At 46.6% G+C, this 64,679-nt stretch overlaps 1 protein-coding gene across 2 annotated transcripts; it reads left to right on the top strand.

The window, feature by feature from the left end:
* Positions 1–20,275: 20,275 nt before the first annotated feature.
* Positions 20,276–40,400, top strand: ASRGL1 (asparaginase and isoaspartyl peptidase 1; the record flags this gene model as incomplete). 2 transcript variants are annotated; one of them, XM_079708734.1, is made up of 6 exons in its annotated part: positions 20,276–20,471; positions 29,823–29,965; positions 30,724–30,881; positions 38,760–38,878; positions 39,683–39,793; positions 40,195–40,400. In XM_079708734.1, 6 exons carry the CDS (start codon positions 20,279–20,281, stop codon positions 40,398–40,400), a joined length of 930 nt encoding a protein of 309 aa, XP_079564860.1. The 2 variants fall into 2 exon arrangements, with proteins under 2 accessions (XP_079564860.1, XP_079564859.1); XM_079708733.1 differs by having other exon boundaries at positions 20,279–20,471; positions 39,683–39,862; positions 40,195–40,310.
* Positions 40,401–64,679: the final 24,279 nt, after the last annotated feature.

The raw sequence follows: 64,679 nt of genomic DNA, 5'->3' as shown, positions 1-64,679 counted from the left end.
CAGATAAATGATAATGCTGGTGGTGAAGCTAAGAAGTGAAGATGACTCAAAAGTGCCTCGTTTGGAGAGGCATGACACCGTCTGGATTTATGGCTCTTGTTAAAGACATATTCTGAATAAGACACAATGCTGAGTGATACATACTACTATTTAATTCCTAGGATTTCCTTGTAAATAAAGTGTATCTCCATTTATTAAATAAATAAAAGATTACATGACTCTCCCAAGCTCACATAGTCCATATACCCTTGGGTTGGAAAGTTAGATTCCCCACCTCAAATCCTTGATGTTACCGATCAGTTTCCCTGTCTCTTCCCTGTTGATCTTGGGAAGGCATCAGGACACGAAATTAGTGTTGTCCTACAGATAGACGAATTCAGAACTGGAATATGAAAAGCTGGACTAGTTTTCTCCCTTTAACAATACTAGAATTCTTTCCCTGCTATTACTACAATTCCCTTCTCTGGAATTATCTTTTTTTGTGTGTGTGTGGTACGCGGGCCTCTCACTGTGGTGGCCTCTCCCGTTGCGGAGCACAGGCTCCGGACGCGCAGGCTCAGCGGCCATGGCTCATGGGCCCAGCTGCTCCGCGGCATGTGGGATCTTCCTGGACCGGGGCACGAGCCCGTGTTCCCCGCATCGGCAGGCGGACTCTCAACCACTGCGCCACCAGGGAAGCCCTGTTTATCGTTCTTGCTGAGGGTGACAGGATTAGAAACGAAATATTGGGACCTCCCTGGCGGCCCAGTGGTTAAGACTTCACGCTTCCAATGCAGGGGGCACAGGTTCCATCCCCGGTCGGGGAACTAAGATCCCACATGCTGCGCAACAGGGCCAAAAAATAAAATACATAAAAATAAATTTTAAAAAAATATTAAAAAAAAAGAATTTAAGGAAAAGTAATGAAATATAGTGTTTGCCTACCAAGATCAACAATTTACAAATAGTTTATGCTCTAGACAGTAAGGATATTAAAAACAGATATCAGCCCGGCCGTCGCTCGCTCCCTGCTCCTGGCAGCCCTGAGGGAATGCGGGACGGGGTCGGCCCCCAAGAGTAGGAGGTGCAGGGGGAACAGGTAAGGGACCCGGAGGGGGGTCCCCAGAGATGGCGTGGGTGAGCGGACACGGCCTGTGGACCGCTCCCCAGGGGTCCCGGGGCAGAGACGGCAGCCCCCATGCCCCCCGCGGCATGGCGTTTGGCCACAGAAAATGGTCTGCGAGTCGAAGTGTGGCGGCGGCGCACGTGCAGCAAGAATCGGGAGAAGCAGGAGACAGCGAGGACAGGCCCAGGAGCAATGGCGTCCAAAGAGGAACAAGCAGTAAAACTCACAACGTGGAACATGCCAACCAGGAGAATGAAAACGAGGATGAAAAGGGGCAAGATGCTTATAAAGGAGCGCCCGTGGCCCTTTGGAAGCTGGTGAATATTGTGCACCTAGAGGAAATCGTAGGCGGTTCTGCATTAGGCAGCCCATCCTGCAGTGTAGACGGGACATGACTCAGAGTCTTAGAGAGCCACAGGTAAGGATGACAGAAGAGAATATGGAAAGGATTGGGGAGGAGGTGAGGCAGCTGAGGGAGAAGCGGTGAGTCATAGTCTGCGGGCAGTTAGCCCTGACCCCCCTCACCATGACCATCACGATGAGTTTTGTCTTATGCCTTGAATCCTGATTTTTCCCTGAAGTGAGTAGGGAGACACACTGTTTCCTAAACTTACATGTTTGTGACGTACTTTTGTTGTAAATCTTTTGGTGTTACTTGTTTCTTGTGGGTCTCCTATTACCAGCTTCTAACTGAATGTTGTGTTTCTGACCCAATCTGTAAGTTTCTATCAGCAGGAGAGTTTTACCTATTGCATGGAGAGATGTTCATTATATATTGTGAAGTCAATAAAGCAGTTTAAAAAAGCAAAAAAAAAAAAAAAAAAAAACAGATACTAGAGAGCTATTTACCAAGCCATTTTCCTCTGCCGCCAGGACACACAGCTGGCTTTGTTTCCCTGGGGCGTGGCCATGTCACTGAGTTCAGGTCAATGGAATGTGGGAGTCATGAGACACATCACCTCCAGACCTGTCTCAGAAAGCCCCTTCCCTATTCCCTCATCTGCCACCTAACGCCAAGATCCAGTAGAGTCCTAAGGCCCTAAGAGATGCTTGAGGTCTTCATCAGGAAAGCCTGGGTGCCTGAGTGACCACATGGAGTCGGGGGAGTATCAAGGACAGGGCTCTGGGAGTGGTCTGTTCCAGGGCAATGGAAGGTAGAACGAGTGTTAAAACTTATACTGATATCTCTTCAGGGAGGTGTACTTTATCACTGATGTTATTTAGAAAAGTAGGTTCCAGGGAAGCTTCACTTTCACTCATCACTTTCAAATGCTCCACAGGCACTGCATCTCTTTACGCCCACACCCAGTGCAAACACTCCCACCACCCACTCTCAGCATCCACTGGGTTCTGAGGAGCACCCCCAGCTCCAATCCCCCAACTTGGACTCATATGTAACAGTAATAACCATTTTTAGAGAAACCACTGAGATAACATAAAAATAAGTAGAAGGATGAAGATATGTATGTGTTTTGCAGGTAAAGAAAGAATATCAGAGACTGAAAGAATTATTGGATTCAGATCTATTGGGACTTCCCTGGTGGTCCAGTGGTTTAGAATTCACCTTCCAATGCGGGGGGTACGGGTTCAATCCCTGGTCAGGGAGCTAAGATCCCATGTGCCTCACAGCAAGAAAAACAAAACAAAACATAAAACAGAAGCAATATTGTAACAAATTCAACAAAGACTTTAAAAAATGGTCCACATCCAAAAAAAAATCTTAAAAAAAATCTATTAATTGCCCACTTAGTCCTGTCTCTGAGCAGTGTATTTGCCAAATATGCACAATCTAACAACTGAATACTATTTTAAATTTCATTATTATTATTATTTGCCTTTGAACATGTATAGGAATATGCAGTGCATACCAATCCTGTTTTAATCTCATTCAATTTCTCTTGTTTCCTTGGTCTCTACTCAAATGTCTCCTTCTCAGTGAGGTCTTCCTTGATCATCCTTTTGTCAACTTCCACTTCTCAACCATCCTTGTTGTTTTTTTTTAAATTATTATTATTATTATTATTTTGGCTGCATCAGGTCTTAGTTGCGGCACACGGGATCTTCACTGAGGCATGCAGGCTCTTTGTTGTGGCGTGCAGGCTTCTCTCTAGTTGCAGAGTGCAGGTTTTCTCTTCTCTAGTTGTGGCGCGTGGGTTCCAGAGCGCTTGGGCTCAGTAGTTTGCGGCACGCAGGCTCTCTAGTTGAGGCGAGAGCTCAGTAGTTGTGGTGCGGGGGCTTAGTTGCCCTGAGGCATGTGGGATCTTGAAAGGTGGATTCTTTACCATTGGACCACTAGGGAGGTCCCTCAACCTTCCTTGTTTTTATGAGTATTGATAGTTAGGAGTGAAAATAATAAGTAGGGTACTTAGTATTATTCAAATGATACGTATATAAAATGTACTTACATGTCTGTGGTTATATTATGTCAATGGTTCTCAGAAAAGGGAATCTATTATAACCGTAAAAACGATTAAGGACCACAAAAAAGAGCTTCTGTTTAAGTGGCTTATAAATATCTACATTTACACAGAGTTTAAAATGGAGACATTTATAAAATATTTATTTTTTATTTAATAATAATAATAAATTCATATATTTTAATATATAGCGTATCTTTATTAAAAAGTTTATATTTTCCAAAAGGACAAAAAATTGCATTGCATTGGGATTACCAATGTTTAGATTTTTGCAAGTCTCTTTAACATATGACTGATAGAAAACTGCTGAAATATATTTTCTTCTGCATTAAATCTGTTGCTGTGTCACATATCACATAGCCTCTGGAAAACTCCAATGAACAATTGTAAGAGAATGAGAGTGACCTGAAAAATAATAACTTAGTATTATTATTAAAAGAGTTTGATCTCCCAGGATCCCTTGTAAGAATCTTAGAGTTCCACAGTGGCCCATGGACCATGCTTTGAGAACAACAGTATTATGTCAATGTGTGTGTGTGTGTGTGTGTGTGTGTGTGTGTGTGTGTGTGTGTATAAAAGTTCTCCTCTGAAATCATTAAATATAGGCCAGAGGTGGCCTTGGATTAAAATGTGAAACATACACACGGGATTCCAAAACCAAGGGTGCAGTTCAATATCATACACGTTACCAATATCATCATCTCAACAACTGAAAAAAAGAAATCTCCCTATTATATGACTAGATGAAGGTTATTTAATGAAATTCAATGACCATTCTTAATAAAAATTTAAAGTAAAATAAGTATAGAAGAAAACTATTTAGGTACAAAAAAATAATTTACAATGCCAAGAGCAAGTGCAGTTCTAAAATACGGATGCAGGAATTCCCTGGCGGTCCAGTGGTTAGGACTTGGTGATGTCACTGCCGAGAGCCTGGGTTCCATCCCTGTTTTGGGAACTAAGATCCCACAAGCCGTGTGGCACGGCCAAAAAAAAAAAAAATCATTAAAAAAATTAAAATAAAATAAAATAATGGATGCTAATGACATTTCCATTAAAATCCAGGATAAACAAAAATATGCTTGTCACATGCAGTCAGTCAACCTTGCTTTGTGTCAACCCCCCTAAGTAGCGACAAAAATAATAAAATGAACCAATCCTAAATATTTCCAAAGAAGAGAGAAAACACTTTCATTTGCAGAGAGCATGATTGTTTTGCCAGGAAACATGAGACAGTCTCTTGAAATACAACAAGCAGTATTAAGATAGTAAGATGAGATACTTTGTGAGGTGGCTAGATGTATCAACAATATGTAAAAATACAGCAGTTTTTATGTGCTCTCTTTGGTAGCTACTGGAAATTAGAGAGGAACTAGGATATCCCCAGAGTGAAATCAGCAAGATGGCGGAAGTCCCAGCCTTTATTCCCTCGCAGAGAGACTGATTTAACAATGATACATGGGGCTTCCCTGGTGGCACAGTGGTTAAGAATCCGCCTTGCAATGCAGGGGATACGGGCTTGATCCCTGGTCCGGGAAGATCCTACATGCCGCGGAGCAACTAAGCCTGTGTGCCACAACTACTGGGTCTGCGCTCTAGAGCCGCGAGAGCCACAGTTACTGAGCCCATGTGCCATAACTACTGAAGCCCGCACGCCTAGAGCCCGTGCTCCACAACAAGAGAAGCCACTGCAACGAAGAGTAGCCCCCGCTCACTGCAAATAGAGAAAGCCCGTGCACAACAAAGAAGACCCAATGCAGCCATAGATAAATAAATAAATAAATATTTTAAAAACAAAAAAAAACGTGAAACAAAACACCTTTATGAGAGGTCCCGATTCCTGTTAAAAAGTTTCAATACACCAGATGAGCACAATATGGACTCTCATGTAAAGAAGAAAGTGTATCTCCATTTACTGAGACTTAAGATGAATTGGTTCTCTCAAGCTGACATAGTCCATATAGCCCAGGGCTGGCAAGCCAGAGCCACACCTCAAATTCTTTATCTTATTTTATTTTATTTTTAATTTTTATTTATTTATTTATTTATTTTTGCGGTACGCGGGTCTCTCACTGTTGTGGCCTCTCCCGTTGCGGAGCACAGGCTCCGGACGCGCAGGCTCAGCGGCCATGGCTCACGGGCCCAGCCGCTCCGCGGCATGTGAGATCTTCCCGGACCGGGGCACGAACCCGTGTCCCGTGCATCGGCAGGTGGACTCCCAACCACTGCGCCACCAGGGAAGCCCAAATTCTTTATTTTATTGATTGGTTTCTCTGCCCCTCTCTCTATTGATCGTGGGAAGGCATCAGGTCCCCAATTAGTGGTCTGCCACAGATAGACAAATTCTAAACTGGATTCTAGAAAGCTTTTCTCCCTTAAACAATACCGCAGCACATGACTTCTGCCCTCTTCCCACCTTCCTATCTTCATCAGTGCCTTCCATTAGAGAACCTAACGAGAAGGCAGCTGGCAAGAGAGTCTGAGATTGGGACTTCCCTCTGGTGAAGTGGTTAAGAATCTGCCTGCCAATGCAGGGGACACGGGTTCAATTCCTGGTCTGGGAAGACCCCATATGCCATGGAGCAACTAAGCCCGTGCTCCACAACTACTGAGCCTGAGCTCTAGAGCCCACGAACCACAACTACTGAACCCGCGTGCTCTAGGGCCTGTGTACCGCAACTGCTGAGCCAACTGCTTCTCCTGAAATGAGGAGCCCATGTACCACAACAAAGAGTAGCCCCTGCTCACCGCAACTAGAGAAAGCCCACACATAGCAACGAAGACCCAACACAGCCAAAACAAACAAATAAATAAATAAATAATTTAGAAAACCTTCATTTTCATTCAACCTGTCATGGACACCATAGGGTTACTCCTTTCTTCTCAAGGGGAAAGATGGCGAAAATCTGCTATTTCCATTATCATAAGTGGCACTTGTGTTTGCAGAGGACTCAAACTCCCCTATTCAGGAAGGGACCAGTGAAGGGGTTGTGACTTGCTGTCCTCAGGGGTCTCCTGCCCCTGTGGGGCTGCCCTACAATGAGAATGTGTATCTCAAGGACACGTCAGCTCACCTTACTGTGGGAGGGTCAGGAAGAGTTGTTAACACCTGGCTTCACTGCTACAAGGCAGCTCTCCCTCAGAATTGCTTTTGGTAACATCCGTTCCCTAGGTAGAACAGACGTATTGGAACAGTGCCTCAGCTTGGTCTGGCAGTCTTGACTCCTGCAGAAAAGGACTTCGGATGGAGGGAGAGTCCTTGACATTCAAGTGTCTTCTACATGGTAAGGGAACCCTCTGGAACACTGACTGGAAGTCAGGAGCCCATGACAGTTTCATTAATGCAGTGCTCCTCCAATCCTTCAAATGCAGCCTACATGTTCTTCTTGACATGGGAGGGTTCGCAACCACAAAAGATCTGCTTATTGTAGTTTCTTTAGTCCCTACATTGTCCCTGACTTTATGTATGTATGGCCTTGCCACAGCTTTGGGGCCAGGGGAATATATGGGTATAATTTCATGTTAAAGGCTGTGCATGTCTGTTGGAATTTTTCTTCCATGTATTGAAACCTTTGGCCTGTGTCTTTGTGAGAAAAGTCTCCAAAAGAATGTATATAAAGTAAATCAAGTAATGCATCAACAATAAGTGCATCTGGTGTATATCTATATAATGGAATACTACTCAGCCATAGAAAAGAATGAAATTTTGCCATTTGCAACCCCATGTATGGACTTGGAGGGTATTATGCTCAGTGACATAAGTCAGACAGAGAAAGACAGATATTGTATGGTATCACTTATATGTGGAATCTTAAAAATACAACAAATTAGTGAATATAACAAAAAACAGACAGACTCACAGGTATAGAGAACAAACTAGTGGTTACCAGCGGAGAGAGGGAGAGTGGGAGGGGAAATATAGGGGTAGGGAATTAAAACTATTATGTATAAGCTACAAGGGATATATTGTACAACACAGGGAATATATCCAATATTTTATAATAACTATAAATGGAATAAAACCTTTAAAATCGTGAATCTATTGTACACTTGCAACTTATAAAATATTGTACACCAACTATACTTCCATTTAAAAAAAAAGTGCATCTGGGTAATGGCATGATGATCTTCTACTATACATATCATTATAAAGTTTCTGTTTGAAGTTAATTCCAAATACAAAGTTAAAAATTGTATTATTGGGGCTTCCCTGGTGGCGCAGTGGTTGAGAGTCCGCCTGCCGATGCAGGGGATGTGGGTTTGTGCCCCGGTCCGGGAAGATCCCACGTGCCGCGGAGCGGCTGGGCCTGTGAGCTATGGCCGCTGAGCCTGCGCGTCCGGAGCCTGTGCTCCGCAACGGGAGAGGCCACAACAGTGAGAGGCCCACGTACCGCAAAAAAAATAAAAAATAAAAAAGCTTCTCCCTCACACAGAGCAATGTAAACAAAGACGAACAAAGAGTGTTGCTCACCACCCAGTCCTACAAGGATTAAGTCACTGAGGAAATTAGAACAATAACAGGATACTCTGTGCTTTGGAGAAGCAGTTCCCTTAGATAGAGACATCTCGGGTAGAATTTTAATGAACCCAGATTCTTGCATCTTCCTATACACACAAAAAAATACCAAACCATTAACTGAGATATCTGCTCCTTGTGACTACCCGTAATCTCTTACCGAGATGTATGCTTGCCTGCACGTATTCCACAGCCAAAAATCATATATATATACTGGCTTCTCCCCTGCCTCTTCAGAGCGGTTCTCTCAGAGCTCCTGAGAGGCTAGAGTCCTCAGTAAGGTCCCCAAATAAAACCCAAACTCACAGCTCTTACGTTGTGTGTTTTTCCTTCAGTCAACAGCAGAATGGCAAGAGAGTGGGGCTGGGCTATCATTGGGATTCTGTCCCCACAGAGCTCACCACAAGCCAGCAAGGAAAGAAGAAGAGAGGCACACAATTAGAATTCTGTGTAATGAGTTCCACAGTGGTGTGCACACAGGGTAACAGCAAAGGGACTCAAGGAAGGCTACCCTGGATGGAATGACTTCTGAACTTGAACTTGAGAAGACTGGGGGATGGGGAATAAGGAAGAGAAGGGAGTTCCAGGTGGAGGAAACACACAGCAGCATAAACGGTGCTAGGGAGTGGCGAGAATTATGCGTCTGGGAGCTGCAGGTAGCGCCATGTGTCTGAACAAACGTTGGGCCTGGGGCAGAGTGCTACAAGATGCCTAGAAGAAGGAACCAGAGTTCCATCTGTCAAGTTGGAAGCACCTAGAATAGTCCTGTGAACATCCAATAAGCAGATTGGGAGCTATCAAGAGAGCCCTGGGCTAGAGACAGGGCTTGAGTGATCATAAAAATTGTAAGTGAAGCCATGAGTGTGGTTTAAATTACCAAGCTCATGAAGAGAGAAGAGAATTGACTGTCAGAAAAGTCTAGACAAACAGAAGGAAGGGAAGCCACCAAGGAGACTTATAAAATAAGGGCAGAGACATAAGAGGGGTCACAGTGGAAAGGAGGGGTGAAGTAAAACCTGCAGAGTCAAGCAAGGTAAGGCATGAAAAGGGCTTATTACGTGACCGCTTGGAATCCAGCCCGTGGCTTCTGTCTCCTGTGAAACAGGAAGTGAACATGTCTGCTGAGAGAGAGGACAGGGATTCTCATGCAGGTTTGAGTTCAGGTTTTAATCTGGCTGACTATCCAAGGCCACATCACAAAGGCTTCAGCTCCTCTGCCTTCCTTCCTACAGGATCTGGCGGTGGGGTTTCTGCTGAGCATTACGTCTTCCGTTGACTAAGGTGGAGGTTGCTTCAGACACACCAGAATTCCAGAGTGAGGGTCACACCTAACACTGACCCTGCAGCCTCTGGAGATGGGTGTTCTAATCCTCCCGGGTGCAAGATCACAGGAGGTAAGGAAGAGGGGGTTTTGAGGACAGATATGAAATGCAAGGTAAGAATGAAAACCTGTCTTTTAAACTTAGTGGTTGAGTGGACACTGTCGACCTTGGAGAGAAGCGTTCCAGCGGTCTACTGTGGCAGTGGCTGGAATGGAGTGCGTGGAGGAGTGAGTGGGTGATGGAACGGGGCAGAAGGAGAGGACATCGTTGGCAAATTCTCTGGACTTCATCAAGGTGATGCCTTTAGAGATTGTTACTGTAACTTCTGGGTCCCCCACAATGATGGACATAGCGATAAAACAAAATTATGAATTTGGGCACCAAGCCTCATTACCCAAGCATAAAATAGGCCAGTGTTAAAGCCCCAGTGGGCCATACAGCTATGGAGAGTGTCCGCTGGTTTGAGGCATCTCCAGCCCTCACACTTCCCACTGAAAGTTGATGGTTCTGGCTTACAAGTCAGGGGCGTGTGAGTTTAAGGGAATCTGCTCATGGGATCTGCCCAACCTTGGGTAAACTTGACAAAGGAAATGATTAACAGAATTGCCTGGAGCAGGGCTTCCCTGGTGGCGCAGTGGTTGAGAGTCTGCCTGCTGATGCAGGGGACACGGGTTCGTGCCCCGGTCGGGGAAGATCTCACATGCCGCGGAGTGGCTGGGCCCGTGAGCCATGGCCGCTGAGCCTGCGCGTCCAGAGCCTGTGCTCCGCAATGGGAGAGGCCACAACGGTGAGAGGCCCGTGTACCGAAAAAAAAAAAGAAAGAAAGAAAAAGAAAACAACAACCACAAGTAATAAAAAAAATTTAAAGAGAGAAAGAAAGCAAAGAAAAAAGAAAAAAGATATCACAGAAGCAGAGCAGTTGTGTACAAATGGGGGGAAATGGGAATGATAACACCCTTACCTACATTCCAGAGTGTTATAAGAAGTGCAGACAGGGCTTCCCTGGTGGCGTAGCGGTTGGGAGTCCGTCTGCCGATGCAGGGGAACGGGTTCGTGCCCCGGTCCAGGAGGATCCCACATGCCGCGGAGCAGCTGGGCCCGTGGGCCATGGCCACTGGGCCTGCGCGTCCGGAGCCTGTGCTCCGCAACGGGAGAGGCCCGCGTACCGCAAAAAAAAAAAAAAAAAAAAAAAAAGAAGTGCAGACAATTATACCCCAGAATACCCTCTGGGACAGGAAAGGAGCAGAGATGAGTAGCCTGCAAGTAGCCAGGTCCTGAGGGAGCCAAGGAGGGGTGCATAGCTTCACATATCCCATAATCCATTGCCCAATTTCACAGCCAGTTCTCCTTGTGAGAAGGGGACAACCTCTCTCCTACAGGCAGGCGAAGAGTGGGTTATAAGCAGCTCCAATCCAAGCAATGCAGGGACCATAATGATCATCTCAATTATGTTTACAATTGCCAAGAGTTGTAAACAATCTAAATAACCACCAATTGCTATACACGAACTGACACAGAATGGGGTCCAAGATGCATTACTGAGTGAGAAGAGGAAGTTACAGAACTCTACACAGAGCATGATCTTATCTGTATCAGAGTGGCTGCGGATGGAGAAAGCTCCCCCCAGTGGCCAACATTATAATCGCAAGTCCTCTACCAGGGGATCCTTAAGGGAACAGTGCTGGATTGTGGCCAGAGAGCTGTAACCGCGTCCTGTACCTATGGACTGGAGTGGATGGCAGAAGGTGGCCTGGAGGACACTTGCTTAATTTCATCTACCCCTGGGAAGGGCAGTAAGAAATAATGCCTCTCTGAAAGAAGTCCCTTCAGCCTAGTCTGTAAATTCCCAGCCAAAGGAGTGTCTCGTTTATCCCATTAGAAAAGGGCTGAGATTCAAACCCTGCTATCACCATGTTCCTCACCCTCCTTTATCAGCCACGGCACAAACGTTATTAATAAACTGCTTGGCAAAAAGCCTGTGACAAAGAGGGAGGGAGTGCCAGACACAATCATTGCCCCTGGAGAACTACAGTCTAGGATGAGAAGATGATAGATAAAAAGATATTGATATTGACAAATTTAAAACATAGGGTTAGTAATACATTAATAGAACAAACAGGATTTTATTTATGATTTACATCTTAGTTCTTTCCAAAAATATTTGAGTTACAGTATTAGAATGGAAGGAGGTGCTGAATCATTTAAGACAGAGAGAGCCCAAGACTTGGAGATGGAAGGACAGTAATGCAAACAAGAGCTATTGATCTCCAACTTTCAGAGTCAATCTATAGTCAAAGCACTTAACCTATGACAAAGGAGGCAAGACTATACAATGGAGGGAAGACAGTCTCTTCAATAAATGGTGCTGGGAAAACTGGACAGCTATATGTAAAAGAATGAAATTAGAACACTCTTTAACACCATACACAAAAATAACCTCAAAATGGATTAAAGACCTAAATGTAAGACTGGACATTATAAAACTCTTAGAGGAAAACATAGGCAGAACGCTCTCTGACATAAATTGCAGCAATATCTTTTTCGATCCATCTCCCAGAGTAATGGAAATAAAAACAGAAATAAACAAATTGGATCTAATTAAACTCAAAAGCTTTTGCACAGCAAAGGAAACCATAAACAACCCAAAAAGACAACCCACAGGATGGGAGAAAATATTTGCAAACAATGAGACTGACAAGGGATTAATCTCCAAAATTTACAAACAGCTCATGCAGCTTAATATCATAGAAACAAACAACCCAATCAAAAAATGGGCAGAAGATCTAAATAGACATTTCTCCAAAGACATACAGATGTCAAGGGGCACAGGAAAAGATGTTCAACATCGTTAATTATTAGAGAAATGTAAATCAAAACTATAATATGATATCACCTCACACCAGTCAGAATGGCCATGATCAAAAAATCTACAAACAATAAATGCTGGAGAGGGTGTGGAGAAAAGGGAAGCCTCCTACACTGTTGGTGGGAAAGTAAATTCGTATAGCCACTGTGGAGAACAGTATGGAGGTGCCTTAGAAAACTAAAAATAGAGTTACCTATTGTATGATCCTGCAATCCCACTCCTGGGCATATATCCAGAGAAAAACATGGTCCGAAAGGATACACACATACCCGCAATGTTCACTGCAGCACTGTTTACAATAGCCAAGACATGGAAGCAACCTAAATGTCCATCAACAGAGCAATGGATAAAGAAAATGTGGTATATACATATAGAATGGAATATTACTCAACCATTAAAAAAGAATGAAATAATGCCATTTGCAGCAACTTGGATGGACCTAGAGATTATCATACTAAGTGAACTAAGTCAGACAAAGGCAAATATTATATGATATCACTTACACGTGGAATCTAAAGTACAATACAAGTGAACTTATTTACAAAACAGAAACAGGCTCACAGACATGGAGAACAAATTTATGGTTACCAAACGGGGAAGGGAAGAGAGGGATAAATTAGGAGTATGGGATTAACAGACACAAAACAGATATAACTTAGATAAACAGCAAGGTCCTACTGCATAGCACAGGAAACTATATTCAATATCTTGTAATAACCTATAATGGAAAAGAATCTGAAAAAGAATTTGCATATATATGTATTATACATATAATGGAATCACTTTGCTGAAACTAGCATAATATTTTGAATCAACTACACTTCAATAAAAATAAAGTAAAATAAAGAAAAAATTTAAAGGGTTGCCTCCTGGCAGTAATGCCAGGGACTAGAGAAGTGGAGGGGGCATGGGGACAGACCATTACTTTTCACTTTAAATTCTTCTATATCATTTTTTTTAACTGTACAGCGTGGAATAAATTTATGTGCCTTCTTTCCCTCTCCCGTATTTCTCTTTATAGCATGACTGCACTACCAATGAGACTTGCAAACCTCAAATTTTTGGCTTTTGAGTTTAAAAACCACAGTCCAGATATAAATAAAAACTATTTCTAGGAATCCAACCGCAGGCAGAATCTATTTGCACTCACACATTTCCCATCCTGACTGATTAAAAATTCTCTGGTCAGCAGGGAAGAGGAGAAAGCTGGATCTAAGATCTTCTAAGAACAATCATGGGACATGTTTATGTGGAGGTCCTAAAAGCTGCCTCATGACCTGTTTCTCAACAAATTCATCCCCTGGAGTCAGGGGTACTCGAACTCCTAAATGAGTTCGGGAATCTCAGAATAGAGAGGTCTGAGTCCCATTTCTTGTATGAAAGTCCTGGGGGGAGCGGGGGCAGCAAGCCCCAAGACGTTTTTGGGTTTTTTTTTTTATTGGCTGCACCGGCTCTCAGTTGTGACACACAGGATCTTATTGCTGCATGTGGAATCTTCATTGCAGCATGCAGGATCTTTAGTTGTGGCATGCGGGACCTAGTTCCCCGAGCAGGGATCAAACCCAGGCCCCCTGCATTGGGAGCACGGAGTCTTAGCCACTGGACCACTAGGGGAGTCCCCTGCAAGACTTTTGCACACCCTAGAAGGGCTGGAGGGAGCTCACCGATTCCCACTCTGCCCCCAGTGGGACCTGTGGGAAAGCCTTTTGCCCACGTGGCTGAGAGTGGTGGAGCTGGGGAGTTGCTACACAGTGACCCTGGGAGGACCTAAAGCCATAGACAAGAGGATGAAACAGACACACTCTGGCCACTACGGCCAAAGACCAGGGGGGACTTGGGTTGTCCGCGGAGTGGCTGAGGTTAGAAGAGATGAAGGTTGTAAAGCAGTGCGCTGGTGGCTCCTCCTCGTGAACCTACAGGAAATGTTAGCCGTTCCTTCCTTTTCTTCTTCTCTTCCTCCTTCCCTCCCTCCCCTTCAATCCCTTCCTCTGTCCCGATAACACGCCCCACCCTGCCCCTCCCACTTCCTCCTGCTCTGGTCCCACCTCCTCACTCTGCCCCTGGGAGCCCTCCCAATTACTCTCCTAGAAAACCAAGAGCCACTGTGTTTAGAATCACCTCCTTGGAGCTCTAGGCAACCTCTGATCTTAAATGGTGTTATCAGTCACACAAATTGGTCATCCCTCCCTTCCAAATCCTACTAAAATGATAACAGACGATGTTAAAAAGTATATTAGCCACAAGGACAGGGAGAAATGGAGAGAAGGCCCTGGCAGGTAAAAGAGGTCACTTTGAAAGATGGAAAGCAAACGGTGGATAAAAGGAAGTTACAATCTACCTAGAGGTGAATCAGTTTACTCAGGTGAAGCCCTGAGAAGCTCCGTACTTGGAGCACAGGAATTACCAAAGGTGGGGAGACAGGGGTGACAGTAGCTTCAGGTTGTCTACCTAGTATCCTGTCACCCTTCTTTCCTACCCAGAGAACTTGGTTTTATTCAGGGATACAGGGTGCCCTGTTAAAAATAAAAACTCCTTTTGGAATTAAATAAAGGCCATCTGAAAAAAAAAAAAAAACTCCACCCTAAGACTCTTGCCACTAGGGGCAAGCTCTGTGTCAGGAACACATATATATATATTAGTTTTTATTTCACAAGCCTCATCTAGCCAGATGGGTACCAATGTATGCAACCAGAAACTCTGACTAATACAAACTGTCTGGTGTCTACAGCTAGTTGATAATCTCCCTACAGTCACCTTGGATTTTTGAGAGCTTTCATATTCCTCTAAGCACCTCCCAGCACAGACAATGCTACATCAGGTTGTGCCCAGTGGAATTAGGGAAACATATTCAGGGGAGAGTGTGTGGTTGTGAAGCCTACAGTGTGGTGTTGTGGCTCCTTGCCAGGCACAGGGACAAACAGTGAACAAAACAGTCCAAAGACAGAAGCCCACCGGACACCAGATGAATTCCGATGAGACACTAAAGCTTTTGGCTGGCTGCCTATGTGCTTTCTCCCAAAATGGGTGCCAAGCAGGGTCCCTTATTGTCCCTAGAAAAACAGTTTAGTGGCCTGTCATCTTGAGGATTTACCCAGCCTGCCTTGCAGAGTTGCCTAATTCCAGTAAGCATTGTGTAGCTTACTTGGTTTCTTAAAGGGCCTTACATTTTAGAAGCTTATTTATTTGCTCTTTCTTTTCTGGATTTAGAAATTTGCATGCTATGTGCTTATTATGCAGGGAAACATTTCAAAGGGACTGATGACTGGAATCCTGTCCAAGGCAGTAACACAGCGATTGACTCCATTTAAAATCTGTGGCTCTCCAAAACTATTTTAGAAACAATTCTCATATTTTTTGTGAACTCTTGGTAGGAGAAAAGTCATAACTCATCGATACTCTTGAAACATAACTTATTTCCTGCTCCACCTCCAACATGTATCATACATAACCTTTGACCTAAAAAATCTCCTTTATGGATTTTTCTTAGAGGATTAATCAAAAAATGCAAATAAGGACTTATGTATAAAAATGTTCCCTGAAGTATTATTTCTAATAGTACAACATGGAAAACATTTAATAGCATGGAAATGCTCACAAATAATGCTACCTGGGGTGAAAAAGTAAGAAATAGAGCATCTTAATAGTGAAAGGGAGAAATATACCAAAAAATTTAACTGTATCTCCAAGTGGCAGAATTATAGCCATTTAAATTTTGTCCTTTATACTTTGCCATGCTTTGTCTATAACAAATACACCCCTTACCTGAAAATGTATTTTTCAGCTGAAAATGTATCCAGCTTAGACTTCTTAGGGTTGATTAATCTAGAAAAGAATCTTTCCTTATATAAGTATGTTCTCTTATTCAGATGTTGAGCTTTGAATTATAATTACTAACCATCAGTACCCTCAGGACCCCCAAACCTCAGCCCAACCCCTGTCCGATGCTGAAGCCCCCCCATCTGAATGAAGTTGGTCCATTTTTTATTCAATAAGCATTTTGAGGGCTTCCTTGGTGGCGCAGTGGTTAAGAATACAGCTGCCAACTCAGGGCACACGGGTTAGCCCTGTACCCGGAAGATCCCACAGGCCACGGAGCAACTAAGCCCGTGCACCACAACAAGAGAAGCTACCGCGATGAGAAGCCCGCAGGTTGCAACGAAGAATATCCCCCACTCGCTGCAACTAGAGAAAGCCCACGCACAGCAACGAAGACCGAACACAGCCAAAAATTTAAAAAAATAAATTAAATAAATTTTTTAAGTTAAAAAAATACATCTTGAGCAGTTACTGTGTACCAGGCTCTGTGCCAGGCCCAGAGCATAAAGCACTGAACACAACAGCCCAGATGGTGCCCATCATGGGGCTGTTACTACCTCTAAGCCACAGCCCTCAAGTAGGCACCAATGTGACTCTGCCAGGAAAATGGATTCCAGGCACCTCTATCTGAAATCCAGGGTTTTTCTCCCATAGCAATAAGTTGTGCTCACTGATCAGCTCACAAATATCCAGACCACTCCCATTTCATTCTTTCCAAGAGCTATTGCCCCAGACTTCTGGGAATTTGCTTTTTTGAGTTTCTGAACCATTTGTTCTTTATCCAACAAACATTTATGAAAATCTTCAGAGAGCCAGGCACTGGTCTGGCCTTGTGTTGCAAATAGAACTGTCAAGGTTCCTGCCTGTAAGATGCTCATCACTTAGTCTGTGGACAGAAAAGCCCACCAAAGGACTACAATCAGCCCTGGGAATTTCCGTGGGAAAGATGTGGGTGGTGCTATGGCAGGAAGCTTAGCTGATAGACACCTCTTGGAATAGCTGCCTCTTCATTGAGAACTGCTATCAGTGCTGCAAATTTATTTTGGGGGCCTAATTTTAATCGTTCCCAGCCTATTTCAATTCCCCTCAGCCTACCCTCCCAGATGGACTGAACTGAGCACTCTCACACTGGGCACTTAAACAAAAGCTCATTCATCATTCATGGAACACTTGAATGAAAAAAAAGGAAAACCAAAAATGGCACAAATTTCCCAACCTCGTAATCCCCTACTCTAGATCCCATGAAGAAGACTGTCACAAACGTCAGTTTGGATGAGTTTTCAAAGGACAAGATCTCACTAGCTCCTTCTATATAAGTGGTTCTCAACGAGTGGTCCCCAGACGAGCAAAAGCAGCATCATCTAAGAACTCATTAGAAATGCAAATTCTGGGCTTCCCTGGTGGCGCAGTGGTTGAGAGTCCGCCTGCTGATGCAGGGGACACGGGCTCGTGCCCCGGTCCGGGAAGATCCCACGTGCTGCGGAGCGGCTGGGCCCGTGAGCCATGGCTGCTGAGCCTGCGTGTCTGGAGCCTGTTGCTCCGCAACGGGAGAGGCCACAACAGTGAGAGGCCCGCGTACCGCAAAAAAAAAAAAAAAAAAAAAAAAAGCAAATTCTTGGGTCTCCCACCCCCAGACCTACTGAGTCAGAAATGCTGGAGTGGGGCCCAGCAATCTGTATTTCATCTCCAAGTGATTCTGATGCTCAATAAAATCTGAGACCATGGCTCGGTTATATGGCTGTCACCCTTCCCATCACGGGTAGGGGCCCAGGGTCAGGGTCCAGGATTAGGGGCACCATCCCCCAGGAAGGATCTAATGTTGACTGTTCAACCCCAGGACATGACCAGTGCCCACATCTTTCACGAAATTCCCCCACCCTATCTATCAGAGCAGAAGCAATTGTTTATCTGTCCCTCTCTTTCAAAGTTGACACAGCAGAAGAGAAATGGACCCATATTTCTCTCAGTGCCTTGTTTCCTTCTAAGACCTCTTGAGACTTTTATTGACACAGCCAGCTTATCTTCCTGGGGGGGGGCAGTTTAAGAAATCATTACATGTATGACTGGGTCTTACTGACCCATATAAAGTTATGCTTTGATCCATGCCACATATTGAGCCAAAAGTACTCGCTATTTGAACAGTCAACCCTCCATGTAAGGGGAAGAAAAGCAGCTAGGGAGTTAGGTTGTCCTATCATACTGAAACCTTAACCTCTTTTCTCAAACAGTGAATTTAGGTGAATTACAATTATAGCAGGATGAACTGAAGGTTTCCTAGTCAAGATTATGGTATAGCATATTTATGGCTGAAGGAGGCTTCCTTTCCATGGCCTTGACCTTAGGCTGATGTCGAATTTATCTGCATCCCCTGGCTTGCGCTGTCAAACTGGATCCCTAAGAGGTACCCCAGTGATAGAGTAATGTAGGCTGGGATTCAAAGTAGCTGCAGTTAACACAGCTTGAATATGACACACACATTCGACTACCCGGAGAAGAGATAGGAAGATGTTTCTAGAGTGACTTTTGTGTACAACAGTCCAGTGTTGAGAGAACTTTCATAGCTTAATAGCTGTCTAGGGGAAATTTTATAAATAGCAATTGCCAGATGTGGGGCTATGTTAGTCAGAGTGGTCAGAAAGTCAGTAAGATAACTTTGGTTGCTGATGCCTTCTGGCCCGCATCTCTGTGGTCTGGGAGAAAAGGCAGGACTTAAAAAAGGACTGAGTTCTCTCTGCACAATGCCCGCTGCTTACTTCTTCTAATTCAAAGCTTCAGGCCCCGTGAGTTTTTGCCGCTATTTTACATAACAGAATAATGTACCCTTTGGTTCATGTCACTAATCTAGTATCTTGCAGTTGTTTTACTGGGTAGAAGTGCAAACTTCTATTTGAAGGTCACTATGGTAACAGTAATCTAGGGCAGCTCCGGGGGAATACAATCAATCATCTAGGGGGGTCAGAGCCTTTCAGGCTCTGGGGCAGGGAGGAGGAAAAGTGTCACCAAAAAATTAGGTCACTTGTGGTTGAAGGAATTTAGAGCTGAGATCCTGAGGCTCAGAGGAGGGGTTTTCAGACTCTTCAGTGCACCCCAGGCACAGAACCAGACCAATTACAGAGGTTATCTTTCTGTTCTTTACCAAACGTTACGGGGAGACACAATTAAAAGGAAGAGAATAACTAGCAAGTCTGCGAAACATCTCGGGCAGAGGAAGGACTTCAGTGCGTGCAGCGGTGCTTTTCAGTTTTCAGTTACAAAACCGCGGCACATCACTTCTTGTATGTCGCCATCAACACCACCCCTCCGCCTCGTGAGGAGGAGGAGGAGTTCCCCGCATCCCACTAGGAAGCTCGCGTGCACAAAAGGCCAGCATAGCACCTGTCCTAGGAGCCGGGCAGCGAGAGTCGGATCTGCAGTGGCGAGGCCGGCAGCGGGGTTGCGCCGCGGCGGCGCGTTGGGGCTTTACGGTAATTCTCCGCGGCGCGCTGCCCCGCCCTCGTGCACAGGCGCAGAGCCGTTGCCGGCAGAGAGGTTGCGAGCACAGCCGTTTCCAGAGCGGCTTCGACTGGAGAGAGTGGACTGTGCAGGTTCCGAGGCCGACCGGGCGGTTCGGCCAAGCCCGAAGCCCCGGCGTCCGCCTCCTGCGGCGTCCTCGGTAAGTCGACGGCCCTGAGGGAGTCGCCACCCGAGACCCCGAAAGGCACACTCCCCGGTGCCGGGGGCTGGAGGCGGGAGGGCACTGGCGAGATCCAGCCCTCAGGCCGCCCCTGGCCCCGCGGCGGGGGTGGGAGCCGGGGACAAGTCCCAGGGAAACCGAGGCCCGACGTGGGGCCGGGGAGGAAGGCTGGAGCTGCGACCCCAGATGCCATCCCGGCCGGGGGCCCAGCACGGGACAGGAACCGGGGTTACCCGGGGAAACGGAAACCCGATGTCAGTGGGCGAAGAGGGTGCGCTGGCTCTGGGGCGCAGAGCATCCCACCGCCCCCGCGAAGTCGGCAGGTGCCCCGGGCCGGGGGCGGGCGCTCTGGGCTTTTCTTGCAACGTTCAAACCCAGCCGCTTCTGTCCTCCGTAATCCCTGGGTCTCAGGAATTTGCCTGAGGCTGTAAACTCTGAGGGCTTTCCCCTCCCTGCGTAGAAATTGGACCTTGTCCCCGACGGGAGACTTAAGCCCCAGTGCGGTTTTCTTGGACCCGCTTGAAAAGACGCTTTCGTCTTCCTGATGCCTAGAATCCGTCGCCATGAACCCCGCCGTCGTCGTGGTCCACGGTGGCGGAGGCAGCAATATCTCCAAGGACCGCAAGGAGCGGGTGCTCCAGGGCATCGTCAAAGCCGCCACCGTGGGTTACAACATCCTCAAGGAGGGAGGGAGCGCAGTTGACGCTGTGGAAGGAGCCGTGACCGTCCTGGAAGATGATCCCGAGTTCAACGCAGGTAAATTTGCACTGCAACTGGTAACTGATGCCAAACCGGGTTAAGCTTCTACCCCCAGATAAATAGAACCTCTCTAAAGTGTCAATGAATCTCTTCAGCTTTATGGTAAAATCTAATATGCTGAAAAGATTTAGTTTTTCTCTCTTTACCTGTTGACCAAGTTGCTCTAAAGAATTTTAAAATTCATTATTCCCCCTTTTTTCTTTAATCTGCTTTCTAGAATTCACATACCAAGAGGGTTTTTTTTTTTTTTTTTTTTTTTTTTTTGCGGTACGCGGGCCTCTCACTGTTGTGGCCTCTCCCATTGCGGAGCACAGGCTCCGGATGCGCAGGCTCAGCGGCCATGGCTCACGGGCCCAGCCGCTCCGCGGCATGTGGGATCTTTCCGGACCGGGGCACGAACCCGTGTCCCCTGCATCGGCGGGCGGACTCTCAACCACTGCACCACCAGGGAAGCCCCAAGAGGCTTTTTTTATTACATCTTTTTGTGGGAGAAGAGGGTAGACTACTGTTGGGTGGCAACCTTGGGAGCTTCAGGGTATAATTTGAATCGGTCCCCCATACAGGGAGGGCAGGGAGAGACCACGGGAAAAGGCAGACCTCTCCAGATTGGTAGGTGGCAGGTTTAATAAGCGTGGGAACTTACACAAGAGGCTTGCCTTGCAGGATAAGTAGACCTCTGTCCATGCTAACCAGAATCTTAAAAGTTTATATCGTAGCGTTATCTGGGCTCAGTCACATATACCATCCAGATGGTCTCAACACCATATCTCAAGGCTATGTCCTGGGCAGCTTCTGGTGCAAGAAGCCAAGCGGAGAGCACACTCCGAGGAAAGAGGAAGGGGTGAGGGGACTCCGATTGCCCCAGCGCTCCACCCCTCGCGACCGGCTCTTACAATCTCACACACTTTCTCTTCCACAGTGTGCCCTGAGCGGGCAGTAACGGGTGGCTCATTTGGCGGCTGTCTGGCTGCATTGGAGGCAGATGCCACAGCATCGGGCCGATACAGAAGAAAACACGGGTTAAGACAATAATTCCCCAGATCACAGATACCTTTCTCCACTGAGAGCCTCATGATTCAGACCATTGTTACTAAGTCCCCTAGGCTGGGAGCCAGATCACTCAGAGCATTCACTTGTGTCCTGTGATTTAATAAAGGCAACACATTAACAGACTCATCGGGTATGAGCACACAGCATCCTGTTTGGATATAATGGCCTAGGTGCCTCTTTGCAAGGCAGTAATAATGGCCAAGGCCTTTCTGTTTTGGAGGAGAGCTTGTCTCCTTAGAGACATGTCAGTGTGCTGGAAGAACAGGCTTTGTTGGCTGTCATTCAAGGCTTGGTGAGTGCATTTAGTAGGAGGCTCTGTGTGTGCTGTCATGTGCTCTCCAGGCCCATGGAGGGCTCAAAGACAGCAGCCAAAAGGTCATTCCAGTGGGAAACAGAACATGCCCACCTGGCCTTGAGGAGAGGGAAGTCAGCAGCCTTAGGAATTTGACCTGGTTTTATATACCATACATGTTAGCCAGGGGAGGTAGTGCTGTCAGGCTTGAGGAGATGGACTGGTGGCAGGATACATGAGACCAGAACCCTCACCTTCTCCTCTTTTCCAGTGGTGCGCATCCCATTCCAGGTATAATGCATTTCAACGGGCCCAGTTTGGGGCAGGCCAACAGGAACCCAGTGGAGATTGAGTAGTTGCCCTCACCCACCCTGTTAGAGTGTCCCAGTGCAAATTCCAGGAGATAATCTCCTTTCCCAGGTGTGATGCAGTTTGGTGTTCTCAGCACCGTAGCACGTTGATCCATGGTGAAAGTCAGGGCAGCGGCTGTTTCCTGACATACTTTTTTGGTGTCGGTGCTTCCGTAGGGGTCCCCAGTCTGGGATATGGGGCAACAGCCCTACTCGTTGACCATTCAGATGTATGAAAGCCTTGGACAGTACTTTAGTACCCCCAGCCACAGTGGTTTTATCTGTTAGTAATTTAAGGTACTGCTGTAATATTCCATTTTTCCTTTCTCTCAGCCCTGCTGCTTGTGGATTATAGAGGAGATAGAACCTCCATTCGGTGCCATGTTCTTTTGCCCAGTCTTGCATATCACAATCCACAGTCTTTGAAATGTGACCCCAGTCACTATCTATTTGATGAGGGTACCCCTACACGGTACTTAGCTTCTCTAATCCCCTAACAGTGGCGGCCTGGTTTGCATGGGGACAGGGGAAAGCTTGGGTTAAGCCAGATGTGGAGTCCACACAAACCAGGGATTGTTAGAACCCTGTCTCAGAGGGAGGAGGCCAGTATAGTCAGTTTGCCAATCCCTTACCAGTTAGGAACTCTGGTGGGTGGCCTCAGACTCCTTTGGCAGTTGCCATGGGCATTGTTTACAACACACAGGACATGCTGTTATTGCATTAACCAAGTCACTGTATTTCAAGGGCAACCCGACATCTTTGGCAATATGCCGCCCCACCCGAGCTCTGTGGTGGCCACTCTTTCCATGCATCCAATCTGCTGTATCTACTGAAGGGTCAGTTGCTAGGGATTGAACCCAAGCTAGGGCATCAGCTTCCTGATTGCCAGGGGGTGTCAGTGCCTTATGAGCCAGGACATGGAAGACAGTGAGGATTGCCTCAGTCTCTTGCAGGCAAACCCAAATGTCACCTCCACACATCCTGACCCCACAAAGGCCCACTCGTTAATCATCCACCCTTCAACTTCCTGTTTTCAGAGCCATAGGGTTAATCTCTTTAGAACAGCCCAGCTGTCAGTGCAAGGGGTTAGCGGCCAGGGACCAGGAGTAACAACCAGCCAAAGGGCTCTGAGTTCAGCCCGCTGGCTGCTGCAGTTCATCCTTCCTGAGAGGCTCCACCTGGAGCTCTGTGTACACCACTGCTAGGTGGTGTTGCTCTAGGGGCAGTACGTGGGGTTCCTGCCCCCTTCCAGAGCTGAGACCAAAATCCCAGGAGCACTCTCCCCTTCTGTTTTCTCTGCCACAGTGCCTGCCCTATACCTACCAGAGTCACAGACACATCTAACTCAAATGGTAGCCCTGCTTGGGAGACGCCCAGAGCTTTAATCTGCTTCACTAGTGCTTTTGCCTTCTCAAAGGCAGCTTGCTACTCTGATCCCCAGTCTCACACGTGCCCTTTCTTTACTGCATACCATAAACTGTACCCATTTTAAGTTTTGAAAAATGTACATACCTGTGTAACCACACTACAACCAAGGTGTTAAAATTTCCGTCACCCCCAAACATTCCTTCCTGCCACTTTGCAGTTAATCCCCCCCTCCTGACCCCAGCACCAGGCATCCACTGATCTGCTTTTGTCATAAATTTGCATTCTCTAGAATTTCATATAAATGCAATCACAAAGAGTGTATTCTTTTGTGTTTGGCTTCTTTCACTCAAATCAGTCCTTTTTTAGAGTAATAATCATCATAGCTACCATGAGTGTCTACTATGTACCAAACAGTGGTCTAAGAAACTTGCGTGATTAACTCATTTAATCTGCACCATAGTCCTATGAGTTAGGTGTAATTATTATTAGGCTCATTTCTCAGATGAGAAAACTAAGGCACAAAAAGTTTAAGTAACTTGCTGGAAGACACTCATTTCCTCTTTATTTTGAAGTAGAAAACCTAAGATCTAGGGATTAAAACGCTTCTAGGGAATTACACCACCTACCTGATATCTGTCAGAGAAAAGAATTTCAGGAAATCTTAACCAATTAGTCATCAGATATTTAGTAACTGTTCTGTCCCCTTGCCTCTGTTCTGTGCCCTTCAACACTTACACAAAATTTGGCTTCATTACGTAGGCGTTATCAATTAAATCCTTGGCAGTTGGTGATTGATTCAATCTCCAGTCCTCCCCTCCCCAGAAATCAGGGGGTGGGACTAAAAGTTCCAGCCCTTCAATCCTGGTTGGTTCCGCTGGCAACTAGCCCCCCACCTTTAGGGGGTTTTCAAAAGTTACCTCATTAACATAAATTTGGTTTTGGTTGAAAACTGCTTGTTATGAATAACAGGACACCCAGTTCACCTGTATGGATCTGAAGTGGTTTCAGGAACTGAGGGCAAAAAAACAAATATTATAACAAAAGATGCTCCCATTGTTCTGATCCCTTAGGAAATTCCAAAGGGTTTGGCAGCTGTGAACCAGGTACCTGGACGAAGACCAAAATATGTATTTATGATAAATCAAAGTGTCACACCTCCTTTGTCAAAGATCAGTTTATATATTTGTGTGGATCTGTTTTGGACTTTCTATTCTGTTGCATTGATCTATTTTTCAAATTGTAAAGTCAGCTGCAAATAGAGACCATTTTATTTCTTCTTTTCCAAACTTTATGCTTTTTCTTTCTTTTCTAAGATTGCCTGGGCCATCCAATATTATGTTGAATAGGAGTGGTTAGAGCAGAAATTCTTGCATTTTTCCCAGTCTTAGGGGGAAGGCACTGTCTTTCACCGTTAAGCACGATGTTGGTGGTAGGGTTTTTTTTTTTTTTTTTTTTTTTTTTGTGGTACGCGGGCCTCTCACTGTTGCGGCCTCTCCCGTTGCGGAGCACAGGCTCCGGACGCGCAGGCTCAGCAGCCATGGCTCACGGGCCCAGCCGCTCCGCGGCATATGGGATCCTCCCAGACCGGGGCACGAACCCGTATCCCCTGCATCGGCAGGCGGACTCTCAACCACTGCGCCACCAGGGAGGCCCGGTGGTAGGGTTTTATAAGTGCCCTTTACCAGGTTGAGAAGTTCCCTTATTCTTAGTTTTTTGAGATTTTAAATCATCTGTGGATGTTGAATTTTATCAAATCCTTTTGCTGCATCTATTGAGATGACTATGTGGTTTTTCTTGTCTGTTGATATGGTGAATATTGATTGATTGAATTTTGAACCAGGTTTTCTTCTCTGGGATTAACACCACTTTGTTGTGACATGTTATTTTTTACACATGTAAATGCTGGGTTTGATTTGATGGTGTTTTCTTGAGGATTTTGCATCAGTGTTCATGAGAGATGCTGGTCTATAGTTTTATTTTCTTATAACATCTGTCTGGTTTTGAAATGAAGGTGATGCTGGCTTCATATGATGAATTGGAAAGTGTTCCCTCCTGTTCTGTTTTTCTCGAAGTTTGTATAAGGTTGCTATTATTTCTTTGTAAATATTTGGTAGATTGGTTTTTTGTTTGTTTTGATGGAAAGTTTTTAAGAAATGAAATTCTTTAATAGGCATGGCACTATTCAGGTTATCTGTTTCTTCTTTGAGTGAGTTTTGTCAGTTGTCCTTCAAGAAATGTTTCTATTTGGTTTAAGTTGCTGAATTTGCAACATTTCCGTGTTATGCTTTTGATGTCTGTATGGTCTGTAGAGAGGTCCCCTCTTTCATTCCTGATTTTTGTAATGTGTCTTTTTTTTCTTTGTCAGTCTAGAGTTTATCAAGTTTATTGTTCTTTTCAAAGAACCAGTTTTAGTTTTGGGGGGTGGATTTGGTGAATTTTTCTGTTTTTTTCTTTTCTTATTTATTTATTTGTTTGTTTGCGGCTGTGTTGGGTCTTTGTTGCTGCGTGGGCTTTCTCTAGTTGCAGCAAGCAGGGGCTACTCTTCGTTGCGGTACGCAGGCTTTTTGTTGCAGTGGCTTCTCGTTGCAGAGCATGGGCCCTAGGCGCTTGGGCTTCAGTAGTTGCAGCACACGGGCTCAGTAGTTGTGGCTCACAGACTCTAGAGCACAGGCTCAGTAGCTGTGGTACATGGGCTTAGTTGCTCCGCGGTATGTGGGATCTTCCTGGACCAGGGATCGAACCCATGTCCTCTGCATTGGCAGGCGGATTCTTAACCACTGTGCCACCAGGGAAGTCCCATTTTCTGTTTTTCTTTTGCTCTTTTTCTGTTCTGAATTTCATTGATTTATCTTTATTGTTTCCTTTATTCATTCAGCTTGCTTTGGAAATAATTTACTGTTCTTTTCCTGTTAGATCATTAACTTGAGACTATTCTTTTCTAATACAAGCATTTAATGTTTAAAATTTTACTCTAGCACTGCTTTGATTTTTACATGTTTTTACAGGTTGTCTTAATTTTCATTCTGTTCAAAATGTGTTCTAATTTTCCTTGTGACTTCCTCACTGAATCATGGGTTCTTTGGAAGTATGATGCTTAATTTCCAAATATTTGTGGATTTTCTAAATATCTCTCTGTTAATGATTTTTAGTTTAATTCTGTTATGATCAGAGGACATACTTTGTGTGATTTGCATTCTTTTAAACTTCGTAAGGTTTGGTTTTTGGCTCAGGATGTGTTCTACCTTGGCCATTTGCACTTAAAAAGAATATGTACTTGGGCTTCCCTGGTGGCGCAGTGGTTGAGAGTCCACCTGCCGATGCAGGGGACACGGGTTCGTGCCCCGGTCCAGGAAGATCCCACATGCCGCAGAGCGGCTGGGCCCGTGAGCCGTGGCCGCTGGGCCTGCGCTTCCGGAGCCTGCGCTCCGCAACGGGAGAGGCCACAGCAGTGAGAGGCCCATGTACCGCAAAAAAAAAAAAAAATATATATATATATATATATGTACTCTGCTGTTGTTGGATGGAAAGATCTATAAATCTCAGTAAGGTCAAGTTCACTGGTAATGTTCATACCTTCTGTATCTTGATTGTCCATTTCTGATTAATGAGAGAGGAGTATTGAAGTCTTTAATTGTAACTGGATTCGTCTATCTCTCCTTTGAGTTCTGTCAGTGTTTGCTTCATGTATTTCGAAACTGTTGTTTAGCATATAGATTGTTGTCTTCTTGGTGAACTGACCCCTATATCATTACTTAATGTCCTTATTATTATTTAACGTTCCTTATTGTGAAGTATACTTTGCCTCCAGTTTTCATTTGATTCATTTTGGCATGCTATAATTTGTCCATTTTTACTTTTAACCTATTTGCATCTTTATATTTAAAGTAGATTTTTTTTATTGGCAGCATGTAATTGTGTCCTATCTTTTTGTACAATTTGACAATCTCTGCTTTTTTTAAGATTTATTTATTTATTTATTTATTTTGTTTTTTATTTTTGGCTGCATCAGGTCTTAGTTGTGGCACTCAGGATCTTCACTGAGGCATGCAGGATCTTTCGTTGCAGCACGCGGGCTCATCATTGTGTGCAGGCTTCTCTCTAGTTGTGGCGTGTGGGTTTTCTCTTCTCAGGGATCTTAGTTCCCTGACCAGGGATCGAACCGCGTCCCCTGCGTTGTAAGGCGGATTCTTTACCACTGGACCACCAGGGAAGTCCTGACAATCTCTGCTTTTTATTGGGGTGTTTAGACCATTTACATTTAATGTGATCATTGATATGGTTAGGCATAAATTTGTAACCTTGCTGTTTGTTTTCTATTTGTCCAATCTGTTCATTGTTCCATTTCCTCTTTTTCTGCTTTTTTCTGCCTTCTTTTGGAATAATTGAATGTTCATAATTCCATGTTATCTCCTTTGTTGGCCTAGTAGCTCGACTTCTTTTTTTAAAGGTTGTTTTAGGGTTTATAGTATATATCTCTCACTTGTCACAGTCTACCTTAAGTAATATCACACTTCGTGCATACTATAAGAACCTTTTACAGCATACACCTGTTTCCCCTTTCCTAGCCTTTGTACTACTGTTGTCATATGTTTTACTTATGTGTATAAGTTGCCTAATGCATTGTTATTATTTTTCCTTTAAACAGTTATATTTTAAAGATATTGTAAAAATAAAGGGAAAAGGTATTTCTGTTTATCCACATATTAGCCATATCCAGTGTTCATTCTTTGGGGGAATCCTGATGGCTCTTTGCTATCGTTTTCCTTCTGCCTGAAAGACTTCCTTTAACATTTCTTATATTGCATATCTGCTATTGATGACTTTTTTTTAACTTTTGTTATGTCTATAAACGTCTTTGTTTTGGTTTTTTTTTGTTTGTTTGTTTTTGTTTTTTTGCGGTACGCGGGCCTCTCACTGTTGTGGCCTCTCCCGTTGCGGAGCACAGGCTCTGGACGCGCAGGCTCAGCGGCCATGGCTCACGGGCCCAGCCACTCCGCGGCATGTGGGATCCTCCCGGACCGGGGCACGAACCCGTGTCCCCTGCATCGGCAGGCGGACTCTCAACCACTGCGCCACCAGGGTAGCCCTGTTTTGGGTTTTGAAAGATGTTTTTACTGGATGTAGAATTCCAACTTGACAGTTATTTTTTTCTTTGAGGGCTTCAAAGATCTTGCTCCTCTGTCTTCTGGTTTGCATTGTTTCTGACATATCGTTTTTCTTTTTTCCTCTGTACCTAATGTGTCTTTCTCTGGCTGCTTTTAAGATTTTCTCTTTCTCATTAGCACTAAGCTGTTTGATCATGATGTGCCTGAGTGTAGTTTTGTTCATGTTTCTTTTCCTTGGAGTTTGTTGTGCTTTCGGATCTGTGAATTTATAGTATTCACCAAATTTGAAAATTCATCATTTCCTTAAATATTTTTTTTGTCCCTCTATCTCACCTCTCCTTTTGGGGACTCCAATTACACATATACTGGGCCACTTGAAACTGTCCCTGAGCTCAGTGATAAACTCTGTTCAATTTTTTTTCAGTCTTTTTGTTTACTGTGTCTTCAAGTTCATTCATCTTTTGTGCAGTGTCTAATTTGGTGTTAATCCTATCCAGTTATTTTTCATTTCAGACTTCTTTTTTCGTCTCTAGACGTTCTCTCTGTGTCCTTTTCATATTTTCTTCCATGTTCTGGTACGTATGACAGCCGTTTTAACATTTTTGTCTAATAATTCTATCATTTATGTCATTTCTGAGTCTGTTGCTATTAATTGATTTTTTTGTTGTTGTTCCTCCTCATTATGTGTCATATTTTCCTGTTTCTTTGTGAGCCTGTTAATTTCTTATTAGATACCAAACACTTGTTAGTTGCTGGATATTTTTATACTCCTTTAAATATTCTTGAGCTTTGTTCTTATCCCTCTGAGGAAACTGAGTCACATAGAGTTTAAGAATAGCTAGGCTTACAAGTGTTATCTAGGCAGAGAAAGTTGGAGAAAAGTTGCTAGTGGTAAAGAGAACAGAGTAATGAGAGCTAATGGTACATTCAGGGAAACCTAATATTTCAGTAAAATGTTGCCAAGGAGAAGAGATGAAGCTGGAAAAGTAAGTCAGAGGCCAGATCAGGAAGGGCTTCATACCGTTTATTGTGTAGGTCATGGGGTATCAAGTCAGATTTGTGTTTTTAAAAACGTTCCTTTGACAATGGAGTAGAGGATGAATTAAAGTAGGCAGCTTAGGGGAAACTCTGAGCCCATTTCTAAATTCTTAATTCTTGCTTTTCGGCTTCTTTTTGATTTTAGGTTGTGGATCGGTCTTGAATGAAAATGGTGAAGTTGAAATGGATGCAAGTATCATGAATGGGAAAGACCTGTCTGCAGGAGCGGTGTCTGCTATCCGCTGTGTCGCAAATCCCATTAAAATTGCACGGCTTGTTATGGAAAAGGTATGTGGGACTAAACACCCTTTTCCTAAGGAATTGTCACTGCTGCACTTCAGTGACTAAAAGGGTTCTGACTTGTAGGGAAATACTTGAGATCACTGTTCTCCTGAAATTGTATGAAAGAACAAAAACAATGTTATTTAAGTTTCTCAAGGAAACCAAGATTCTGACTCTGTTGATGTAATTTGACTGATGATCACTTAGCCAGTGATTACATTTCACACTATCTTAATGTTTTCATGTTATCTTCCTGTATTTTCTTCAGCCTGCTTTCAACACATGTAACACAACACATACACACTGAACAGACCAACTGTTTAAAATAGCATGTATGGGGGAATTCCCTGGCGATCCAATGGTTAGGACTCCACGCTTCCACTGCAGGGGGCCCAGGTTTCATCCCTGTTTGGGAAACTAAGATCCTGCAAGCTGTGCGGTGCAGCAAATAAATATATACCTACATACATAAATATGTAGATAAATAAATAACATGTATGAAATAAAAACGGATTAAATTCTCTAAATTTAAGATCATATGTAAGTTGAATTCCTAGTAATATTCCATCATCTGGGTTTTTCTGAAAATACAAAAACTCGGAGAGCTAGGCTTTCTTCAACATTCAGAAAAGCAAGCCAGTGGAATTTGCATTTTTGAGGCTTTGTACCCAGAGAGAGTGATTATTTCCACACAGTAGGAACAGTTGAAAAGATTTTAACTTTTTCACAAAACTAACTATTTTCCCATTTCTTTCTGGCTCAAGACACCTCATTGCTTTCTGACTGACCAAGGTGCAGCAAAATTTGCAGCAGCCAGTGGGATTCCAACAATTCCTGGAGAACAGCTGGTTACAGAAAGAAACAAAAAACGTCTAGAAAACGAAAAGCATGAGAAAAGTGCTCAGAAATCAGACTATCAAAAGTAAGTAACATCTGTGGCTCACATTTTTGCAACTTATTCAAATGTGAAAGTTTGACTCATGTCTGGTTATCCACGTTTCTTAAATAAGTCAAATATCACTTGTTAGTTTCAGTTTTTGTACAAAATAGTTCACACTAAGTGATGGAAAAACTGCTCTTTTGACTCTGAAATTTAACCTCATTTATTACTCCTATGAATAGTAACTCAAATTCAGCTAAGAGTTCCTTCTCCAACATGATTTAATAGATGAATGCCGTGTGTTAAGGTATTAATTACCTGCATACTTCTTGATCAGTTTGTTATCTTCGATACACTGCACAGGTTCTCTGTAATGTAGACCACCCTATGAACTTACTTAGGCACCCTTTCACGGGGCAGAGAAATCAGTACAGCCCTTATAAGTGAATTAATCATGTGTTCTGAATTATGTTTTTCTGTGTTACCAATTCAAAAATACCAAATAAAAGGACCTTAATTTAAAGCAAAATTTGAAAAATAAAATTTGAATGTGGCCTGGAGGTTTATAATGGAATATAATCTATTAACTCCACATACCCTTTTAGATTCGTAATGTTTAACCAGAGGTGTACTTTAGTATCACTTAGGGAGCTTTTTCAAAATCTACATGTCTGAGCCCCTTCCCTAAAGAATCTAATTTAGGGACTTCCCTCATGGTCCAGTGGTTAAGACTCCAGGCTTCCACTGCAGGGGGTGTGGGTTCGATCCCTGGTTGAGGAACTAAGATCCCGCATGACGCATAGCATGGCCAAAAAAAAAAATCTAATTGAGTGGAGCTGAGGTGGAGAGGCCAGGCAAGTCCATTAGAAAAAGTTCCCCAGGTAATTCTAGTGTGTCCCCAGGTTAGGAATCTGTTTTACAAGATTGGCCATATGTTGGTAGCTGTTGATAATCTTTACTGAGTGTGCTATTGTGTCTATAGACTAAAGTCACAGGAATGGGGTTGCTTTATCAGTGGTTCATGTACATTTTAAAAGATGTTGCCACATTGCTTTCCAAAAATTCTGCAACAACACACATCTCCACCAGCCAGTACTGCTCTTCAGTATAAGCAAGAGGGACTCCTGCCCTGGGCCCTGCACTTTAGAGGACCCTCATATCACAGTTACACAAAACAGTTGGTTTATTGCAGATCCATGGGACATCTCTGTCACTCAGCAGTGACACAGCATTACCCATAACCCTCATCATCCACTCTTGTGACAAATATCATTCAGTCCCCAAGGAAGTGCTTCTCTGCATCTCTTGCTCTATGTCTTGGAAGTAAAGACCACCTGAGTCAAAAGGTTTGTGGAATATGCCACTGCTGACATCAGAAATAGACGCTGTTTTGGAGTGTGGGGAAGACTTGAACAGCAGAAGGACTTAGGTAAGAGAAAAAGACAATAATTTGTCAAACAAATTCTTGCATAACGAAGTGTTGTTTCCCAGTAGTGCACAGTGTCCTTTTTCTTTCTCCATGTTTCAGTTTGTGGTTCTGGAGTTATTCATGAATTAGTACGATATCTGCAAGACTTGCACGTGAGGGCTGATTCCTGTTACTCTTAAATTTGTAGATATGTAGGTCTAGACCAGCACTGCCCAATAGAAATCTGAGAGCCATATATGTAATTTAACATTTTCTAGTAGCCACGTTAAAAAAAAGTAAAAAGAAACAAGTGAAATTAATAATATATTTAACCCAATATACCCCAAATATTATCATTTCAACATGTAATCAATGTAAGAATTTATTTATGAGATATTTTACATCTTTTCATGCTAGATCTTCTAAATCTGCCATGTATTTTACACTGACAGCATGTCTCACTGTAGACTGCCTGCATTTCCAGTGCTCAGTAGCCACGTGCAGACAGTGGCTGATGTATTGAACATCACAGGTGTAGACAGAACCTGCATGAGGAACCAATTCTTTATGTTGGCAACTAAATGGACACTGAATATTAGACTTATGAATGGTTTTATTCTTATAAAAATACTTAAGATTGAGTTAAATTTTTTTAAATGTTGAAATTTTTAACTTTTAAGTAGTTTTTATGTAAAATGTAATATTCATTAATTATAGTTGATGTTTAGACTTTAATATTAATAAGTTTGTAAATTTTAGGAAAAAACTAACTTTTGAAATTATATCTGCAAATTACTTTTATTCTTTTTTGGGGGATTTGCCCTTAATTTTGATGAAAATATATTCTAATTTTGTACACTCTCAGTATAGTTACATTTCACTTTCTAATTCCTAGATTACTGAAAATGTGTACAAGTCAAGATTTTGATAGAAAAAGAATACCAAAGTGGAATTCACAAAAGAAAAAAAAGCTAAAAGGAAAAAAAGAAGTAAAATATCTTCAAAGAAACAGTCTGCTTTAAAAGTAAGCACTCTTAGACTTCCCTGGTGGCTCAGTGGTTAAGAATCCACCTGCCAATGCAGGGGACACAGGTTCGATCCCTGGTCCGGGAAGATCCCACATGCCACGGAACAGCTAAGCCCGTGCGCCACAACTACTGAGCCTGAGCTCTAGAGCCCACGAGCCACACCTGCTGAACCCGCACGCCACAACTACCAAAGCCCATGCACCTAGAGCCTGTGCTCCAGACCGAGAGAAGCCACCACAATGAGAAGCCTGCGCACCGAAATGAAGAGAAGCCCTGCTCGCTGCAACTAAGAAAGCCCGCGAGCAGCAACAAAGACCCAATGCAGCCAAAAAATAAATAAATGAATAAAAATTAAAGAAAAAAAAAGTAAGCAGTCTTCTTCCAGGATGACCCACATAAAATCCACAAAGAGAACATTACAGGTTCTTTGTTCAATGAAGATTTAATTACTTATCAAAACAATGAAAATTAGTAGGAATAGTATTCTCACCAAATCCACAACTTGAACAATTCAGATGAAATCCCGACAACTTCATGTTCTTTACTGAAGGAAGATTTAATTGCTAATCATAAAGCAATTTAGTGTAATCATACACCAAAAAAGGACACGTGCAATTATTAGAAGCGCTGGGAAAAGGCTGAATAAACAATAGACAGTTGATAACCAGAAAAGACAAAGATAGAAAACATAGATGTAATGTTCTTGAAAGAATAATAATATTTGGACAAGTGTAATGGTACTTTTCATGACCCCATCAACACAATGTTTACGGAAAACAATGGGAAATTTCTAAGGTTAATAAAAATTATTTCAAGCTTTGATAAAATGCCAAAATGTAATTAGGAAAAAAACCTAATGATAAGCATCTAGGAGAGAGAATTCAAATAGGTTAGTTTAATGGGTAATAAAGCAAGACATGAAATCATACATGAAGTTTAAGAAACTCAGTTCAACTAGAGTGTACCATGATCAGAAAACATGTTGAAAAACTAACATTTAAAAGGGAAGCCCGTGATAATGGAGCTAACATGGTAGGTAAATAAAAGGTATGTAAGCACGAACTTTGGCCAAGAGTCCAGAAGTATTCTGTGTGACACGGCCAGCTCACTGTGAATTTGTTTCTAGGAGACATGCCCTCAGCTGCACCAATACTGACGATGCTGTGAGACAGTAGAGGGTCCACTGCAAGAGACTCTAGATGTGGCCGAAGGTGGAACAGCTTAATTAGACTCACATCTGACCTTATAACAGACCTCAGAGATGTGGCGGGAATTCCATCTAAATGCTGTTGAAGTAATGAAATCGAATTTAGATAAGAAGAGTTCAGCAAAAATCACAGAAGTTCCTTAAAGAACAAATCACGGACTTTGACAGAAAGTGAAATTAATTTTGAATTTGCACTGTCTACAGTTACTTAGTCTGAACTATTCCTCTCCATTGATAAGCTTAGCAGAAGCTTTAAAAAAAAAATCTAAGTTTGGCTATTACATTTTCTAAAGGATTAAAAAATTTTTTTTAATTTAGAGAAACAAAGCCAAAAGTGCATGGGAAATATGCAAGAAAAATGACATCCGCAGAAAATATAAGGAAATTGAAACAAAGGAAACAAGAATATTTGCCTAACTTGAAGGAGAAGATTCATGTACAGATGACCTTGAAACCAGTTTCTTTAGAGGCTGTTTTTCTGTTCATTATAAAATCGAAGTATAAGTATCATTTGTAGAGAGATTTGAACAAAATCGAGCAACATACTGCTATTTTCAATTTTCTTTGTAATATACCAGCAATGAAATTTGAAAGAAGAATTTAAGATACTCTGCACTGATTTAAACACTGCTTAAGAGATGACAAAAATGACTATAGTAAGTGATTGTGGTTTAAATGATCAAATTAAAATATTTAGTAAAATCTTCTGTGATAACAATTTATCAGACGTAACCCCATGTAACATTTGAGTGTGGTAATGTAAAAATCAGGATTCATTTCCAAATCTAAGTATGCTTTAAGAGTTTTATATATAGTTCCAATGCTACTGCCTCAGCAGAGTGAAGCTTCTCCAAGTTAAAATTAATTAAAAACTTCCTAAGAACTACATCGCTCAAGAAAAGTTGTGTTGGGTTTCCCTGGTGGCGCAGTGGTTGAGAGTCCGCCTGCTGATGGAGGGGACACGGGTTCGTGCCCCGGTCCAGGAGGATCCCACATGCCACGGAGCGGCTGGGCCCGTGAGCCATGGCTGCTGAGCCTGCGCGTCCGGAGCCTGTGCTCCGCAACGGGAGAGGCCACAGCAGTGAGAGGCCTGCGTACCGCAAAAAAAAAAAAAAAAAAGAAAAGAAAAGTTGTGTAATTTGTGACATTGTCAGTAGAATGCATGTTACATGGAAATGTTGATCATAAGAACATGATCAATGCCCCTTGAGATGAAGGCAATGAAAATTAATTTTATGGAATAAATACATAATAATTTATGATTGTATATGTGTCTGTGTGGGGTTTTCTTCCCCACTCATCCAGCCATCACCAGCTGATCAACAAAGGATACAAATGTGCATGTGAATGATTAAATTGTCATCACTGGTAGTTTGTCAGCTTTCAGTCAAATGAAAGCCATAGCTCTACAGTATTTCTCAAGATACACTTATCACGGTAAGAGGATAGAGCATCTTTATTATTTATAAGTATTACATGGACGTGGGCCTCCACTTGCCTTTGTATTTGTGCCTCAGCCCCTTCCTTGTACGTGTTGGGGGGCTGCCACCGGCAGTGACAGGATCCCTCTTTCCTTATGTGGCGGAAGGGGCTCGCGTCACTGCCCTTGCTCCTCCCTGACAACCGCCGGCTTGGATACTTTGCATTTGTTTGTGGGTCATTCTTTTCCGGGAATTTGCCTATTTTTGTCCTGTGATCATTTTTTCTCTTTAGTTGTTTTGTCCCCTTCCTATCAATCTTAAGGCTATCTTCTCTGCTAAAAAAAAAATTCCCAAATCTGTTGTTTTTATTTGCTTTTACTTTGCTTATGGTATTTTTGCCATTTGAACGTTTTCTGTGAGCAGTAGTACTCTCCCTCTTCTTGGGTAGTTTGTATGACGAGAAACTTAGGAGCCATCCCCTCCCTGAGACATACAGCTGCCTAGATTTCCTTGAAGAATTCTGTGTTTTATATTTAGGTCCTTAGCTATCTGGGTTGGCTTTTGTGAGTGATAGGAGATAGGGTTCCCGTTTCCTTCTAATAGGATACCACCTTTCTCTTTCTAGTCCTTTGAATGCCAGGCTACATCTCTAGCTACAATTTAGCCTCTCCATGTGATTGCCTAACAGATACCTCAAGCTTTTGTCCAAAATTAAACTTCTTTCCCTACCCAACCCCATTCCACACACACCACAAAGCAAAAAATGTCTTCCCAGTCTTCTACCTTTCAATAAATGTTTCTTGCATCCTTTCAGTTTCTGCCTTAGATTTCTCTCTCTCACATCCGGTCCACCTGCAAATTCTGTCAGCTCTGCCTTCAAAATGTCCCAGGTCCAGCCTCCTTCCCACCCTCTCCTCTGGAAACGCCCCAACACAAACCACTGCCTCTCAAGCCTCTTGAGGGGTCTCTGTTTCCTCTCTTATCTCCCTCAGTCCACACACAATAGCCAGAACAGTTTTCCTAAGATGACTCTTTGTAGAAGTATAGCACACATTCCGGGTGCATAGATCGTATATGGAGCCCTGGATGAGCTTTCACAGGGTGGACACACGTAATCAGCACACAGCCCGACGCACCCCCCTCCATCACTGCCCTCCCCACAAGGAAACCGCCTGCCCGGCTTCCAACACCGTGGACTAGTGGTGCCTGTTTTTGAACTTTATCTGAGTGGGGTTGTGTAGTACGTGCTTTTTTGGGTGCCTCTTCTTACGTTTCTGAGATCTGTCTGTCGTGTGTAGCGGAGTCCACCTTCACTGAAGCATAGTGTGTCACAAGTTATTTACTTGGGCGGATGTTTGTGTCATTTGCAGTTTGCTGTTATTACAAGTAGTGCTGCTGTGAACATTCTGTACACTTTCATGGTGAACTTACCTCCACGTTTCTGTTGGACAGAAATGTGGGGATAAAATGCCTGAGTCGGCTTTAGGAGACCCTGTGGGTGGCCTCCCAAAGTGGCCGTGCCAGTCCACATGCCTGGCAGCAGTGAGTGAGGGTCGCAGTCTGTGCCCATACTTGATACCGTGTCCGTTTCATGTTAGCTGTGCCGGTGATGGGCATGGTGGTAAGAATGGTTATTTTTAAAACTTAACTCATCTCGTGACACTTCTCGGTTCAAACTCTCCAGCGTCTTCCCACCTCACTCAGACTAAACGCCCTTCCAATGGCCTGTAAGTAGGATGGATGAGCATGTGATTCAGTATTCAAACTGGAGCTTAGTTTTGAGTGAAAGGGGCACTATTAATTAAGCCGGGACAACAGGCCTAAGTCAGGACGGTCCTGGGAAACCAGGATGTAGAGTCACCCCACTTGTCAAAGCCTCATGGTCTGCCTGCTGGCCGTCCATCTGACCCTGCTGCACGCTCTCCCTGGCTTTATTCTCTCCAACCACAGTGGCCTCCTTGAAGTTCCTTGAACTTGGCAAGCATGTCCTGCTTCAGGAATGTTCTTCCCCAGCAATCAGCATGGCTTACGCTCACTCCTTCAGAGAGGCCCTTAGAAAGCAGCACCTCTCCACCATCACGTGTCCCACGTGCTGCAGCTATAGGCTATAGTTTATTGCTGTTCAGTAAAGCCTGACATTCTTTATTGCTCTGTCGCCCTGTGCCCCAAATGCAAGCTCCGTGGGAGAAGGTACTTTGTCCATTTAGTTTTCTGCTGTGTCCCAGCATTTAGAACAGTGCCTAAAATATAGTTCACTGTAGAATCGGGGTGGTGGGTGTACGGCTGTTAGCGTACAATTGCTTCAACTTTTTTTACTTGCAAATTTATAATAAAATGTTAGAGAAAAAGTCAACTTATTTCGTCTTTATAGCAAGCCCCATGAAATGGGCAAAGGGGTGTGCGGACAGGCAGCAGCAGCGTCACCCGGGTGGTTGTCAGAAGTACACGATGTTGGGTCCCATCCTGTACCTGCCAACTCGGGGTCTCTGGATGGGGGTGCTGAGGATCCAAGGGATGCTGATGCACACGAAAGTTTGAGATGCACTCAATTATTTGTATCCCCATTTTATAGATGGGCAAAATGAGACACGATAAAACTTAACTCAATCACCCAGCTAGAAAATGGTGGTGCTGGGATTGGATGGACCCTTAGAGCTGAGGGCTAAAGGTATGTCCAGCAGTCTAACTAACATGTAGAATGTAATGCAAACAGGCTTTCTTTGCCGTTTCCATGAGTGGGGAATGCTGGAATCAAAGTGTGTCCCATGTGCCATTAACATAGAAGTGTATTAAGCTACCCTGTCACCTGTGGGAGTGTCTCTCATCTTCAGCCACTCTTTGTTGGTTTTTTGGCAGAAACTTGGGGACCGTGGGTGCCGTTGCCATGGACTGCCGAGGAAATGTGGCTTACGCGACCTCGACGGGGGGCATCGTCAACAAGATGCTGGGCCGCGTCGGGGACACGCCGTGTATAGGTGGGCTGGACGGATGATCACTGCCCCTGCCCCTGCCCTCCCCCGTCCTCTCGTCCTCGTTCTCTGGTCTTCGCCTCACCCCCACGCCCACTTCTTTCTTCCTTCATTTCCTCCTCCTCCTGGTGGCAGCTTTAGAATTTCTGGGAGTGGCGGTGGGTTGGAGGGGGTTGCCGAGGACACGTGGAGAAGGTGGCGTGTCCAGCAGGCACCTGTTTCCTAGATGCTGTGTTTTGGGGAGGGGGCGTGGAGGGCTTGGGAGGGAGGTGGAGTTGGGGTCCTGAAGTCGCCGCAGCACCCCCGGTGCCTCTGTCTTCTGTCTAATCCGTCTCAGGATCTGCAGACTATTCCCAAAGGGTTAAGTCCACGAAACCTTTTCCCAGGCATGGGCTCAAATGAGCAAACTAAGAAAGCTGAGAATTTAACTTTGCAGTTATTAGATCTGAGTGGCATGAGAGCGACACACCACCACTAGGAGATAGTCGAAGTGTTCTTCGCATTAACCTCGGAGCACATTATCTTAATTCCCAGGGGTGGGGGGAGGGGCGGGGTGGATATGTCTTACCCTGCGCGCTGGGTGGATGTGCTGGGGGCAGAGGAGGGGCTGCCCTGGTGTCACTGCTCTGGGAAGCCTAGGCCTGCCCCCCACCCCCGACGTGCCCTCCATCCCCATCTCAGGGTATTATTCACACGGTGCTCACTAGTGCACCTTGGCGTTTAATATTTATGTAGCGTTAGACTTGTAATATGTGTGTGAATTTCTTGACGGTTGCCGCTCAGTTAGAAACAATTCTCTTCCTCGAGCAGGATCTGGAGGTTATGCTGACAACGATATTGGAGCCGTTTCAACAACAGGGCACGGAGAGAGCATCCTGAAGGTGAATCTGGCCAGACTCACCCTCTTCCACGTGGAACAGGGTACGCGGAACAAGGCCATTTCCGTCTGACTGGGAGGGGACAGGAGCTGTGTGTAAATCGACGGAGAAGGTTGGGAAACCCTTTCTTGTTTGCTGCAGACGTTGCTTTCAGGTTAACCCCCCTTCTGTTAGGGTCAGGAAAGAAGAGCATTTGGAATACTGGTTGCCTTCTGCCTCCTGGGGGCGGTAGAGAGACTCCGAGCCTGCGTGTGGGAGAAAAGGCAGCTGCATCCAGCGCAGGGAGGGCCTTGTAGGGTGAGGGTCCTTGTCTGAGGCATTGAAATAGAAATCACTTACTAAGAATCTTTGTTAAGACGCTTTGGTTTTTCATGCTGTAAATAATTTTCCCATCAGGTTCCTTTCAGTAACTTGTGTTGTTTCTCAACCTCTCATTGTTTTCAGGAAAGACGTTAGAAGAGGCCGCTGACGCGTCGTTGGGTTATATGAAGTCAAAGGTCAAAGGTGTAGGTGGTGTCATCTTGGTCAACAAAGCAGGAGACTGGGCGGTGAAGTGGACCTCCACATCCATGCCCTGGGGGGCCGCAAAGGACGGCAAGCTGTACACTGGAATTGATCTTGGCGACACCAGCATCACTGACCTGCCCTAAGCCCCTGGAAGCTGTATTCTAGAAGCTAAGACTTAGCTTAATCAATTAGATCTAGAAATGGAAAATTCTGCAGTCTGTCACTCGTTTTGTTACCTTGATCAGTGTTTGGTTGGGGACAGATTCTGAAATGATGTGCGACATGCCCGTGTTAGGATCAAATAAGACTAGTGAAGATGACAAACTCGCTGAGCCTTCCTCGTGAATACTCCCCATGATCTGAGGTTAGAAAGGAGAAACAGCATGATCTTAACAGGACAGAAACGGCCTCAGTGCAGGGAGTGCCTTTTGGAATTGGGGGACCCACTGCAGTGACAGAGGCTGTAGGCACGAGGGTGCGGGGGGCCCGGAGGAGAGCAGCGCTCTGGGGCAGGACCCAGTGCTGGGACGAGGTGGGGAGACAGGGCAGCAGAGCCAACAGATTGGTGAATGTTGCACGTGCAGAGCTCGTTCTGAGCCAGAAGAACATTAGGTAGAAGTATCTCTGAGAGAGAAACTGATTTTTTTAAGAAAGTGCAGATCTTCTCTGACTTACTAACATAGGCGTGTTTCCAGATGCTTTAAAAGAACGCTCTGGTAACCCCTGGCTCTAATCTGCTGATGAAGGGTCGTCATGGAGATTCTGGAGGCCCTCCAAGTCTGAGGGTTTTCTCAGGCTCACACACAAGCCTGCTCACCTTGTGTTTCCCCCCAGCCATCCTCCTCCTCCCAGACCCCCCGGGTCCCCATGATGAGCGATGGGGATCATGACCTCTCCGCCTCTACTACGACAGGGAAGGGCCAGTCAGTGTCAGGATGACCCTGACTTAGTGGCGTCCATGACTGTCCGGTGTTGTGGGTTCCCCCAGCTGAACCAAGTGTCCACTGTGGTCAGCATGGTGAACAAAGGCATTTCCTTGGTGGAGAGTATTCCTGTTAACCTCTTTACACTGGAAATGGTATTTTTGCTGTGACATATCTGCTCAATTTTTTAGTCTGTCAGGGCTTACCTTCTCTCTGGAAAGAAATTGCTTCACTTTAAATTCCATGTGCCACTAATAAAATGTATTTTGAAAGAATAACAGTGTGGGAGCTTCCCTGGTGGCGCAGTGGTTGAGAGTCCGCCTGCCAATACAGGGGACATGGGTTCATGCCCCAGTCCGGGAAGATCCCACATGCCGCAGAGCGGCTGGGCCCATGAGCCATGGCCGCTGAGCCTGTGTGTCCGGAGCCTGTGATCCACAATGGGAGAGGCCACAACAGTGAGAGGCCCGCGTACTGCAGAAAAAAAAAGAGAATAACAGTGTGCTTAGGAGTCACTGTTGACAAAGACCAGAATGTACACGAGCTCCCTTGGTCTGTCAGTTCAGACAGGTAAACTCGTTAAAGAGAGCTTTCAGCATAAGTGTGGTGTGTGGATGTGATAAGACTGCCTGCCTCATGGAGACTACTCGAGAGTTTTCAGAGGAATTGAGTTTTTTGGGGATGGGTTAAGGAAGAAGACAAACCACCACTGCAGGAATCAGCACGGCTTATGGATGCAGCTTCTCGTGTTGGCCGTCCATTGCACGAGACAGTCACGCAGTCCCGGCCCCTGTCCCCTGACCTTCCCTGTGCCCGTGTCAACTGCCCTGAGCCTGAGAAAGAGAGAGGTGGCACTTGAGGCAGAATGGAGTTTGGATCCTGCTTCTCCCCACGACCTGGGTGACCCGGGGCAGGTTAACTTCTGAGAATTTTATCATCTATGAAATAGGTCACTATGAAGATTAAATGAAAACAAAGGACAGCTGCTCAGTGTTTATCTCCAGATCCTCTGGACAAATAGAGAACATGTGGCCAGGCCCAGGAGGGAGTCCATGTGGTTCCGTCCTTGAACACCTCAGGTGCAGCAATCGTCCTTTAAAGCTAAGTACTTTGTTAGCACGTGTATTCGTTTGCTAGGGCTGCACATGCGGTGGCTCACACGACAGACGTTCCAGAGGCGGGAAGCCCCAGGTGCAGGTGTCAGCAGGGTAGCTTCTCCTGAGGTCGCTCTCTCTGGCTTGCGCACAGCCTGTTCTTTGTACGAGTCTGTGGCCAAATCTCCTCCTCTTCTAAGGACACCAGCCACATGGGATCAGGGCCACCTAACAGCCTCATTTTCACCTCTTCAGAGGCCCTGTCGCCAAATACCCGGGGCTTAGGGCTTCAACATAGGGATTCTGAGGGGACACCGTTCGGCCCCTAACAGGAGGCAGAGCAGGACTACATTAGGGGTTGGGAAGGGAGAGGCTTTTGCAGAAGTAACCATCGCTGAGCAGAGAAGGAAGAAGGAAGGAGCGGGGAGCAGCGCCTGGTTTTACGCTTCTCGTTTCTGTTCACGAGGGAAGCGGATCTAGTCACCAGGGGCCGCTGGGGCCTCAGCTCGGGCCACCTGCCCCCTTTGGTCGGGCAGCCCGCTTAAGGAAGGGTCCCCAGCCCCTCTGTGTGAGCCAAGGTGTGTGTTGTTGCCCTCGGGCCTCAGTTCAGTGAACGGTCACTCCACTAGCCTGGGCCCCCTATGTGGAGACCACCGTGCGTCTCTCCCGCCCCCCACGTTGCCAGGGGGCAGCTCCCTAACTGTCCAACAAATGGAGGCTCACGGTAGCGTCTGAAGGGGAACGACAGCCTTTTATCCCTTCTCTGCCACAGGAGGGCAGCAAACCACACACTGTCCACCGGTTTCAGCCCAAAGGGGAGATAACTCATCTCCACTCTGAATCAAATCAATCTACTCAGAAATTTTGGAACCGCAAGGGGGTTCCTGTTCCTGACTTTCATTTCATCTAAATACTATGATTTATTTTAGAGCACAGTTGTCCAGAAAAACAAATGCTAGCAAATGCCCCACCGAACGCATCGAAATCAACCACGTCTCTGACTCTTAAATCAGTGAAGCCTGCTCTGCACCTGCTGCCAGGGCCGGCCGCCCCTTCCAGCCAGGGAGAGGGTTACATGGTAATGAGAATATGGGGGCCCAGAGCCAAGAGCGTGTGGGTGTCTGCGGGGGGCAGCTGGGCCCACCTGCTGTGCTGGACGGAACAGTCCTGGGAAGGAAGGGCCTTAACTGTGTAGCTATTGGACAATAAATGTTTTTTTCAAGTAATGTCCGTTCCAGCTGTGTTCCTCTCTAGCATGAGAGATTACGGACTCTGAGGGCAGAAGGGGAGGGAGCGGGCTGTGTCGCCCTCTCCTCAGAAGTGGGAGGCGTGGGGAGCCCGCGGGGGCACCGTCCCTCCCGCCCCACCTGTGCCTTCACCCTCGCCCAGAACCGTCGCTGCATTTGGACAGGCGGTGGCAGCTCTGAGGGGGCTTGGCCGGGGGGTCCGCCCGCAGAGCAGCCAGCTGAAGGGCATGTGGTGCCCTCCGCCTCCTCTTGCACTGGGTGGGAGGGACCCAGAAAGGAATGGGGCTGGGATGGGGCCGGGCTGGTGGTGGGCGTGGTGCCCAGCGGTGGTTCCCTCTGGGGCACAGGTGCCACTAGAGAGGCAGGCCGCCCGTCCAGCTCATCCACCCAACACGCGTGACCCAGAAGAGCTGGGCCACCGGCATGCAGCTCGTCTCTTGTGAGGGGTTAGCGTGCCAGGGGAGGCGCAGGGACGATAGGGCCCTGCTGACAGATGAAGAAAGGCCCAGAGAAACAGAGTTCCCGGGGCATTCGTTGCACTCCAGTTAAACCGCGGTTTGTCTTGGCCTCCCTGGTCCCAAACCCTCTGTCCCTGAGTGATGGTGGTCTTCTCGCGTCGCGCGTGGCACCCAGTGCCCCCAGATGCAGGTAGGGGGCGTCCCATGAGCGCTCCGGGTAATGAGCAGAAAAGAACAGCACACGTAACAACCGTATCCTTCAAATTCTGCTGTTTTTCCCCAACCCACGATTAAAATGGACTTGGATTTTCATACAAAGAGATGTTTGGGCCAGGCCTGGACTGGATTGGTAAAGGAGACCAGGCTGGGATCCTTTTTTTTAAAAATCACAGATCATCTCAGAGTCAAGTCTGTTTTTTGCTCTGCAATGATCAGTACTTTCTGGATCCTGGGCCGAACTCAGATGGGGTTTGGGTTCTAAGCTCTGGCTGGGAGCAAAGGAGCAGAGAGGTTAGTTCCCCCTGTCCTGTAGGCCGTGGCTCCATCCATGACTCAGGCAGCCCCAGGGTTGTTATTTTTCAGGGTAGCAATTTTTACCAAACACTTTTTAGTTAAAAATAACCTTTTAATATAATAAAAGGGGGTATATGTTCATTGTAGAAGTTGGAAAAAAATTGACAAAAAAAAATTTTAAGGGTGAGAAAACATAGATCCACAAAATAAGAAAAAAATAAGGGGAAAAACTTCTTAGCACCCCAGTCAGTATCACTATTAACCCCTACTGTGTATTCATTAGTATTTTGTCCACGATGAGGCCACTCCACGTGCTTTTTAAATGTTTTTTTCAGTTAACAATCCACCTTTCCATGTCAATAAACTTTCACCTTTTATAATACTCAGTCAACATTCAGATGACTCCAGTTTACTCAGAAAACGTCACTGACAACAGTTGTGTCCAAAGCCTGTCCCTAGCCTGGGTGGGTGATTGTGCCCTCGGTCTCTCCTCCCAGGTCCTACCCCGTCTTAATGGCTCTGGCTTGTTGGGTACTCAGGGCCCGCGCCACACCTGCCCGGCCGCTCAAGCTCCCTCCTCTGCTTCTGCAGTGGAAGCCCGCAGTGCTGGGCTGTGGGAACAGGACCAGGCTTAAGGTTTGGAAAGGGAAGCGTGGGTTGTGCCAGAGCACAGGACCCCACCCAGAAATGGGACCAAGAGTGACTTGGAGTGGGTCGAGCAGGTGGGGAGCGGGTTGGCCCCATGCAGTCCCCAAGGGAGGCCTGGCCTGCCGTCCACACAGCAAGCAGGAGCTCCGCCAAGTGCCTCTTGGGCAAAGGGCATCTTCCGAAGTATTTACAAATGGGCCCCGCTGGGTGCCGTCTCACCAAATGCAGGAATATTTCTGTGGGATGAGAACAAAGGCTGGGCTTGCCCTTGCCTTGAGAACAACACTCTCCTGTCCACTGGTGCCAGATCCCTGGGGCTTTGAACTCAGAACACTGCCTCCCAGGGTTCTATTGAGACACCAGTATTTAAATCTTTGAAAAAGTAAGAAAGACTCGGGCGAGTCCCTCCCTCCCTCCCGCCTGTCTGTCCCCTCCTTCCCTGGGCCCACTCAGCCCACACAGCTCACTGAGGCCCCTGCTCCCCTGGTGACCCCGCCCTGGATCCGGCCTTTCTGCCTTGTGCTGCCCTGATCTTCCCATCCATCTCTGCTCATCTTATCTCTGGCTCTTGCACAGATAACACACCCTGGATGCCTCAGACTCAAGACTCGGCCTCTCCCCGCCAAGCCCTTTCGCACCCTGTCCCCGTCTTTGTTTTAAATTCCTGCATGTTTGTCAACTGCTCTCAAGCAGAAATGGTCAGGACACAGGGCGGGGTGCCCTGCAGAGCCGAATCTCCCCACACACACTCCCCACTCCCAGCCCCAAGGCCTTACGTGGATGCACGGCAGCAAATGGGCGGCTGTCCTGGGAGGGCGATGCGCCTACCTTGTTGCACCCCAGGTCTCAGGCCGAGGGCCTCCACCCTGGCACTCCAGGGTGGCCTCCCTTGGAAGGGGCTTCATTTTCTTTGAGAGGAAAGATTCCAGTGCTGTCTCCTGTCTCTGACCACTGGGGCCATGGCCCTACCACCCCCTCCCTAGCTGGGCCAGTCCCCTGACCAGGCTGCATGGGGGGCTCAGACCGGGAGGGCACCGTTGTCCTGTCCTCATGGGCGGAATGCTCGTGGCTCCTCTAAAACCTGGCAGGCGGGGCTGCCCTGCCCTGCCCGGGGTCAGGTCCCAGGATGGGGTGCGGCCTGGCACCCACAGGCCCTGCTGCAGGCCCCTTGGCCGCCACGCTAGCCCACTGGGGTCCGAGAGCCTCAGCCTGTGCGCCAGCATTGCCCGGCTTCTCGGCCCTTCTTGGCGTCGAGGATTCCCGGGGTGGGGCACATGGGTGGCCACTGGACCTGTGCTCAAGTATGAAGCCAGAGGAATAAGGAAGGCCCACAGCCAGTCCTCCCAAGAGCCCCCTCCTGCCCACCCTGAAGGTTTAGGTCACCCAGGAGCCTCCAAGTGTTCCTGCTGCTGTAGGGTCAGACCCCTACCCCTGGGCCCACTCCTTCTGCTGCCCCTGCGTGCAAGGGGCTCCCCAGCCTCTGCCCACCCCTTTCCCTCTCCCCAAATGCCTTTCCACCCTTGAAGGGTTTACAGGGAGAAAAACAGTGACCTCTGTCCGAGGGTGCTTGTGATGCTCAATCAATTAATACACAGAAAAGTCTTAGAAGTGTGCCGGACACATAGTGAGCACTCAGTAAGCGTTAGCTCTCATTAGTGTGTTTGTCCCCAGGCCACGCCAACCAGACTGAACTCTTCCTTTTCTGAGCCCCTGCCATGCTTAGGGTCCCCAGCCAGCAGCTCCTAAAATGGGTCTCCATTCCTTGGACCTAAAGTTGCTTTGACCTTTTTTTTTTTTTTGCGGTACGCGGGCCTCTCACTGTTGTGGCCTCTCCCGTTGCGGAGCACAGGCTCCGGACGTGCAGGCTCAGCGGCCATGGCTCACGGGCCCAGCTGCTCCGCGGCATGTGGGATCTTCCCAGACCGGGGCACGAACCCGTGTTCCCTGCATCGGCAGGCGGACTCTCAACCACTGCGCCACCAGGGAAGCCCTGCTTTGACCTTTTGGAGACACAGACCCGGGGCTCGGACAGCAGGCGTGGCTGCCCCCGTGTGGGGCAAGGCCCCTGGGCAGGACCCCACCTACAGCCATGCCGCCACAGAGGGGAAGTTTCATATTTTGCAGTTTACAAAGCACTTTCCCATCTCTCTCTACTTTGTGGAGTAGACAGGGCAGAAATCATTATTCCCATTTTCCAAATGGGGCCCTCGATGCTGAGACGCAGTGAACACCTCACCGAAGTCATACACCAGTAAGTGGCCCGCTTAGGCCCCGGATCCTGCTCTCCTTGATGCCAAGCCCAGCACTTCTTCCTCAGCACCGTGCTGGGTCACAATCAGTTAAGTGCATCTTCCTCCTTCTGAAAAGGAGCTCAGAGGCCAAAGGAATTAGAAACAGGCACCCGATGAAAACCAGACGCCCTGCCCCTTGTCTCTGGACCAACTCCCAGGAAAGGGAGGACAACGGATGTGTGGCCCCCGAGGCCCGGCCCGCCCTGTAAGCTCATCTCCTGGCAGAGGGAGCCTCCCTGAGAAAGGGTCTGGAGCCCCCCGGGCCTGGGAAAGCCTCTCCCCAGAGCTGGGCCAGACTGCAGGGCCACTCACCTCTGGGGTCGAAACAAGGAGTGTCCAAGGCCAACTGTGTTCCCTAACCCCAACAACCCTGCCCACCCGGTGCTACGCTCATTTTTCAGATGGGAAAAGTGAGGCCAGGAGAGATGGGACCGTCCAGGTGAGCAAGCAGGGATGCCTGAGGAGGCTGGATGACAGCCCATGCCTCAGCCCTAGTCACAATGGCGCCCGGCGGGGGCAAACCCACCCAAGACCTGGGGAAACAGAGCCAGCTCTGCCCATCACCCCCTCTAACCCCAGCCCAGAGGCGGGCTCACCGCGAGGCCCCAGGTCCCACCGTCTGTGGGCTCAGGGTCAGGGGCCCCCTTGCTGTTGCAGGAGAGACATCAGCTCCCAGTTGAGGTGAAGGCCTTACTGGCAATGGCTCCAGCAGGTCAGGGCCTGGGTGGGGAAGCGGGGCTGGGCTCCGTGAGAACGTGAGAGGGACAGGGAACAGGCAGAGCGCGGGTCCACGGCTGGGGTGCCCAGGTCACCAGCCTGGAATCGCCCCTGGAGGGCCATTTCTATAGCCAACTCCCCATCTGGATGATAGGACTGCTTGTGGGGCTGAGGGCAGAGTCAGGCTCAGGCCCAGCCCCAGGCCTGCGTGGGTGTGGATGTGTGGGCAGTGTCCCTCTCTGAATCCAAGTTCATGAGCCCAGTCGGGATTGTTTGCATTCATTTAACAAACATAACAGACATGACCACAGAGTTGAAATAACAATGAACTCAAACTCCACCCCAATCCCAGCCCGCCCTCCAGAGTGGTGCTTCTAGAAGACCATGAACTGAGCTGTGCCCACCTGCCCTCCCCCACCCCAACAAGCCCCATTCTCCTCCATCCACCAGATGCACGTGCCCCGCCTGTGCCCCCTGCCTCCCCCGCCCCTGCTCCAGCCTGCCCTGCACCCCACTTTAGTACCTTTCCGGGTGTCCTGTGACCAAGTTAAACCCAAATGCCCCTTTGTCACTGTAGGCTCTGTGTGGACGGGCCCTGCCCAGAGGTCTCCAGCTCGAGCTCGTGGGCCTCGGCCATGCCGGCTTCTTACAGGGCCCTGCTCCCTCTGGCCACCAAGCTTCACACATTCTTCCCTCTGCTCAGAGCCCCCTTTCCTCCCCCCACTAGACAGGGCCTGCTGATCTCAGAGCCCACCCAAGGGACCCTTGCTCCAACACCCAGGCCCACTGATCCCTCTTCCATGCCGGAATCTCTCCTTCATGGAAACTGTCACTGTTGCGATTAGCATCTGTCTCCCACTCTAAACGGTGTCCCCAGTACCAGCCCCAGGCTCGGCATGTGGAGAGCAGCTGATGGAGGGGCCGGCCTCTCCCAGCTCTGACCTCACTTCCTTCCAGCTCCCACCTACCCACCCAACTCAAAGACACCTCCTCGTTGGGCTTCCCTGATGGCGCAGTGGTTGAGAGTCCGCCTGCTGATGCAGGGGACACGGGTTCATGCCCCGGTCCGGGAAGATCCCACATGCCGCAGAGCCGCTGGGCCCGTGAGCCATGGCCGCTGAGCCTGTGCGTCCGGAGCCTGTGCTCTGCAACGGGAGAAGCCACAATAGTGAGAGGCCCGCGTACCGCAAAAAAAAAAAAAAAAAAAAAGACACCTCCTCCAGGAAGCCTTTCTGTCTTTTCCTCCTCTGAGCAGCTCCTAGGGAACAGTCCGTGAACCATGGTTGCCTTGTCCATCTGCCTCCCCATATGCTTGTGAGACCCTTGAAGCAGGGCCAAGCCCTGGGCCCCGGCCAACCACTGTCTCTTCCCCACACGTTCCCCTCAAACCACTCAAGCCGAGGCCGCTGGAATGCATGAGCTTCCTCCCGTCACTTGCTGAACTCTGACAGCCCCTCTGAGAGGGACGGCTGGTGGCCTCCACTAGCCCCAATTTACAGATGACACCTCTGAGGCTAAGAGAAAAAAAGCTCAGAGTCCTGCATTGCTCCAAACATCCCTGTGCTGGGCGCTGTGTCGCCTGTTGGGAGGACGGCCAGCTTCAGGTCATGGGCCTTTTCTTTCCTCACAGAGGCCCAGCCTTCCAGAGGGGAGATGGTGGCAGGGGGGGGAGAACTTAATTACTTCAGTCAGCATTGTATTTTATTTTATTTTATTTTTTAAATATTTATTTATTCACTTACTTATTTACTCATTTATTTATTTGACTGTGCCGGGTCTTAGTTGTGGCACACGGGATCTTCATTGCAGCATGCGGGATCTAGTTCCCTGACCAGGGATCGACCCCAGGCCCCCTGCATTGGGAGTGCCGGGTCTTAACCATTGGACCGCCAGGGAAGTCCCAGAATTGGTGGTTTTTTGTTTTTGTTTTTGTTTTTTTGCAGTACCCGGGCCTCCCTCTCACTGTTGTGGCCTCTCCCGTTGTGGAGCACAGGCTCCGGACGCGCAGGCTGAGCGGCCATGGCTCACGGGCCCAGCCGCTCCGCGGCATGTGGGATCTTCCCAGACCAGGGCACGAACCCATGTCCCCTGCATCGGCAGGCGGACTCTCAACCACTGCGCCACCAGGGAAGCCCCCAGGATTGTATTTTAAAACTAACTCTTGAGCAGTTTGAACCACAGAGAAGTATGTAATTACACAAAAATGTTAAGATGCGATTTACAGTAATTACCTTCTATTTGCCAAGTTCTGTTAGTCCCTTCCCCGCACCTGACCTTCTTTTCCTTCAAAATTTTCACAATAGTTCTATGGAACCAATTTTTCTTGGCAATAAAAACAGCAGGTGCTTGGGGTGAGGGATGAAGGGCCAGAATTAGGTTTAATCCCGCCCCCCAGCGATGTCCCAGGTTCCAGAACACAGGGCTGGAGATGGGATGGTCAATGGCGGGGGCAGGGTGGGGACCCTCAGCACAGGGGCTGGAGATCGTGGCCAGGGTCAGCCTCCCAGGGTTTAGATCCTCCCTCCTCTACTTGTTTTGTTTGGTTTTAACTTTGATTTTTTTTTTAATTTTTATTATAGTTGATTTACAATGTTGTGTTAGTTTCAGGTGTACAGCAAAGTGATTCAGTTATACATATACATGAATCCACTCTTTTTTAGATTCTTTCCCATATAGGCCATTACAGAGTATTGAGTAGAGTTCTCTGTGCTATACAGTAGGTCCTTATTAGTTATCTATTTTATATATAGTAGTGTGTATATGTCAATCCCAATCTTTCAATTTATCCCTCCCTCCCCCGTTTTCTCCCTGGTAACTATAAGTTTGTTTTCTACATCTGTGACTATTTCTGTTGTGTAAATAAGTCCATTTTCACCATTTTTTTTTTAAGATTTCACATATAAGCGATATCACATGATATTTGTCTTTCTCTGTCTGACTTCTTCCTTTACTTGTGACTGCGAGATGTCCGGCAACTTCCTGAGCCTCAGTTTCTCCATCTGTGAAATGGGGACGGGAGCAGAACCTACCTCGTAGGACTGTTGTAAGGCCAAGATGGAGTTGAGTGCGGTGCCGGGCACAGGGCGGGTGGGAGTTATTGCTGCTGCTGTCACTGCCATTGCCACATTCTCCCTGAGAGGAGTCTTAGTGGAAGGTTGCCTTTGGCCTGAGTCTCGAAGGTGAGAAGGATTTCAGCAAGTGGAGACGGGAATGGAAGGTCGGTGTATGCAGGGAGATCTCAGCAGGTAAACATGGGAAGGACAGCTGAGCGCATCTCAGGAAATGGGGAAAATTACTGAGGCCAAGCCCCAGGGCCTGGGTGCAATAACTGTCACAGAAAACACTGAGTATTTTAGTATTTAGTATGTGCCAGGCCCTGCTCTGAGTGCCATCCTCGTCCTCCCCACCACCGACGCTCACAGAACACCTGGTGCTAAGGCTTGGGGGGGGCGGTGAGAGGCTAAGAGCCCCATCCATTCATTCAACAAATACTTAATAAGCACCTACTATGTGCACGGCCCTGGAGAATCATAGGTGAACATGGAGCTTACGTTGGGAGAGGGAAGGGAAGGCAAATAATAGACAAACACGTAAATGAGATCATTTCAGATGGTAATGAAGGCTCTAAAGGAAAGAAAGCCGGATTCTGAAATCCAGAGCAACTGCGGAGAGGGGCCGCAGTGATCAGGGAAGGCTTATCCACAGAGGTGGATAAGAGCCGCAATCAGGAAATAATCTGGGATGAAGCATCCAGGCAGAGGAAGAGCGAAAGCAAAGCCCCAGAGGTGGGCTTGCCCTCCATGTGCCCTGCAGGGAGGAAAGCCAGCGTGGCCACAGGGTACTGAGTTGGGGGGGGGATGTGTGACACAAGATGGGACTGCAGAGACGGGGGGACAGGTCACACCAGTTCATGTGGACCAGGTGAGACTTGAGATTTTCTTCTGAGTGTTGTGGGAAGCCAAGAAGGGCTTACACAGAGAGGTGACATGATCTGATTTATTTTTAAAAGATCGCGCTGGCTGCCCTGGGGAGAATGGACCTCAGGAGTGCGCTGTGGACATGACATGAGCCCCATGCTGCGCCAGAGGCCCAGGGAGGAGCCCCCGTACTTTCTGTCCCCTCAGGCCAGGACACCTGTCTGTCCGGGGCCACCGTGGAACAGGCTGCTCCCAGATGGTCTCGCCTGACCAGCGCGTCTTCCTCTCCAGCCTCTGGGACAGAGGGACACCTGTCCTCTAGTTATCGTATTTCCTGGCATTCCTCATCTACCGGGGAAAGACCACCGGTGAGTTTAGAGGAAAGTAAATGACAGCATCAGAGGCTGTTTTTCCGCATTTTTCCAGGCCCCAAGGGCCCATGAGGTTCAGAGCATAAACGCATTGAACTGTTCGGTCGTAAGATGCTGGGTGCACTTAGACCTGAGCAATAAGCAGCCAGCCAAGCTGTGCTCTGCAGCTCAGACCAGCGGGAAGACAACTGGTTCAAGTCCTGTCTCTGCCTCAACTCTCTGTGCAAACTCTGATGATTTTACGGCATCTCTCTGGGCCTGAGACCCCTTCTCCAGAACAAGAGGATGGAGCTATAGCCCTTCCAGACCCCAGAGGCAGAACCTCCCGGAGTTCAAGCTTGCGGCAAGCCAGAGGCAGCTGCGGAGAGCCACCGGGTGATCGTGGAGGCTGGGGCCTGGGCAGCCTGGCCTCTTCCACACTGTCTTGGCTGGAGAGACAGCAAGGACCTCATGGGGCGTCGCCACCTCGGGGGTAGCAGCCCTGTGTCTGCCTGCTCCCTGGGGCACCAGTGGAGGAGATTCTCCCCAAGCCGTTCACTCGCAGTGGCAAGTCTTTGAAACATGAACCTATGTTATTTTTCCTCTTATTTACTTTCCTCTCTTGGCTCTTGCCTTGATCCAGGTGGCCCCAGGGAAGGGCTGTGACAGAGAAGGCAGAGAAAGGGGGAATCTTTTCCCGGCTTTTGCAAATCAAAAGCCTAGGCTTTCAGAGGAATGGAAAGACCTCCAGGCACTCGTTTTGTGTAATAGCCAGGCTTCCTGAGCCCACCGCACCCCCAGACTAGGAAAGGATTCCCAGGGCAGCGGGGAAGCTCAGAGCCAGAACAGGCACAACTATGGGTTCAGCTGCAGGCCACCGCAATAAAGCAAGTCACACGAATTTTTGGTTTCCCAGTGCACACAAAAGTTATGTTTACGGCTTCCCTGTTGGCGCAGTGGTTGAGAGTCCGCCTGCCAATGCAGGGGACACAAGTTCGTGCCCTGGTCTGGGAGGATCCCACGTGCCGCAGAGCGGCTGGGCCCGTGAGCCATGGCCGCTGAGCCTGCGCGTCCGGAGCCTGTGCTCTGCAACGGGAGAGGCCACAACAGTGAGAGGCCCGCGTACCGCAAAAAAAAAAAAAAAAAGAAAAGTTATGTTTACACTATACTGTAGTCTATTAAGTGTGCAGTAGCATTATGTTTTAAAAAAAGGTACAGCTGTACACCTGACAGTAACACAGCATTGTAAATCAACTATACTTCAAGTAAAAGAAAACAAACAAGCAAAAAACAATGTATATATCTTAATCAAAAAATATTTTATTGCTTAAAGGGGGGAGTGGGAGGAATTGGGAGACTGAGATTGACACATATTGATATGTGTGACACTATTGATACTATGTATAAAATAGATAACTAATGAGAACCTACTGTATAGCACCGGGAACTCTACTTAATGCACTGTGGTGACCTAAATTGGAAGGAAATCCAAAAGAGAGGGAATATATGTATATGTATAGCTGATTCATTTTGCTGTACAGTAGAAACTAACATAACACTGTAAAGCAACTATACTCCAATAAATATTAATTTAAAAAATACTTTATTGCTTAAAAATGCCAACCACCAGAGAGCCTTCAGCAAGGCATAATCTTTTTTCAATAGTAACACCAAAGAGCCCTGATCCCTGATCACCATAACAAACAATAATGAAAAAGTTTGAAGTACTGCAAGAATTGCCAAAATGTGATACAGAAACATGAACCGAGCAAATGTGGTTGGAAAAAATGGCACCAATAGACTTGCCCAACACAGGGTCGCCACAAACCTTCGATTTGTAGAAAACACAATCTTCAAAGCGTAATAAAACGACATGCCTGTATTACCACGGATTGATGGTCCCTGCTGAAACTAGTGGCCTCCAAGTGCAGGCAGTAAGAGGATTTAAAAACAATGATAAGACTCCCTAAAAGTCTGTATGCTATTTTTTTAAATACATCTTTATTGGAGTATAATTGCTTCACACTACTGTGTTAGTTTCTGTTGTACAACAAAGTTAATCAGCCATATGCATACGTATGTCCCCATATCCCCTCCCTCTTGAGCCTCCCTCCCACCTTCCCTATCCCACCCTTCTAGGTCATCGCAAAGCACGGAGCTGATCTCCCTGTGCTATGCTGCTGCTTCCCACTAGCTATTTTACATTCGGTAGTGTATATATGTCGATGCTACTCTCACTTCGCCCCAGCTTCCCCCTCCCACCCCAGGTCCTTAAGTCCGTTCTCTATGTCTATATACTATCACCATGCACCAGCAATTCTAAACAATGTCAGTGATAAAATACTCCTACCTGGAATATTCTCCTAAGTCCAAGTTGCAAGCATCTGATACAGGTAATGTAGAGTTTTCATAATATATATGTAAGCTCCAAATTAGCACATGTTTATTGCTTATCTTTTAACAGGCATTGTATTTTACATGGAAATTATTTCTAAGAACTCCCAGTTATACAGTTGGTCTCCAATGAGTTCATGTCAAGAATAAGTTTGTCGTGAGGACAGGAACACATAACTACTAATAGCAATCTTTGTAAACCCATGAAGGAAATCAGGAGGGCTACAGGACTAGAAGGTGGGAAAATATGGATATTAAATAATTTATACAAAACGTTTCTTTTTTAAATTATTTACTTACTTATTTATTTATTTATTTATGGCTTCGTTGGGTCTTCCTTGCTGCACACGGGCTTTCTCTAGTTGTGGCGAGCGGGGGCTACTCTTCATTGCTGCACGCATACCTCTTATTGCGGGAGCACGGGCTCTAGGTGCTCAAGCTTCAGTAGTTGTGGCACGCGGCCTCAGTAGTTGTGGCTCGTGGGCCCTAGAGCGCAGGCTCAGTAGTTGTGGCGCACGGGCTTAGTTGCTCCATGGCATGTGGGATCTTCCCGGACCAGGGATCCAACCTGTGTCCTCTGCATTGGCAGGCAGATTCTTATCCACTGCACCACCAGGGAAACCCAAAATGTTTCTTCTGTTTTTTTTTCTGGCCACATCACATGGCATGCAGGATCTTAGTTCCCCAACCAGGGTCCAAACCTGTACCCCCTGCAGTGAAAGCACAGAGTCTTAACCACTGGACTGCCAGGGAAGTCCCTGTACTGATCTTAAATGAAGTCTCTTAAACAAGAGAAAGCAGACATGATAATGGCTTTCCAGGATATAAAGGATTGCCACCTGAAAGAAGAGGTTCACTTATGTCATATAGCTCTAAAAGGCAGAACTAGAGCTAATAGGTGGGAACGATAGAGGATATTTGCATATATGTAAAAAGAAAATTGTTGGTTAAAGCTATTCAACAAAAGAACAGGCTAAGTACAAAGTAGAAAGCTTGCCATCATTGAAAGTTTTCACAGAGAAGCCACGGACTATCCACTTAGATTGCTGTGAAAATTAAATTTGCTCACTATGTAAAGCACTTCATACTGTCTGGAACATAGATACAGCTCAATATACATTATCTATTATTACTATTACTATTATTATTACCTAAAAGTTTAGTAAAACTTGCCTGTAAAATCAACTGGACCTTCTGATTCTTAGGGTTCTTTGATTTCTTTGGTTACTGTGCTAGCATACCTTTAAGTTTACTTGAGTCAATTTTACAGTTTGTTTTCTTTCATTTATCTAGTTTTTTTATGTTTTGTTTTGTTTTTTTTCAGAAGATGTTGGGGGTAGGAGTTTATTAATTTATTTATTTACTTTTGCTGTGTTGGGTCTTCGTTTCTGTGCGAGGGCTTTCTCTAGTTGTGGCAAGCGGGGGCCACTCTTCATCGCGGTGCGCGGACCTCTCACTATCGCGGCCTCTCTTTTTGCGGAGCACAGGCTCCAGACGCGCAGGCTCAGTAGTTGTGGCTCACGGGCCTAGTTGCTCCGCGGCATGTGGGATTCTCCCAGACCAGGGCTCGAACCTGTGTCCCCTGCATTAGCAGGCAGATTCTCAACCACTGCGCCACCAGGGAAGCCCCTATGTTGTTTTGCTATAAATCTGTATACTATATTCTGTTGTAATAAAGAACATTATTTTTTCAGTGGCTTAAAAAAAAAGAGTAAGTTTGTGGAGGGGCAGAATCCTTGGAGCTGGCTTCAGATTCAGTGCGTCTCCAACTCCTGTGCGCTACGTACTTCTGTGCTCAAACAGCAAATTCCAAGTAAACAACCAAAGTGCTGTGCTTGTAAAAAGCAAGAAAGAGAACTTGAATTGCTTCATTTCTGTCATCTTAGGCCACTTGAGCTTTTCTTTGGGTTTAAAGTTTTAAACAGTAAAACAGTGTAAGGTATAATCTTTTTGTTTAGGAAGTGAACATTTTCGTTCATACATGAAATATTGGACTGAATATTAATATCTTTAAAGTTGAAATGTATTCTTTTTTCAACTGCTGATTGTTTTAAAACTAAAGAACAAATCAAATAAATAAAACAGTACATCAGTGGTGTAACTTAGTAGTTGCCTAATTTTACCTTTTACAGGTACGTATTTCAGTTTTATAAAACTTTACTTCTGGCTGAATTTTAATTGGATAATTATTTACATAAGGTATTAATATAGCAGACTATAACCAAAGGATCAGAGTTCATTAGGTAAATATACAAACTATTGAATAAATAGCTGTGCTTTTGTTTTTTTGTGGGTTTTTTTTTTATTAGAGTATAGTTGATTTACAATGTTGTGTTAGTTTTTGGTGTACAGCAAAGTGATTCAGATATATACATATATATATTCTTTTTCATATTCTTTTCCATTATGGTTTATCACAGGATATTGAATGTAGTTCCCTGGGTTATACAGTAGGGCCTTGTTGTTTATCTATTTTATATATAGTACTTTGTATCTGCTAATTCCAAACTCCTAATTTATCCCTCCCCCACCCCCTTTTCCCTTTGGTAACCATACGTTTGTTTTCTTTTTTTGGGGGGGTGTATCTGGTCTTAGTTGTGGTACGCGGGATCTTTGTTGCAGCATGCGGAATCTTTGCGGCGCGGGGGCTTCTCTCTAGTTGTGGCATGCGGGTTTTCCTCTCTGTAATTGTGGCACGTGGGCTCTGTGGTTTGCAGCACGCGGGCTCTCTACTTGAGGGGTGCAGGCTCAGTAGTTGTGGCGTGTGGGTTTAGTTGCCCCTCAGTATGTGGGATCTTAGTTCCCCGACCAGGGATCGAACCTGTGTCCCCTGCATTGGAAAGTGGATTCTTTACCACTGGACCACAAGGGAAGTCCCCATAAGTTTGTTTTCTATGTCTGTGAGTCTGTTTCTGTTTCATAAATAAGTTCATTTGTGTCATATTTTAGATTCCACATGTAAGTGATATCCTATGGTATTTGTCTGTCTCTTTCTGACTTTCTCCACTTAGTATAATAATCTCTAGGTTAGTCCATGTTGCTACAAATGGCATTGTTTCATTCTTTTTTATGGCTAAGTAATATTCTGTTGTGTATATGTACCACATCTTCTTTATCCATTCATCTGTTGATGGACATTTAGGTTGCTTGGCTATTGTAAGTAGTGCTGAATAACTGTGTTTTAAAGTGTGAATATTTGTGTGCTCTGATATTTATATTTGCCTGCAGGGTGTGTGTATTTCAATAAAAGAAAATGATCTTGACAGATAAATAAATCAGTGATCACTGTCTGCATTTCTTTTCTGTGTTTCATTTCTTTTCTTCATTTCATTTCACAGTTATTAATGAGAATAAGTTTTGTTGTCTAGAGTAGGGAGGCTTTAAAAACGGATCCTCTCTGGTTATCAAATCCACCAGGTAAGCCACCGGAGAGACCAAGCCTTAGTGAGATGGCAAAGTCCTCAGGTGCATCTGAAGAATCTGAGAGCAGAGAGCAGAACCCCCCAAAGAAGAAATGGATGTGTGATAACATCTGAGGTGGTGTCACAGCAGAATCTCCCAGCCCCGCACCACGTGGGAGCAGCAGTGGGATTCTGTGCACCCAGGAGTGGCCCCGAGGTGGCAGAGAAAGCCAGTGAACTGGAGGCCTGCACAGGCTGATGGCCAGCAACAAGATGAGCTGGTGACAGGTGACCTCAAGCACCAGACGCTCTCACCACACAAACTCCACCAAAGCCTTGGTTCTGAACAAGCCCCCTTGGAAGTTAAGCACAGCTCTGGACAGGAGAAGCCCCAAGGGGGCTGAGACTAAATTTCCACCCCCTTAGCAGAGTGAAGGCTTGAGACTGAAATTACATTTTATTTTCGTTATTTTAGTTATCATATAAATATTATATATTATTATTATATGTATTATGTATATTTATATGTATATGTGATAAAACACACTACATATAAAATATCTAAATATAAACTGTAACTATTTTAGTTATAACAATAGAGATAGATGATAAATAAAGTTCTAGTTCGTTTCGTGAACACCTGTGTTTGAGGATGCTGCGTCACCCTGATGGACGGAAAGTGATGTGGGTCCCAGAGGGGACAGTGTAGGCCGTGGGTGGAGGACGCAGGTCAGGGACTCACCAGGCTCCTCTGGGTGAGACATCGCTGCGTCTCAGACTACGAGCCTGAAGGAGCCCGTGGTGGTCTTCTCTCCCCTTCCCTGTGCGTGTGGGACCACCGCAGCCCTGCAGAGCCTCTCGGCCGGCCAGCAGCAGAGCTGGGCCCTGACCCCCGTCTGCTGACCACGTGGGCTTATGTCCCCCCTGACGGCTGAGGGTAGGGCCGTTGCGCGCTGGGCAGAGGGACCTCGGCAGTGACCTGCCAAGTCCACAGTGGGCAGAAGCTCAGGGCAGGACAGACGTGGAGGGCAGGACCTGGTGACTCACTGCAGAACAAAGAGTCTGCAGAATTCAGCAATCAAGTGCACGAACTCCCTGGGAAAGGTCAGGAAGTGAATCGTGTCACATGCTGTCAGCAAATCTGCTGTCCAAATCTCCAGAGCTGCCAGTAAAATGGAGGGGAAACCAGTTTCCACCCTGCAGAACAGGGCCTTCCGTCACCTTTATTGTCCCCACCCTTGGAGGGAGCTTCCCCCAGAGCCAAGAACCTGCTGGTTCTGCCAGGCCCCCAGTCTCAGGAACGCCCATTCCCCAGCTCCCAGCCCGGCTCCACCCTCCCAGCCCCCAAGTTTCAGCTCCAGGAGCCTGCCTGGCTGGGGAGCCAAGAAAAGGCTCAGATCCTCAGCGGGTTGAAGCCTGCCGCAGCCCACCCCTCCCTGAAACTCCAGAAACAGCAAAAGCCAGGTCTCTTTATACCTGGGTACAACCCGCAACTGATGGGAGGGTAACGCGCTCACAGGATGCCGCTCGGCAGCCCACGTGAGCGTCTCGGCTGGCTACTGCCCTCTTCTGCGGGTTGAGGGACAACTTGCCTCTGGGAAGGTGATCAAGATCTCTGCACAAATCAGATCCCCTATTCCCCACCCACCCCGACGCCCTTCCACTCCCACGTCCCCAGCCCTGTCATTCACCACCAACAACCACTCCGCAGAGAAAGTCAGTACCGGTGCAGAGAGAAGCCCATCTAAATCCAGGCGTTGGGCAGAAAGAGGTATGTAGTTGCCAAGTGCTTTATAATGGCAGGAAAACTGGAAACAATACAAGTGTCCCTCAAAAAGGTACTGCTAACTTAAATTCTATTACATCCTGCAAATGCATATTCTGCAGCATGAAAAAAATCAAAATCTATAAATGCCAAGGTTTTGAAAGATATCCAAGACATATATAAAGTGGGAAAAGAGAGATCCAGAGCTGCGTATGTAGAATGATACTATTATGGGCTGGTTTTCCTTTTTTTCTTTTTTTTTTTTGCCACGCCACGTGGCATGCAGGATCTTAGTTACCTGACCAGGGATCGAACCTAAGCCCCCCGCATTGGAAGCATGGATTCTTAACCACTGGTCCCCCAGAGAAGTCCCAAGGCTGGTTTTCTTATATTTGACACTCACCCCCTCCCCCCATTCATTCTCCACCTTTCTATGATCTACTCCATGTCCCTGGAGGCTGACCTCTAAGGGCCACAAAACCGGGGCTTCCTTGCTGGCTGATGCCAGTTAGTTAGGCCAATGGAAGGCTCTGGCTATAGATCAGAGGACAGGACAAGAGAGAAGCTGCGGTATTTCTTCTCTCTGGTCCCTTCCTGCCTGTTTGGATGGTGGCTGTGTTCTGCTATGGCCACAGCTGCAGATATTGGGAGGCTCTATTAGTTTTGATGTTTCTGTCCCATATCATATCAAACACATTCAAATATATATGCTTCCCACAATAAATATAATTTTGGCCATAAACTTTTGAAAGAGGCTTGTATAAATTTAATAATTCTGATCCTAAGAATAGGTTATGCATTGGGTTCATACAACTTAAACATTACTGCATCCACATATAACTATATCACAGCTGAAGATAGTCTCAGTAAGCTAGTGGAAATAATGTTACCTAGATAAATATTCATTAATTACAATTTTGATTTTCTTTTTATACTTGGAATCCAACAGATACATGACAATTTTTTAGGTCTTCTGAAAGCTCACAGGCCCTAGGCATCATGGCCAGTGGAGTTTTGTTCATTCTGGCTGAAATGTCCAGAAGTTGCCAGACCCCTCCTGGTAGGACTGGGTCAAAGCAGGGGCCATCCCCAGGAGCCACTGAGGCAGAAAAGAATGCAGCAAACCCACAAGGGAAATTCTGCTCTGCTCAGGGGCTGTTTCCTGAACGGGCATGGAGCCAGAAGCCCAGGGTGGAGGGAGGAGGCTGAACACTTACAGCTTGCCCCATGAGCTGACCCCATGAGCCTATGGCCTGACCAGCCACAGTCTGCTGGCCCAGCCAGATAGATAGGATCAGCATGGCCCTCCCACAGCCTCCAACCTGTTTTCTGGGCCAGGCTGGGACTTGCAATAGGCCAGATGCCAGCCCAGGCTGCACCCCAGCTTCTGGCTCAGAGTCTACACCAAGCACCAAGCCCAGGGGCGAACAACAGGTCTCAGTCAATACCTTCCCTGGGCTGCTTCTGGCCCAGACTTTCCCACCACCATCCCTACCGGACCTCTAAGTGGGGACCTGGGCAGGCTCCCCAAGGGGCATTGAACAGAGCTCACCAACCTGGCAGCCACGTGTGCACACACACACACACATGCCGCATGCAGGGGAGAGGGATCGGCATACCTTAAAATCCAGATCCCCAAGCAGGGTTTCCAGATCCCCTGGGTCCCTCCCACCCTCGGGCCCCAGCGGACGCTGGAGCCAAGCACAAGGTGCTCTCACCCTCCGAGCTGGAGCCCAGGGAAGGTTGCACCCAGGGCAGGCTCCTTGGCCACTTCCCTAGCTGCGGCCAGGCCCTCTCCCTGAAGATCCAGAGCCAGGCCCAGGCAACACAGGGTACAGCTTTTACTAGGGGGACCCAGCAGGAACTGTGCCAACTCACTACCACACCCATGGTGCTAATAACCAAGAGTCTTGTCTTCCTGCAGACAGTTTGTCTTTGCACAGTGACCAGGTGACTGCCCACATGTGGCCAGAATCGGTGGCTCCCAGTTCTCACCATGGGCTACGGTGGGCTGCAGGTTCTGGCCTGGAATTCGCAGTGCAGGGGTGTTTAAGGTTTGAGGAGCAGTTGTTAGGGTCTAAGAAGCTCTGGGCTCTGAGCCTTGACTGACCCTTTTTGCCTAACTGCCCACAGGACAAGGCAGAGAAGCAGCTGCTCTGCAGACTCCAGGGCGGGGGAGAGAAATGCCCCTCCCCACCATCCCACCAAGGGCCAGGATGGAAGAGCCCGTCTTGCGACACTTGGAACCAGGAATGGAGTATCCAGAGAGAGGAACAGGAGCCAGAACAGTACATTCACGATTCCGCACGACACAGCCCTGGAGAACAGCACACAGACCGCTCTGGAGGGATTAGACCAAGGTTTTTCATGAAGGCTGAAGGTTTTTGACCTGATGAACTGTCTTGATGACACTCATAGGGCCCTTCTCTGCACAGCCCCTGGAAGGTGTCACTAAGGAGACAGGCCATGTGCCCAGAAGGCCATCCCTGTCTGACAGCCAGTTGTGGGGAGGCTTCATGGAGACAACCTAGTTCTGTGGCTCAAGGATGAGGATAAGAGGGGACTAAGCCTCTTACCTACCGGCGGACCTCAGAACTACTCTTTGTTCATGTAACCTTGCCTATCAAGCCCTGCCCTGGGGTCAGGTCAGGAACGTGGGAGTCAGCTAAGCCCACAGGTGTATGTCACGGACACAGCAGTGTAGTAGGAACAAAGGAAACCCTCATCCTGGGGGCCCAGGCCCAGCGTGAAAGCAGCACAGTTTACCCAAGATCCTCTGCATCCCCCAGAGTCACGTGTGTGCATTTGAATAAGGAAACTCAAAAAAAAATTTTTTAATACCATGCATTTTCTTTTTTCTCCTTTTCTTTCTTTCTTTATTTTATTTATTTTTGGCTGCATTGGGTCTTCGTTGCTGCACCCGGGCTTTCTCTAGCCATGGAGAGCAGGGGCTACTCTTCATTGCAGTGTGCGGGCTTCTCATTGCGGTGGCTTCTCTTGTTGCAGAGCTAGGCGCGCGGGCTTCAGTAGTTGTGGTGTGCAGGCTCAGTAGTTGTGGCGCAGGGGCTTTGCTGCTCCGCGTCATGTGGGATCTTCCCGGACAAGGGCTCGAACCCATGTCCCCTTCATTGGCAGGTAGATTCCTAACCACTGTGCCACCAGGGAAGCCCAGGAAACTCAAAATTGAAAGGACTTCTCTTTTGCCTTCAACGTGGAGACACGCCAGTAGGATACTCACCAACATTCACTGAGCCCTTTCTCCATGTCAGGCACCCCTTAACGTGCATCACCCAGATTTAATCCTCATGGCCAGATGCAATAGATAATATTATTATGCTCATAATACAGACAAGGAAATCGAAGCAGAGAGGAGTGAAGTACTTTGCCCAAGATAGTACAACTGGTAAGCGATGCGCCTGGGATTCAACTCAGACAGGCTCATTCTCTGAGCTGTTCTCTCCCTTTTTTTATTATTATTATTTTTTAATTATGGCAAAACATATACAACATGAAATTTACTATCTCAACCATTTGTAAGTGTATATAGTTCAGTAGAATCAAGCACATTCACATCGTTGTGCAATCATCACCACTGTCCACCTCCAGGACTTTTTATCATCCCAAACTGAGGCTCTGTCCCCATTAAACAAAAATAGCTGTCTGTCCCCTTCTCCCCAGCCCCTGGCACCCAGCATTCTTCTCTCTCTCTCTATGAATCCGACTACCCTCAGTACCTCATATAAGTGGACTCACACAGCATTTGTCTTTCTGTAACTGGCTTATCTCACTTAGCTTTGTGTCCTCAAGGTTCAGCCATGTTGTGGCAAGTATCAGACCTAGTCTTCCTTTTTTATTGATAATATTTTTATATAATTCCTGATTCAAAGGGCACCAAAGTGCTTACAGTGAAGTCTCCTTCTCTGGGTCCCCTCCACGCACCTTGTGGAAACAGCCAGCACCATCCACTTCCAGAGATGTCTTCTGCATAGACAAGCAATTACATATGTGGATTCTTTTGCTCTTATATTCTGTTTTTTACTCCATTCCACTTTGGTTTTGTCTGCTTTTTTATAAATTTATTTATTTGTTTATTTTATTTTTGACTGTGTTGGGTCTTCGTTGCTGTGCGCAGGCTTTCTCTATTTGCGGCGAGGGAGGGCTACTCTTTGTTGCGGTGCGAGGGCTTCTCATTGCGGTGGTTTCTCTTGTTGTGGAGCACGGGCTCTAGGTGCATGGGCATCAGTAGCTGTGGCACGTGGGCTCAGTAGTTGTGGCACACGGGCGTAGCTGCGATCTTCTCGGACCAGGACTTCAACTTGTATCCCCTGCACTGGCAGGCGGATTCTTAACCACTGAGCCACCAGGGAAGTCCCCTGTTTGTCTGTTTGTTTGTTTGTTTGTTTTCCCCCTTTGCAGCCTGCCTCAGAGATCGTTTCATGATCAGTTCAGAAGACCTTCCTCTCCTGATCTTTCAGCTACACAGTAATATACTCCATGAGTCCACACGATGGCAACTTCAGAACCTGTGCTTTTAATCGTGTTAAGGCAGCTCTGAGCCTCCAACTCTCACATTCATTGACTAATGCCACACGGATTCCTGTTTAGCAAACATTATGTAAGAGGTTAGAACAAGTAAAGAATTGCAAAGTTAAAGCACAAAACAGGGGGACGTAGAGGCTGACAGTGAGAGCAACGGCTGACGGG

The sequence above is a fragment of the Hyperoodon ampullatus genome, assembly GCF_949752795.1.
Source record: "Hyperoodon ampullatus genome assembly, chromosome: 7".
Taxonomy (NCBI): domain Eukaryota; kingdom Metazoa; phylum Chordata; class Mammalia; order Artiodactyla; family Ziphiidae; genus Hyperoodon; species Hyperoodon ampullatus.
The sequence above is the reverse complement of the archived record's forward strand: the minus strand, read 5'-3'. Positions and strand labels throughout refer to the sequence as shown.